Genomic DNA, 72,089 nt, shown 5'->3' on the forward strand with positions numbered 1-72,089 from the left:
ATGTAAGGAGGCCCTTTGCTCTCATTTCAGGTGATCTTTATGTTTTTTGACACGTGTCATTTTCCTATAGGGACACGTGTCGCCCTTTGATTAGGCCACGTGTCACTATGGGATTGGACTACGTGTTAGGGTTTTTTACCTTAAACATTTGCCTCTCAAAGGTGGTGACTCGTACCAGACATGCCGCTCCTCTGATCTTCTACATGTCCGGATACGTCCAAGTACTTAGGCTTTTTTAGCATTCATCATTTATAGAGGGCGGACGGTTACATCCGTCTATTAGAGTTATCTCTCCTTTGGGCTGGACGCCTTGTTTGGTCTGCCTGATTTCCTTGGAGGACTTTTAAGTCTTAAAATCGGGTGGACGGGTTGTTCCGAGTGGCTTGAGAGGGAACACCTGTCATTCGTATTTTTCGGAGTGCCGGTTTGAGTTCCGTTGATCTGGCCGTCTATTTTGAAGTGTCGTTAGAGTGTCCGTATCTCTTCCCGTCTTAGATGATGGAGCGGTTTTTTAACCGTTTAAACTTTTTCGAAAAGTTACCGTTCGAATTCTTGGGCGGGAAAGATGGTTTTACCATTTTGCCCTCATAAATTCGGCCTATAAATAGAAGGTGTTTGACTTCATTTTGGCACTTTGGAAATTTGAGAATTTTAGAGAGAAGTCAGAGCCTTTCAGAGAGAGAAAGTAGTTTTCCTTCAAATCTTTGAGAGCTCAGCCGTGCGTTTGAGGTTTCCGGTCAGATTTTTGAGTTTTACGGTCAACCTTCAAGACTTTCATAGACTTTCACGACATGTACGGAGGTAACCACCTGCTCTTCTTTACTTCTTCCCTTTTTCTTTTACTTGTTTTGTTCTTATAATACGAACTAGCTCAACACTCAGCTTCGTCCATTTCTCCTCATGAGGTCGGTCGTTCGCCTGGGACTGTGGAGTCTAGAGTGGACGGGGAAGAGTCCTCCACACTATGGAGTGGGTTCATTTCTAGTGCGTACCAACTCACCCCCACCTATTCTTCTCTGTCCCTGCAGTCGAACATGGCGCGTACGAGGCAAACGTACGAATGAGACATCCCCAGAAACCCTGATGGGAGTATGGTGGACCCCTTAGTCCCTTATAATCCGAGTAATACGGACGGGGAGACCACAAATACAACCGCTGTTAGGGACGGGGAAAATGGAATTTCTGCAATGACAGCAAACCCTTCTGTCAGGTAGTGAATGCTCTGCAGTCGAAGTGACCACGTCCCTTGAAGAGCGCCAACATCAGCCAGGCACTTCTTCTACCATGGATGCGTCCGGGCAAATTCCGGAACTACGCTTCCCTTAATTCGCCAGCTCGGTCATGATGCCGTCCGAGATGCCATCTTCTGGAAGGCATCTTCCTCTTTTCAGGCGGACGCTGGGGCGTCCGTCCAAAATCCTCAACGACCCCTAATCCAAACTACTAGGTCGGCCAGGCCTAGAATTTGCATCCGTATTGCTGAACCGCTCGACCTGCCCCCTTGTAGCGCTCCTCCTTCTGGAAACCAGGCGGACGCTGGGGGAAAGAAAGATAAGGGCAAGAAGCCCTTGGTGCCTGAAGGCATCGTTTTTTCTAGAGGCGGCTAGGGCTCCAGGGAAGGTAGCTCGGCCGAAGCTGTTGAGCTGGACACAATGTTGTCCTTTGAATTTGGGGATGCTCCTCAAGTTGCTGAAGAAGAGGCTGAGAACTTGGACGCCGATCAGGTGACCGAAGAACCAAATGCTGATAACTCAAGGACCCGTATGCCTTTACGATTGGCGACACTGCCTTGTCCTTCTTACACTTGAAGTTTAAGGAGTTCAAGAAGTTCCTCCACCTGGGAGAAGGCTACGAAATAGTAGCGCCCACTCGCTCTTACTCGGTGGCCGTCTGGGAGAGCAAGCAGCAGTGGAAGAATTCTTCAGCATCTACCGCGCTGCTTTGGAAGTGGGCCTTCGCTTCCCTTTTCATCCGTTCGTCCAGGAGCTCCTAGACGAATACAACATTGCAATCTTCCAGCTAATTAACTATTTTTGGCTATCTGGTGACGTGCCTTTGATAAGGCTTCAAGTCGGACGTCTTAGTTTTTTGTGAAATGCATTCCATGGTCCCCCTGGATGTTGGCACGGATGGGTGGTTTATTCTGAGCACCCAGAGAGATTATATGGTGGTGATGGATAGGCCGTCCAAGTGGCGAGACTGGAAGCGCAGATTCTACCACATTAAGACAAAGGATGAGCAGTTTAACTTGCGGATGAATCGGTTCAATGCCGATCCAATTCAGCTCGGTCGTGGGCAGCATAGACCTAGCAAGCCCGCCCGTCCACCTTGACTATATGCACCAACTGGACTACTTTGGAGTCAGAAAGGTAGTTAGGGATGGAAATACGGTAACCGTGCTGCGCAATTAGATTCCTCTGGCCGTGTGGCTTAGGAACCCAGTTTTCATGTCGGCCTGTGGCCTATACCAGAACTACTCTCAAGGTGGAACCTTGTCACTTAGCCGTTCGACTGCTATTTGGAATATAGAAATATTCTAACATTTTTTCCTCTTTTTTCTTCCTCATACGTAGCTCTCGGAATGCTGGATCTAGAGTAGAAGAGGGAGGTTAACATGTCCGACCTGGACTTAGCGCGGTACAAACTCCGCCAACAGCAACACGACCAGGCTAAGGAGGAACTGAGAATCCGTTCTCCTTTTTTTTTATTTTTTTATTTTTTTTTTTCGCCAAGTTGGTGTGTGGGAGGAAGAGTCCTTCCCCATTTTACTCGAACGCAATTCAACTTGTTTTTGCGCCGAGCTGGTATGTTAGGAAAGGTATCCTATCTGGTTTCACTGGGACGTTGTCTTTTGCCTATGTTTGTCGAGTTGATCAGGAAGTCGGGCAGGCCGAAACTCGAGGCCGGTGATAATAAAGAAGTCGAGAAGGGTGATGATAATCTTACCCCATGGAAAGTGAAAAGTGATCGTCGTGTCCCAGAAGAGCTCCAAAACACCTTAAACAATGCGACGACTCTCTCGCCAGGGATGTAGAGCCGTGGAAATACAAAGGAGGGGAGTCAATCCGCAGGACTCCCAAAGAGCTCTCATCGCCCCATTGCCTTTAATGTGGTGACGATAGATGGACAGAATCGTATCGTTTCCCGAGCCATGGCAATGAACGTGCTCCTTAGTGAATCCCAGCCGAACGCGCTGGGAAATGTGGTAGATTGGCTGAAAAGCTAGGATGTGCTCATCCCACTCAGGGAGTGACTACCCCCGGCTGATAGAAGCGCCCCCACCCTCGCCTACGAGCTCGTCTTCTCGGTGAGACAAGCTAGAACGTGAGCCCGAACCTCGGCGTCGAGTCATGCTATTCATTGTTGACATAAAAATGGTAAATTAAAGGTTTTATAGTGTCTAAGTTTGCCTAGCAGCATGATACTATGTTCGTAAAAAACAAAGTACAAAATACACAAACAGAGCATAATTTCGATTCGCACAGTAACAAAAATTTAAGCACCAAAACAATTTCTTGAAAATTTACAATAAGTATTGCAACAAATTAAGCACAAACAGCAAGCAAAATCATGAAGAACAAGCCACATTGTACTCACGAACCTAGAGTGCTCAACAATGGTAAAATGCTCGTTTCTTCACCAAATTAAGCAATTCTAGTCTCAAATTACTCAAAAAAAAATGTGCACATACAAGCAATTTCATGGCAAAAGAATGAATGAAAATTGAGTAAAAAGCATAAACTCGTTTTTGGGTTTCGTATAAAATGCCGCATACATGCACGAAATTCACCTGAGAAAATCTTACATAGATCGGCAAACTAGAGTAGAAATGCGTCGATTTGCAACAAGTTTGAGCGAATTTTGGTTAAGAAACGAGTAAGAATGAAAGCTTTGAAGTTTCGAGCAAAGACGAGTGAAAATGAACAGCCCTAGCGAAATGAGGAAGAAGAAGAGTTTAAATTCGCGAACTGACGAATTTATCGCGACGTGATGCTTCTATCGGGATCGCGATACGATAGAACTAATGCGGCGCGATATGAGCTGTCGTCACTCGATATTTCTGCTTCTGCCTGCGTCAGATTTTGTGGGTCCCATAAATTAATTTTGTGGACCATTTTTATCCATTTTAGCTTTTTGGTACGCCACTTAGCCTTTAAGTCTCATGATTAGAAATTGATTTGAATTCAACCGGCCAAAGCGAAAGCAAGCATTAATTAACAAGAGAGCTCTGTTTTCGCGGCCCCGCTTTCCCGGAAAAAGCCATGGCTAACCGGAAAAGGGGGAAGGCTAAGAAGACCTCCGGCTCGAAATCTTCGGCAAAAGCTCGGAAAAATCAAAGGGCAAAGCTCCGGTCATGCAAGAACCTCCCCTCGCCGGAAGAGTTCGGCTCCTCTGATAAAGGCTCTGAGATGAGCTGGTTAGACGGAGCTATGGAGAAGATTGCGGCTACCTCGCCGAGGCTGGTGATAGCGTCATCGCAACCCAGGGAAGAGCTCAACAGCTGGCTCCAGGTAATGAATTCTCCGGCATTTTCTAATTCTGTTCCCCCGGTTGAGTCAATTATTAAGGACCCTGGTCCTATATGCCCTTCCCCTTCGCTGAGATGCCCAGTACCCCCCGTTAGAATGGGGTCGGGGGAGAAAGTTTCTGCTGCTCCTCCTCCAAAAGGCCCCCATGGTGGAATGCCTAAATCCCCGGTGGAGGGATCCCCAATTTCCTCCCCTTCTCCCATTGTTGGCCGGAATTCCCAAAATTGGAAAGGCATGTTTAAGCATAACAGGGATGAGGGTCTTATCCTAATCCCAGATGAGGGGCCGGACCAGAACTTTTGCAGGGGGGAGGGGATTCTGCAACTAGCCGTTAGTGACGTCCAGGAGGAAGTTGAATTCTGGAATTCGGCGGTGGTTTGCCATATTCTTTGTGCTAAGCCCTCCCTTTACGTCATGAATGGTTTCATTCGTAGGATGTGGGGAAGGTTTGGAATTGACAAAGTCGTAGCTCGTGAAAATGGAATTTTCCTTGTTCGTTTCAAGTCCATAAACCTAAGGGAGAAAGCTTTAGGTGCTGGTCCGATATACTTTGACAGGAAACCTCTCATTGTTCATAGATGGAATATAGACCTTGACATATCAAAGATGGATGTTGATGAGGTGCCGGTTTGGGTTCGGCTCCCAAACCTTCCAGTCAAGTTTTAGGGAAGGACCGCCATTTTGAAGATTTGTAGCTTGATAGGGAAACCGATTAAAATTGACAAGGCAACTGATTCAAAGGAGCTAATGGCGTACACTCGTGTTATGGTGGAAGTCAAGGTCAATGGGGAGCTCCCAGATTCCTTGGAGTTCCTGGATGAAAATGGGAGGTCGATGAAACAGAAAGTTCTTTATGAATGGAAACCAGTAAAGTGTGGGAAGTGCGAAGGAATGGGCCATGGGGAAGATGAATGCCAGAATAAGAATGTCAGGAACAATCATCAATGGCAAGAATCTGCTCGTGTGCATGGTCAAGTAAAGCAAAGGGAGCGCCTAACCAGGAACAAGCCCCAGAAAATCTGGCGACCAGTGAAGAGGATTGAGGTCAGGGACCTCACTATTAGGGAAGATGTACTCATCGAAAACAGATTTGACATCCTGCTCAGCACTGACCAGGGTGAGTGGGTAAATGTTGAAGTAGAACAAACCACAGATGATCCTCAAGCTCAAATCAATGGAGATAATATAAGGCTGGAGGAAGGAAAGGTGGAGGGGAGGGCCAAAACAATGGGTTAATGGATAGATGGGGATTTTGGAATGTTAGGGGACTAAACGGACCCCAAAAAATATGTGATGTGTTATGGTTCTTAAAGCATAATAATATGGGCCTTTTTGGCCTTCTGGAAACTAAAGTGAAAGCTAGGAATTTTGGGAGGGTGTTTGAGAGTTTTAGGAGAGACTGGTCGGTGGCTACCAATTATGCTTAGACGGATGGTGGTAGAGTATGGATAATCTGGAAGCCGTCTATTTTCCACATTGAGGTGGTGTCCACTACGGACCAATCTGTTCATGCCAGGGTTACCAATAGAGCAACAAAGGGTGTTTTCTGGTGCACAATGGTCTATGGGAGGAACCTTGGGAAAGAGAGAGAGAGGCTTTGGCAGCACCTTCGCCTCATAGGAGCCGCTATGAAGGAGCCATGGGTAGTTTGCGGGGATTTCAACAACATCTTGAATCTTGAGGACAGGATTGGTTCAGTGTGCTCTCTTTCTGAAGTGGGAAAGTTCAGGGATTGTATCAGAGACGTTGGTCTCCAGGAACTACAAACATCGGGTGCTTTCTACACCTGGAATAACAAGCAGCTAGGTGATGACAGAGTTTGTACCAAAATTGATAGGCTTCTAGTAGATAGCACGTGGATGGATAAATTTCCAAGTGTAGTGGCTTCCTTTCTGCCAGAGGGACTGATGGACCACTGTCCGTGCAGTGTGAGTATGTATGGGGAGAATCCTAGCATCAAGAAGCCGTTCCGTTTTTTCAACATACGGACTGAAGCCCCGGGGTTCGAGGATGTGGTGAAGCACAACTGGAAGACTTCTGAAAAAGGAACGACAATGTTTTTAGTGGTTAAAAAATTGAAAAACGTGAAGAAGGAACTGAAAGTCTTGAATGTGAATTATTTCTCGGACATCATGAATGCTGACTGTTTGACTGCGGATAAACTGGCTAAAATTCAGAAGGAGTTGAGTGTGGACCCGATGAACTCAGATACTATAGACGCAGAGACGCAAGCCAGGAAAGAGTATAATGATGCCCATACAGCGAAGTTCCGGTTTCTTAGGCAAAAGGCAAAGCTCCACTGGTTAAAGGAGGGAGACACTAACTCGGCCTACTTCCATGCTTGCATAAAACAGCGAAGAACCCATAATAGAGTGTGCAGTATCCAAGGTAGAGATGGGGATATGATTGACGATCCTGAGAGCATTATCTCTGAATTCGGTGAATTCTATAAGAACCTCCTTGGGACCTCGAAGCCTGCTGACCAGACCTTGCATTCATCAGTCGTTCGAGAAGGCTAATCCCTGTCTCCAGAGCAACAACATAACATGTGTCGGCAGTTCACAGAGGAGGAGATAAGAGCTTCCCTTTGGAGTATTGATGATGACAAAGCCCCGGGGCTAGACGGTTTTTCAAGCAGATTCTTTAAAGCTTCATGGGAGATCGTCAAGGGTGACATATGTATGGTTGTTCTGGATTTCTTTGTAAGTGGTAAAATGCTTAAACAAATAAATGCCACCACCCTTACCCTTATCCCTAAAGTTAATAATCCAAGCCTAGTTTCTCAATTCCGTCCTATTGCATGCTGTAATGTGATTTATAAAATTATCTCCAAGCTCCTGTGTAGTAGGTTGAAGGAGGTCCTCCCAACCATTATCAATGAAGCTTAGGGAGCTTTTGTCTCTGGAAGGTCCATCATGGACAACATCCTCATTTGCCAAGACAGGCTCAGAGACTATGCAAACAAACGAAAGTCTCCTCGATGCACAATCAAAGTCAACTTGAGGAAGGCATATGACACCGTTCAGTGGTCTTTTATTAGGGACATGTTAATGGCCCTGGAGTTCCCAGAGAAATTCATCAAATGGACGATGGAGTGTGTTAGCACCCCCTCTTTCTCAATCATGCTAAATGGAGGCATTCATGGTTTCTTTAAAGGGAAAAGGGGAATCCGTCAAGGGGATCCATTATCCCCACTCCTCTTTGTGATTGTAATGGAATACCTTACGAGGCTGCTGAGGAAGGTTGGAAAGGAGACCAAGTTCAAATTTCACTACAGATGTAAACCTCTTAAACTGAACCATCTTATCTTTGCTGATGACCTCATGCTATTTTCATATGGTAACCTGAAGTCAGTGGGGTACCTCATTAGAGCGATAAGGATGTTTGGCCGAGTCTCAGGCCTTGAGGTAAATATTGAGAAAACAACCATTTATTTTGGGAATGTGGAAGATAGGGAAAAGCAGGAAATCCTAGATTGCTCGGGCTTCATGGAAGGGGCCACGCCTTTCAAATACTTGGGGATCCCTCTAAACTCTAGGCACCTCAGGCCAGTGGACTTTGACATTTTGATTGACAAGATGCTCATCAAGCTTTCCTGCTGGTCTTCCAGAAACCTCTCCTATGCAGCTAGGGTGACGTTGGTTAACTCAACTCTGATTCGTCTACACTCTTATTGGGCCCAATGCATTCTTCTTCCCAAAGCAGTCATTGAGAAAATCAATCAACTTTGTAGAGCATTCATCTGGGAAGGATCGGCCATCCTATCGAAAGCCCCGTCCATAGCCTGGAACTCGGTGTGTTCCCCCAAGAAGATGGGAGGTCTTGGAATTAGAGATTGTGAGAAATGGAACATAGCAGCTTTAGGGAAGTACACCTGGAAAATTGCAAAAAAGAAGACGCCCTCTGGGTAAAATGGGTCCACTCAGTTTACATCAAGGACTCAGACTGGTGGACCTACAGTCCAAAAAAAGGGGATGGGTGGGCATGGAAGAAAATGTTCAAAGTAAAGGACAACTTGAAATAGGGTTTTTTAGCAGGAAAGTGGATAGAGGAAAAATACAAGGTCTCTGAGGTGTATAACTGGCTCCAAGAGGAAAAGGAAAAGGTAGATTGGAGCAACTGGGTATGGAATAGATATAACGTGCCGAAACACTCTTTCATTGCTTGGATGGCAATATGGGGTAGACTGAAAATGAGAGATAAGTTGTACCAATATGGAGCTTCAGACACTAACCAGTGTCTCCTGTGTGGAGTGAGCATCGAGAACAAGAACCACTTATTCTTTCAGTGCAGCTATAGCAAGAAATGCCTAACCACTATCAGCTACTGGCTCCACACTGATGAAAAAGCTTTCAACATTGATATCTCGTGGAAGAACTGGAAGAAGAAGGTCAAGGACCCCATAAAGAGGAAAGTATGCTTTGCGGGACTAATTGATGTGGTGTACAACATCTGGTGGGCAAGAAATTACACGCTATGGAACAAAGTTGTGCCTAGTCCAAATCTTGTTTGCTGAAAAGTAGGAAAAGACATGATCGATAGATGCCACCAGTTACTGAGTGGGAAGTGGAACCGGAACCAATGCAAATGGTTGTACGATCTAAGGAAGAGGTGCCCCAACTGACCAAGGAAAGGAAGGAAGAGCTCATGAGGAACGCCACAAATGACTCTCATGCAACCTACGACTGGAGGGCTGCTGAAGTTTGCTGTGCTGAGGTTCTGCTGCGCTGCTGCTGTGAGCACCTGATGGTTGGGACTAGTGTTGTTCAGATACTACTAGGCTGTTGTTTCTGTGTCTGCTCAGAAGCTGCTGTCAATCTTACTGGGTCTCCCTCTGGCCTGCTGCTGCTGCTAGGATCAGCTCTTATGATGTGGCTGATGTGGCTGCTGCTTTGTGCTGCTGTCTTGTTGGGGCTCCTGAGCATGTTTTTGAAGGTGTTACTCTGGAAGATAGGTGCTGGCCTGTTCTGTTGCTCTGGTAGCAGTGCTGCCAGCTGCGGATGTAGCTGTTTTGCCTGCTCTGCCTGTTGTTCCTGCTGTTCTGCTGCTCTGTGCAGTGTTTGCTGTATTGCTTAGTTTGGAGGCTGTTGGGAGCTTCTGAACTGTGCAACTCAGATTGGCTACTGGGAGCTGCTGTTATTGTTTGCAGTGCAAAGTGGATGCTAAGGTGTTGCATGTTGTCTTGATGTGATGCTGAGGCCTTGCTACCACCTGTTGCAGTGTTGATGTGATTCTGCTGCCTGCTGTAGTGAGCTGGAACGATGGTTTACTGGGAAGCTGGGCTGCACTGCTGCTCTGGTGGTATTGGTGCCAGCTGCTGCTGGTGCTGGTTGCCTGTTGCTGGTGTTTGTTGGTTTTGGTGTGGCTGCTTTTGGTGCCTATTGTTTTTTGCTGCTGTTATTGCTACCTGCTGCAGTGTTGTTGTATCGCTGTGTTGCTGTGGAATGTACAGGCAGCTACTAGCATGCTTTTCTTGTTATCCTAGTTGTGTAATTTCGAGTTTGGTTGTTGTGGACTGTTGTCCTAGTCTGGGTAAAGAGTACTCTTAGCTTTTTGTAAGTTGTAAAGAGTAGTGTAGGGCTACAGCTTAGCTGTTTTTGTAAGTTGTAACTGTTATTCTTTGGTAATAAAATTACTTATCTACCAAAAAAAAAAAAGAAATTGATTTGATTAAAAATCGGCTCGATTACGATCTTGATTGATGATCGGCCTGATGACGATCCTCATTGATAAACGCCTAAGCATTAACTCAATACAAACCAAAAGCGCCTAAACATTGGCTCATTACACTTAAAAGCGCCTAAGCATTGGTTAAACGTGCACTGGTAGAGCATATTACACCTAAAACATCGGTAAGCATATCTGAAACAGCTAAGCATGGGTTAAGTCCACCTAAGCATCGGTTGGGCGTACTTCATCACACCTAAGCCTTGGTCAAGTCTACCTAAGCATTGGATGGGCGCATTTCGTTACACCTAAGCATTGGTTAATCACGCCTAAGCATTGGCGAGGTTTGGGGATCGCTAAGCATTGTGATCTTCGACGACTTTCCCTAGGGGGTGGAGGTTGTCAACATTAGTTGGTCCCGTTTAAGCATTGGAAAGATTTTGAGATGGCGACATACTGCGGTCTTTGACGGTTTCCCAAAGCATTATGGAGATTGTTAAATGGCGAAGCACTGCCACAATATCAACAACAGCAGCGAAGCACTGCCACAACATCAACAACAGCAGCGAAGCACTGCCACAATATTGAAGATGGCGAAGCAATGTCACCTTCGACGATATTCCCTAGGTTGTGGAAGATTGTCACTACAAATGAAGATGGCGAAGCACTGCTTCCTTCGATGGAGTTCACTAAGCATTATGGAGGTTGTCAAACAAATTTGTTTGACAAGCCCCAATGTCTTGCGTATCCTACAGTTTTTTTGGCGACTTCACTGGGGAGGATTTTCTAATTTTGATTCCTAAAATTTATTTAAGCAATCGATTTAGAATGAGTGGATGAGACTTGAAAGATTCTAGATATTCATTGTGCGTAATTTAATAAACATTGTGGCATAAGCATAAAAAGGTCCGCATTGGAAAGACCATCCGTAATGCGTCAAAAACATAGGATTTTTACACGTTGGAAAAGCTGGAAATATCTTTCACAACTAGAATAAAAAAGATACTACAAAAATTGGAAACAATGTAGAACATAGAAAACTTCCGCGACGCGTTGGAACTGTTGCGAGACGGCAGAGTTTTAACTTTATCGCGTCGCGATAGAGTTGTCGCTGCGCGACAACCCCTGTCTTCTCACGACATTGCGCTAGGAGTCTATCTTCTTGTTTTAACCGATTCTAGTGCTGTCTTGACCATTCTACTTCTTGATTGAGTTTTCTGACTTTTCTAAACCCATATGTGTTCTACATATGGTCTTAGCCCCTAGGAATTCACGATCCATCCACCCTAATGAACACTCCATGCAACAATGGGTGCATCCGAGTTTGTGAATTCACCAAACCATGGAAGCAAGTCTAACTTGCGGGGTCCCATCCATCGTGCTAACCCTTCCAAAGGTAAGGCTTCCGCACGATGTATCCAGACTCATAAACATGGTGAAAGGAATGGTGTCCTTCCAACAAGTGTATTATTCCGATAGAGGGTTCAGAATTATCAGAGAGCTAATTCTTCAGTAAGGTCAAGTGACCGGAATGCCTAGGTGGAGGCCGCTTCCAATCAGTGATATTTAATCACAGCTTAATCTTGACTGAACCCTTCGGGTCGAACCCAATCGAACAACCGATCCGACACGACGAATCAATCCGAAGGATTTTATGAGTCGTCAGAGTATTACGAACAAAGACGTCGGATATCGAGCCTAGGGCGTCGAGACCGAGCGTCACAAGTCGAGTCGAATTTAGAATTCGACGAAGACGAAAAATCAATCAATAGCAAGTTAGACCGTAGCCAAGAAATTGGCCTGGCCATTCGTGGGCTAAGCTAACTCTAGTAAGCCGTATCGCAAGCCTAACACGCATCGCAAGGTTGGCCCTTGCTGGCGTGCTAGGCGCTGGTGCCCATGACGCCCAGCAGCCATCGCAAGGCTAGGCCTTGCTGGGCTGCTAGGCGTTGGTGCACAGCCTGCCCAGCAGCCATCGCAAGGCTAGGCCTTGTTGGCTGGCTGGGCGCTGGCGCACAGCAAAGCCCAGCACCCCTCGCAAGCATCGCAGCCATGCGTGCTTGCTTGGCGTGCTGGCAGCCCATCGTCACAGCCTTCGCAGCACCATGTGCATGTGCGTATGCTAGGCATCGCACCACGCACCAAGCAGCGCCTAGCTGGCCTGCGTGTGTGTGCGTGCTGGGCATCATCGCACCACGCACCAAGCAGAGCCTAGCTGGCCTGCGTGTGCGTGCGTGCTGGGCATCATCGCACCACGCACCAAGCAGCGCCTAGCTGGCCTGCGTGTGCGTGAGTGCTGGGCGTCAAGGCACCACGCACCAAGCAGCGCCTGGGTGGGCTGCGTGCATGTGCGTGGGCAAGCGATGCACCAAGGCATGCGTGGCTCGCTAGTAGCACGCATACCTTGGGTGCGCTGTGTGTGCTAGGCCTCGCATAGCATAGGCAATGCTAGGCAGCGCCCAACACAAGCCATGCGGCAGCAGCAGCCCGCATTGCGTGCGTGGCTTGCTGGCTGCGCACTGGCACATGCTGGCTGGCTTGCTAGCACAACCATGGTGCTAGGGGCCAGCAAGGCTGCCTAGGCCACCATGGCTGGCAGGCTGCCAGCTGTCCCAGCCAGCTCACCATGGCCCCTAGTGGACCGGTCATGGTGGTTGGGACATGGGGGGACATTTGCAAATGGTCCCCCCCCCCTTTGGTTGGTTGGTTAGGAGGGAAAAGTGAGTTGGTCCCCCCCTTGGGGTGGTCCTCATTTTCCCCCTTTCACCTTATGCCAAGTGTTGCCTTGTGATTGATTTGCAAACATTGAAACTCTCCCACGTTGATCAAGAGTGGGAGTTCAAGGATGATTCCCTTATAAATACCTAAGTTTTGGTATTTAGGAATCACCTTGAGTTGAGCTAAAAAAGGCATCTCATAATTAGTGAGAAAACCTTAAGCTTGTAATACTCTATTTTATATTTGGTCGGGTCTCGACTAACCTTCGAGGTTTGGGTCGTTCGGGTCGGGTTCGTGGGTACGAGCCGTCGGAGACCTTCGCGTTTGCGGGGTTCAAGTAAGAGCTCGGGTTTACGAGCGAAGCACGCGTCAAGGGTAATTATCTTATTCTTATTCTTGTTAATTAATGTTTAATATGTTTAATTATGTGATTGCATGCTTAGTTGCTTTAATTAGTGGGCGGGTCTTGGTCGGGTTTTCTATTCCATGTAGAGTCGGTCTCTACGAAACCCAACAGCAGTATCGGAGCCGCGCTCACTTTAATTTTTGTAACTAATAATTATTTAAGGTGATTTAAAATGGATTTAAATTTCTGGTTGAGTTTTCTAATTAGATTAGAAGCTCGTAATTAATTAGTATTAATCTCGTATTTTTCTAATGTTGGCTAATGAACCCAGATTCTGACTCAAAAATAGTGTTTTTTGGGTGGAATCAACGTTCTAAATCGTTTCCGACCCTTATAGGGTTGTCCAGAAGCCAAAATCCACCCAGAAACTAGGTCTCGAAGGGTTTTTTCGTATTAAACGAAAATTTTTAAATCTTTAAGCCTTGATTAATTATTGCATGATGAAAGTAGATTAAATGTATGGTTTCATCCCTAATCTACTGCAATTATAAACCTCATTAAGCATGGTTATGAAGTCATAATTGGCGCTTAATATGGTATGTTCATATTTAACATAAACTTGTTATTTTCACCACTTTGCAAATTAATTGCTTTAAGTGTGAAAAAGATTATGTTGAACTTGCAATTTAATTTTGAAGCCCCTTAAAATTCAAAGATCCAATCTTTAAATTGTTTTAGTTGGTTGGAACTTTGATAGCTAAATTCCATGATAAACTAAAGTTGGATTTAATCATTTTTGTTGATTAAAGTCCGTAGTTAAAACTTGTGATTCAATTTTGTTTAATCTTCATATTGGAAGATGTAAACTTTGGATTTTTCACAAGTCATTGGAAATTATTTCATTGGATGATAATTTATTTTTTTTTCCAAACCCTTTAGTCTTTGTCAAAATCTCAACATTAATTTTACATATTGTTAAAATTAATTATGTGAATAGCTTTTATCCATGAAGCATCAAAATAAACCTAAGTTTTTTTTTTAAAGAATGGTTCTTGAAAAATTAGGTTTATGCACTACTTAAATTAATTAAGCTAGACTTATTTAATTTTTCAATTTTGCTCAAAGTTGATTCTAAAATAAATTTAGAATTAATTTTAAAGTCACACAAAATCGGAATTAAAATCCCGAAATAAAGGCACGCAAATCGAGGCAAAAACACCCCGACGCCACCAAGGCTAGCCGGGCTGCTGTTGCAGCCCACATGTGGCTGCCTTGATGCGCATGATGGTGCTGCCTCATTGCTGCGTGCTGCTGTGTGAGGAGCATCAAGGTGGGCGTGGGGCTGCAAGGGTGCAGGGTGCAGGGTGCTGGGCAGCTAGGAGCATCGCGTTGCTGCTGGGCAACAAGACAGCGAGCTCACTAGCTACCCCAGCCAGCCCAGCCAGCACGCACTGGCATGCGTAGCTTGCTGCGTGCTCATGCTGGCAGAGTGGCAGCACTGCCTGGCTAGGCGTACTGCCTGCGCCCATGGCAGCCCACGCATAGGCAAGGGCAGCACTGCCTGGCTAGGCGTGCTGCCTGCGCCCCTTGGCAGCCTTGTGCTAAGGCATGGTGCCTAGCACGCCTAGGCCCATGGCTAGGATGCTAGGCATCCGGTTTTGAGTGTGCTCGATTTTGATGCATGGGCTATCGTAATTTTGCAAATTTTGCCGTTTTAAAATTTTAATTATTTTAACGAGGCCAAGCCTCGGGTTTTTCCGGCTCTTGCAAAAATTTTTAATTTTTGACAAAACTTGGGTTAACCGGCTTAATTAATTATCAAGATTAATTAAGTTGGATGCGGAATTTAGTGGGAGCTTCGTTAATTGCATGAACAAATTGCGCTAAATCACATAAAATATTAAACAACTAGACTAGTTTTTATTAGGGTCGTTAATTGGATTAACCACCTAATTAGTTGTTAGTTCGCGCGCGTGATGCATTGTTACTTGTTTTATTGTAAAATGCATGGGCCATTCACAAATAGTGAATGGATGAATGAAGATTAATGTTTCACAGGTTTCGTGAAAATGGCAACTAGTAAGACCCGATTAGGATAGAAAATGCGGACTGCGATCCGTTAAGTATATTTGTAAAATCTAAATACGGTCTGCGTACCTTTGAGTATTTTTGTACCTTAATATTTAGATTGATCCTAATCGATGTAACTAGTTATTTAGTTTTAATTTTGGCGGAAATGTCTCAATTCGGGATTCCTTTTGAAGACGTGCCAAAATGAAGACTCTTGAAGATTTGAAGATTTCAAGGGGTCGTGCTAGTTGCCAAATGCATCTTATTCAGTTTTCTATTGCTTTATGTATATGCAAATGATAAGCACTAGATGCATATTTAGGATTTCGGAATGTTGAGATGATTAATTAAGTTCACTTAAATCAACCAACATAAAAACCCTAGGTCCCTAAAATATTGAGCTAAAATATGCCATTCCAAGTACAACACTTACCGAACTAATGCGCGTACGTGATGGGCTACGCCAAAGCGAGGCATCACTACCTCCCTAGGAACGTAAGATATACTAGGTATATAGTTGTCTTGGTTAAGCTCAACGATATCAGTAAGGAGTCCTTAGATGTCGTGGCAAAAGAGATAAAATGTCAAGTAAGCATTAGATGCGACGTTTTATCAAACCGAGAATAGCTTGGAGCTATTAGCAATTAGATTGCTTACCCTAAAATATTTAGTGTTAAGACAAGCCAAAGCATGCTTAATCACTTCTTGATTTTTGGGATCTCGGAATCATTTATTCTCGCCTAAAAGGGGACTAATTTTAAATGCATGAATAGAATGTTCAATAAGATTGAAAATAGCATGATCGCTTTAAAATTTCAAACTTATTTCATGAATGGTTTTTCATTTCAAAATTCTTTCAATTGTAGAAACAATGTCTGCAAGTAATTCAAACAACAACTCAATATGCCCGGAACTCCCCGACAAGTTGGCTTTCAACCTCGACCTTGTCAATTTCAAGGAATGGGAAGAGGAACTCAGGAAAACTCTCCGGAATTGTTCCTTGGAGTACACTCTAGATACTCCCATCCCAAGCCTCTTCTGTAAGGGAATCATGAGCGATGAAGCTCATGATAAATGGTCTTCCGACTGCAAGAAGGTCTCACTTCTCATGGCTAATTCCATCCCGGAAGATTGGAAGGAAAAGCTCTCCTTCTATTTTCCGGATTATTTCCTCAAAGCATTGGAGGATGTTGTCAAGCTAAGAGTCACCAAGAGTGAAAAGGGCAACTATGATGGAAACGTGTTTGACTTGACTAGGTCACTTACAAACATGAAGATTAAGCCGCCGAATGTGAGTTGTCTTGCTAGGGAAAGGCGGGGGCTTTGGTCGAAGCTCTATAATACAAAATTGAGATTCGGCATGCCCCTCCGACCCCATGTGCTTAGAATAACTAGGCTTTTCAAGCACATGAAACTTCTCGGAATCTCATTATCAGATGAGATGGCTAAGCACGTCTTGCTTGCTTTACTCCACTCGGGCTATGATGCATTAAGAGCACATGTAGTTGCCGAAAGGGAGACACGCTCTTTAGAAGAGGTGGTGCAACTAATTCTGCAAGCCACTGCTCTAAGAGCAACCGAGAGACCATTAAGACTGAAGAAGAGGGTGTTCAACAAGGCAAGAATGCGGTGCTTCTACTGTAGTGAGCAAGGCCACTACAAAATAGAATGCAAGCTGTTCCGAAAGGAAGAGGAAGAAAAGAATGTGGCATCTGCTTCAGGTATCTTCATTAACACTTGTGTTTAAAGTCAATCATAGGTATTGGATACCATATGTAACTCACTTCATATTTCCTTTTCAGGAACCGAGTGAGAAATCATCACAAGTGGAGGTATTGGATACCAAGTGCATGAACAAGTGGACGACGAAGATAGTCTTCAGTACGTGCTTGTAGGCACAGTTATTTGTCTTTGATATGTAATTAAAACAATGGTTGTTTTCTAATGTTTTGAACATATTTTGATCTATGGTGTTAGACACCGCCCTAATTGATCAAAAAGACATAATCAATAGTTGGTTTATTTTGTCTTGTTCATATGTTTCTATAAAATTACACATAGACAATATTATGATACCGCCAAAAGGGCTAAGACTAACAAGTCGAATTAAACATTGCGAAAAAATGTTAACTTGGCAAGAAAATAAAGGCACTTCGGTCGGACCGAGGTGGCGAATATTTGAGCCATGAATTCGACGATCACTTGAAAGAACATGGTATTCTTTCACAGTTGACTCCTCCCGGAACTCCTCAATGGAACGGAGTATCCGAACGGAGCAATCGAACCTTGTTAGACATGGTTCGATCAACGATGGGTCTTAGCGAACTTCCTATCTCATTCTGGGGACACGCAATTCTAACCGCGACACTAACTCTGAACCGTGCTCTGTCAAAAGCTATCGAAAAGACTCCATATGAATTATGGACGAAGAAACCTCCAAGGTTGTCTTTTCTTAAGATTTGGGGTTGCGAAGCATATGTCAAAAGATTAATATCTGACAAACTTCACCCAAAATCGGGCAAGGTTTTCTTTGTGGGCTACCCAAAAGAAACCAAAGGGTATTATTTCTACCACAAATCTGAGAAAAAAGTTTTTGTTGCTCGAGATGGTGTCTTTTTGGAGAAGGAACACCTTTCCAAACTGACAAGTGGGAGGAAAATCAAACTCGGCGAAGTTCGAGAGGAAGAGCAACAAAGTCAACATGACAAAACTGACAATCAAAGTGCTTTAGAAGCAGCTAATGGGATTGGTCAGAGTCAAACCGACAATGAAAATGCTCCACCTATTACCCTGCGTAGGTCGCAAAGGCAAATATCTCAACCAGACAGATACCTTGGTATTGTCTTAACCAAAGATCAAAACATCCTAGTGATGGATGGTGATGAGCCAGCGACATACAAACAAGCTATGACGAGCCCCGACTCTGCTAAATGGCAAGAAGCCATGAGATCCGAGATGGACTCCATGTCTGAAAATCAAGTATGGGACTTGGTTAATTTGCCCGAAGGTTATACACCTATCGGCTGCAAATGGATTTTCAAATTGAAAACAGACAAAGATGGAAATGTATCTATATACAAAGCTAGACTGGTAGCAAAAGGTTACAGGCAAATTCAAGGAATTGATTATGATGAAACCTTTTCACCAGTTGCAATGCTTAAGTCTGTCCGGATCATCCTAGCTATTGCTGCCTATTATAATTATGAAATATGGCAAATGGATGTCAAACCTGCCTTCCTCAATGGGATTTTGGAAGAAACTGTGTACATGACACAACCGGAAGGTTTTGTCGATCCCAGCAATAGTGGAAAGGTATGCAAGCTTAAGAAGTCCATTTACGGACTGAAGCAGGCAAGCAGAAGTTGGAATCTGCGATTCGATGAAGCCATCAGCGAATTTGGCTTTATCAAGAATCCAGATGAGTCTTGTGTATACAAGAAGGTCAGTGGGAGTGACATCGCCTTCCTAGTCTTATATGTCGATGACATACTTCTCATTGGAAACAGCACCAAACTATTGGAGTCCGTAAAGGACTGGTTGGGAAAATGTTTTTCAATGAAGGACTTGGGAGAGGCACAGTACATATTAGGGATCAAGATCTACAGGGATAGATCTAAGAGAATGATTGGATTGAGCCAAATTACTTATATAGATAAAGTACTGGCACGAGTCAACATGGAAGGGGCCAAAAGAGGGCACTTACCCATGTCCCATGGCATAACTCTCAGCAAGAAACAGTGTACGCAGACACCTGATGAGCGAGAGAGAATGAGTCAGATTCCATATGCTTCACTTATTGGATCGATCATGTATGCCATGATATGTACCAGGCCAGATGTGTCGTATGCCTTGAGTGCTACGATCCGATACCAATCAGACCCAGGAGAGGCGCATTGGACTGCGGCCAAGAATATCCTAAAGTACCTGAAAAGGAACAAGGATAAATTTCTGGTCTATGGTGGCTGTAAGGAATTGGTTGTTGAAGGTTACACTGACGCAAGCTTCCAGACCGACAGAGATGACTCCAAATCACAGTCGGGGTACATATTCTGCCTTAATGGAGGAGCGTTTAGTTGGAAGAGTGCTAAGTAAAGCACCATTGCAGATTCTACAACTGAAGCCGAATACCTAGCAGCTTCAGAAGCAGCTAAGGAGGCAGTTTGGATTCGCAAGTTCATTGGAGAACTTGGTGTTGTACCCTCAATCAAGGGTCCAATAGATCTCTATTGTGACAACAATGGAGCTATTGCTCAGGCCGGGAGCCAAGGGAACATCAAAAGGTCAAACATGTCAAGCGGCGATTTCACATGATAAGGGAATGGAAATCCGAGGGTGAAATCAGAATTTGTAAAATAGGAACGGACGACAATGTAGCCGATCCTTTGACTAAACCTTTGCCTCAAGAGAAGCACAACAAGCAAATTGAGGCAATGGAAATCAAGCTCATTGGAGATTGGTTTTGAATTCCCTGTATAGAAGTTTTAATTAATACCAATTGTCTTAATGTAAAACTCTATGTCGAAAACCATTCAAATCCGGAGAAATCAAATTTTATGCAAATTTATGATAACTCCATATCTATTTAATTGTGGTTTAGAATTAAATAATGAGTCCATTCGATTTATGAGAATATTCAAAACAGGGTATCAAGACCATGTCTTGGATAAAGGAACACCTGTTAAGTGAACGTTGAATATTTAATCGAAAAGAATCCCTAATCGAGGTCATTTAAAAGATGGACGACTAATGACCGCTTGAGATTAGTGTGTAGTATGATTTATAGCACCGTTTCTTGTGCTACTAGGACTTGACAGTCATAAATCATTTACACAGGTACTAGTTTAGAACTGTGTCGGATAGACCTATGAGAATACTTTAAGAGATATCGAATCGTCACAAGTATATTTCTCATTATAACTGTCGGAACCCATTTCCTCGACCATGAGTATTGCAAGTTCTCTTGTTTGAGTACTGGCCCTTTTGATGTTGTCAAACGTTTGCCGTAACTAGGGATTATAACGGCAACACTCAGGCGACTATGTCCTCTTAGTACGAGAAGGTTACAATACAAGACTGGGAATGCCCCCCTACTAACAATAGGGAACATGTCTTTGTTGTTAACAAGGCCTCTCGATGAGCGAGACTTTAAAAATGCATGGCCGTGCTCAGATGGATTTTAGAAATCATCTGCTTGTTGACAGTCAAACTCGGGAATCGAGAAACACTTCTGAACGTAGTAAGGATGACGAAGAATCTTACCTTATAGTTCATGAAGAGGCATTAAGCGACATAGGAAAAGGGCTATACACAAATTGCACACTTCTCCAGAAGGACAAGTGGGAGATTGAAAGGAATGGTGTCCTTCCAACAAGTGTATTATTCCGATAGAGGGTTCAGAATTATCAGAGAGCTAATTCTTCAGTAAGGTCAAGTGACCGGAATGCTTAGGTAGAGGCCGCTTCCGATCGGTGATATTTAATCACAACTTAATCTTGACTGAACCCTTCGGGTCGAACCCAATCGAACAACCGATCCGACACGACGAATCAATCCGAAGGATTTTATGAGTCGTCAGAGTATTACGAACAAAGACGTCGGATATCGAGCCTAGGGCGTTGAGACCGAGCGTCACAAGTCGAGTCGAATTTAGAATTCGACGAAGACGAAAAATCAATCAATAGCAAGTTAGACCGTAGCCACGAAATTGCCTGGCCATTCGTGGGCTAGGCTAACTCTAGTAAGCCGTATCGCAAGCCTAACACGCATCGCAAGGTTGGCCCTTGCTGGCGTGCTAGGCGCTTGCTTGGCGTGCTGGCAGCCATGCGTGCTTGCTTGGCGTGCTGGCAGCCCATCGTCGCAGCCTTCGCAGCACCATGTGCATGTGCGTGTGCTAGGCATCGCACCAAGCAGCGCCTAGCTGGCCTGCCTGTGCGTGTGTGCTGGGCATCATCGCACCACGCACCAAACAGCGCCTAGCTGGCCTGCGTGTGCGTGCGTGCTGGGCATCATCGCACCACGCACCAAGTAGCGCCTAGCTGGCCTGCGTGTGCGTGAGTGCTGGGTGTCAAGGCACCACGCACCAAGAAGCGCCTGGGTGGGCTGCGTGCATGTGCGTGGGCAAGCGATGCACCAAGGCATGCGTGGCTCGCTAGCAGCACGCATACCTTGGGTGCGCTGTGTGTGCTAGGCCTCGCATAGCATAGGCAATGCTAGGCAGCGCATACCATTGCCAACACAAGCCATGCGGCAGCAGCATCACGCATTGCGTGCGTGGCTTGCTGGCTGCGCACTGGCACATGCTGGCTGGCTTGCTACACAGCCATGGTGCTAGGGGCCAGCAAGGCTGCCTAGGCCACCATGGCTGGCAGGCTGCCAGCTGTCCCAGCCAGCTCACCATGGCCCCTAGTGGACCGGTCATGGTGGTTGGGACATGGGGGGACATTTGCAAATGGTCCTCCCCCCCCTTTGGTTGGTTGGTTAGGAGGGAAAAGTGAGTTGGTCCCCCCCTTGGGGTGGTCCTCATTTTCCCCCTTTCACCTGCCAAGTGTTGCCTTGTGTAATTATGTAATTTAAGTATATTTACAAACTATATTGTTGAATTAGGTACATTTAAGTATATACTACATTGTTGATTAATTAGGTAAATAAGTACATTGTTGAACACTACTTTGTGTATACACTTAGCTTGAGGGTTTAATGAAATTATTGTGGTTTTAGTTGTGTTGTGTATTTGTGTCATCAAGTATGCGTTCCGATTCTTATGTAGAACATGTCACAATTGATTGTTTTGTTATGCCGGTGGGGGGGGGGTGAAATTCTGTGTGTCGGATCGAACGTCGAGTATAGAGGAGGAAAAATGGAACCCTTGGCATTGAAACCTTGTATGACTTACAATGATTTGTTGAACAAGGTTTATACTATAACTAGTTCCAACCCAATGAATGTTGAACTGAACATTAAAATGAGGTTTGAGAGTGTTAGTGGGGTTCAAATCTTACCTGTTTTGAATGATGACCATTTGGAGGTTTTGAGGGGTGTCGTTGCAATGAGGTATCTTCCCACTGATTAATATGTGGAAATGGTGCCTATATGTACTCAACAGACTATTCGATTGACAGAACAACAACCTACATATCTTCCCTCATACCATACAAGCTTGTTACAAATTCCCTCATACAACATTCCGTCATCTTGGTATATACCAAGTAAAAACACACCGGGGAGAGAGGATAGGCAGAAAAGGAAACCATAAGCATCCCATCAATTTCAATTTGAGAACATGTACAAACAACAAACCTATGATATTTCACCTACCGTGCTCTCATGTTCTAGCCGTATGTCTTAAGTATTCAGTTTCTGAGGAACCATGGGTGGACAGTTTCCTACGATCGGAGGCGTATGCGAATACTTATGTCCCAAAGTTCAGGCCTATTCCTTGTGAAATGACGTGGAGGACATACAAAGGGCCTAAAATCATTCCTGATGAGAGCATGGTCCGAGGACTTGGTCAGCCAAAGTCACCGCAACGAAATGAAATGGATGAGACTAATCGTCCACCAATCAAATGCGGCCGTTGTCAGGACACAATAAGAGAACTTGTCGGTTACGAATGGGCGGTAACGGGTATATGTCTTAGTTTAATAACATGTTGTGTGTATGTTTTCACTTATGATGTTGTTGATTTCTTGTTTTACATTGCGCAATGAACAGAGATCATGGAGGGACACGATCAAGGACCGGGACCAGCTAACCCTTCTATCTTGACACTTCAGGATAGCCATCGAAGCCGTGGCATATGGGAGCAATCAATAAGTTTTCATCTACCAAATCTTTATGTTTTTGGCATCTTTTATGTTAATTTATCTAACTATATAATTTTTTTGTTCTACAGGTTGATCCAGCACGGTGCTTGCTTTGTAGGCACCATGTTGGGAGGGTGGTGGAAGACTGGGTTGTCGGCCCGCGTGTAATACGTTACATCGATATCGTGGGTTTTGGCGGATTTCATAGGATGACATTCACACCTATAGATCGAGCGCTAATTACTGCGCTCGTTGAGAAATGGAGACAGGAGACTCACTCTTTCCATCTACCAGTTGGGGAGGTCACCGTCACGCTCTCGGATGTGGCGATATCGACACGACTCCCAATATGTGGTAGGGTAGTGACAAGGCCCATTATAAAGGACCCTCGTGGCCTTGTTGAGAGGGTGTTAGGGGTGAGGCCTGAGGTCGCCGATATTAGAGGCACAGGGCTAAGACACATATGGTTACGAGAGACATTTGGGGTGTTGCCTCCTGATGCTGATGATGGAGTCGTTCAGAGATACGCTCGAGCGTACCTGTTCATGTTGATAGGATCGTTATTTAGTAACAAGAGTGGTAGTCACATACAGTTGATCTACCTACAGCTGTTAGAGAATAGCTGGGAGCGGATACGTGACTATAGCTGGGTTAGTGCGTGTCTGGCGACCTTGTATCGCCATCTAAGAAGAGCACCCCAGCAAGGTAGATGGGATATTGGTGGTCCCTTGATTATGCTTCAAGTAGTCCCTTTAATTTTGTACCTTTTTTTTTTAACTATTACGTACTTAACGGTGACTAAACTTAACTTGTGTTTTTTTATTACAATTATGGGCTTGGGAGCACATCCATGTTGGTAGGCCAGCTAGGGCTGCTAACTATCGACAACAGGGTGACCATGAGGAGGAAGACGATCGGGAGCATGCATATGAGGCTCCGCCACTCCCTTCACCAGACCAGGCATATGGTTGCAGGTATGTATGGCTTACTGTTAAGTTATCCACATAACTCTTTATTTTGCTAATAATTTTTCATGAACACTATTATTATTATATATAATTAGGTGGTTGGTGCGTAGACTTACTCGTGTGCATGCAGCGAGGAGTCTACCGTATTACAGAAACGCATTCGATAGACTGAGCGAGTCTCAAGTGATCAATTACACTATAAAAACTAATTTAACACCCCGTTCATTGTTTTGATAAGTTAATTATGATGTTACTGACGGCGTGTTAATGCAGATGACGTGGGATCTGTACGTCGCTGACTTAGTCGATGCCATGCCCCCATATCTTCGTGATCATCAGATGGAGTGGTGTGCCATGACAGTCCTTATCTGTTTTGAGGTAGTGGAGGTTTACCTCCTCGACAGATTCATGCGACAGTTTGGCCTTAGTCAGGCCGTCTCCGCCACGTCTAATACGGGTGTCCACTTGCACAGGACATACCGACGAGGAAAGGGCAAGGGGACGTGAGTTGGGAAGTTCAGTATGCCACCTTCATTGACATGTGGGATGAGTGATTGTAGCACGTCGTGGATGGTGCGCCTTTCCAAGGCCGGATGGAGTATCACGATCCATACATGGTATGGTACAGGAGCATTACCAGCTTTTGTAGACATCAGTGGATATGTGAGTTTTAGATGGATTTTTTTTTTATCAATTTATAATTTCTGATATTATTAAATTGACTGATTGTTGACTTATGCAGGTGTTTGATATGCTGGCTATACATGATGCACTGGGAGTCTTGAGCATATCATATCCCACCATACTGCAGATAGATAAAATACAAGCGATGACTGTGACTAGCTTATAAAGACATGGTCATGGTCATCTTATCTAGAGGCGGGACCCAATCACAACAACAGTACGGTGGAGGCTCCCAACAGCATTCACACCGTGAGGTAGGCCAGAGTAGTAGAGGACAGACTCACACGTCCCCTACAACGTCCTAGCAGTTTGGTGAAATCCAAGAGGATTTCACCGTACCCATGTCTGCGCCATTATCACAGGAGGGACCGTCATCCAGCCAACAGACTCCTCCCCCAGATTCTTTCAGAACTTCTCCCCCAGATCCTTTCAGAATTGTAACTCAGTACATTTGTCATCGGAGACCGCGAGTTGTTAGAGAGCAATTACGTCGAATAGATGAATCAGGATCTTAGAATTGCTTTTGTTAGTTTGTTGTAATCAGATTCTCTAGTACGTTGTATACAAACAAATATTATTAATACAATTGGCTTTTTTTAACTGATTTTTTTTCCATTTATCAACTTTACTGCACGCATTCATGCTTTTTATGGAACTGGTGGATGAAGGTTGTTAAATTGTTGGTTGTAGGTGAACAAAGTGGTGGTTTGTGGTGGTTGGTGTTAGTTGGGAGTGGTTGAAGTGGTGGTTGGTAGTGGTGGAAGTGGTGGTTAGCAGTAGTTGAACTGGTGGTAGGAGTGGCAGCAGGCTGGCAAGAAGCCTGCAGGTTTCAGGAGCAGGCTGTTGCCTGTAGTATCTTGCAGGTTTTATGTTGAAGGTAAAAACGCCAATCTGGTTGGCGTTTTATGTTAGAAAAAACACCACCCAACATTTCAGTTAGGGGGTAAAACGCTACCATGGATGGCGTTTAGGGTTAAAACGCCATCCAGGGTAGCGTTTTACCCCCTACCTGAAATGTTTGAAAAAAAAATCTGCCAAGGGTAAAACGCTACCCTGGGTGGCGTTTTTCCTTCAAGCTTAGTTTGGTAAATACTTTTGCCACGCATCTAAAATGGAGTATATTTTCTAAATGGAGTTTAGTTTGGAAAATTTTCCTTATAAAAGTCAACCAAATTAAAACCAATACAAAACGTAGCAATTTGTCATATTGTTATTTTAAATTTTACTTAATATCTATACATTTTTACATATTATCAAAACGACAAGATTCCAAACAAATACGAAGTATGATATAATTCTAAATATTACTTACATTGAGTGGGGGTAATTTTATCCGCTAATATTTTTATTTATTTGATCACGACCTCCTTCGATTTTTTGTTGATGATGGTTAGCAATGGTGCTGATAACGTTTTATGAAAATAAGGGGAAAGAGAGAATATTAGAGAGAGATGTAGATGATAAATCCTTGTTATACTCTCATTTTATAAAACCATGCCATATACATACATATGAGCATAATGTAACCTTCATGGACAATTAAAATTCCATTTAAATGGAGGTTACAATGGCATATGGGAGTTACAATTGATGACATAATATTAAGGTCTTAAGGGAATTACAAGTCATAATGAATGTCTACAATAAATATATTTTGTAACAGTATTCAAATTTTCTTTTATATTTAAAAAAAAAAAGTTGTCTACATTGTCAAACTATCCAAATACAAGACGTTGTCTATTTGCCTATTTGGATAATTGGTCTTTCATTTGTCTTTTAGATTAAAAAAAAAAAAAGACAATAGTAAAACTTGTGCATACCCAGTCGTAACACCGGCGGCCGGCAAGCTCCACCTTCATTCCTCCGCAAAAAATCATCGCCCATCTTCTTCATTTCACCCCCTTTTTTCTGGGTTGACCATCACTTTCTTCTTCCCCCTCAATTTCTGCTTCAATTTATCTACCTCATATTATCAAATCCTAAAACTTTATCCTGTCAATTTCTTGACCCACCAATATTTCTAGTCAACTTTGCTAAAACTCTTAATTGAACTCCTCTAAAGTCCCAAACTTCACGAGATTTCAACTACACACAAAAATTAATTAAAACCCCTTCACAAAAATTCATTCTTTTTTCTAACCCATGTATGTTTCTTCAACTCCCTTTTGTTTTTTTTTTTTTTCTTTTTTATTAATTTTCTGGGTAGTCCATTTTCTGATGTAGATCGGATAGTCATGAGTTTTCTTTTTATGGATCCTTGTAATTACAAGTTGTTTTAGCATGATTTAGCAAGTAATTTTTTTTTGTTTTTTTTATTCTTTATTTTTATTTTTTTTGGGTGTGGCGGTTGACAATGAAAAATAAGGTTTTATGATCATGATTATTGTTAGGGGGTTCATCATTTCACTAATTTTTTGCTGTTTTTTTGGTTGTAGGGTTGAAATACATGTATATGATTTCCAATGATTATTCATGTATATGACTGCCAATGATGTTCGATTGTGGTTATGGTCAGAAGGATAAGTTTGTCAGGTAGCAATCATCTGTTATTTTATCTTTTGCTATTTACTGTATTGTGATGAATTTGTGGCTATTTAATTTTCATATTGCTAGACCTTACCCTTCTAAAAATAAAAATCATTGTGACCCTTTTTCTGGTGGGTTGGGCAAATGAACGAACCCAATACTTTGGCTGTGATAATTTAAGTATTAAAGAAAAAGAAAAAAAAGAAAAACAGACATGATACGTATATTTCCTATTTTATGATTCTTCTCTTTGAAATGTCTTAATTTGGCAGCAATGGTTTTAAATCTTTGAATTTGCCTGTATTGCATCTTGGATGGTTTTGTGTTTGTATGTTTATTTGATATAGGAGATTTGTCCTGAATGTTCCGGTTACTCCACTCCACATAGTTTTGAAGTATATGCATAATTGGTAATTATGTGACCCGGAGGCTGGGGATACGCGTGATGCTGTCATAATGTGGTCATAAGAGGTTTAGTAGTCAACATGTTATTATACTCTTAACTCATCACTGTTTCACCTATGTGTATCTCAGATAGCAAATTTAAAATGTTGAGCATCATGGAATGATCTTGATCTATTTGATTGAGGAACATATTATGAGTAATTTATTATTAGTGCTTTGTTAAAAGTTTTTTGCTGGACTGGATAGCAATATGGCATTTTGGCTAATACTTGATCATGAATACTGATGTAAGCTGCTTGACTGCACATTGAAAGAGATTTGAAGTTTGGTGACTTATTTCAGATTCTTGTATATAATACTTGACGCCCTTTTTTGTTTTGTCAATTAGACAAATTAGTTTATCAGGCAAACTTAAAGATCATTAGCACACAAGTTGTTGAATGGCCTGGACAGATTGAGTGCGACTAATGTGGATACGAGTATGATGCTTTTGTCTGCTCTTATTTTCATTTGTTTATATTTTTCTGTTTCGTGTAGGTTGGATGATTTGGATTCAACAGCTTCACTGTCTCCTGCTGCCGCTGGAGTGAATAAATGCCGATTTGGTATTGAGGGGCTTAATTGTGCTAATAATAATAATAACAATTATGCAATCAACAGATCATCTAATTCTTTTAAGAAAGGTGTGATGAGAGGTTCTGAAGGACTCCGTTCTATTGGTAGATCTCTTAGATTTGGGGTTTCTCGAGCAGTGTTTCCTGAGGATTTAAAAGTCTCTGAGAAAAAGATTTTTGACCCACAAGATAAATTTCTACTACTTTGGAATAAACTATTTGTGGCATCATGTATTTTTTCGGTTTCTGTGGATCCCTTTTTCTTCTTTCTCCCAATTGTCAATCCGAAACTGAACTGTCTGGGCATAGACCGAAAGTTGGCTGTTGCAGCCACTACAGTGCGTACAGTAATAGATGTTTTTTACCTCATTCGTATGGCTCTTCAATTCCGAACTGCATATATTGCTCCGTCATCTAGAGTTTTTGGGCGGGGTGAACTTGTCATCAATCCTGCTCAGATTGCAAAGCGGTATCTGCTGGGCTATTTTATCATTGATTTCCTCTCCGTGCTGCCCTTACCACAGGTTTGGACTTCTTTCTATCACTTTTTCTTTTGTATTATCGGTACACTCTGCATTGATTTTTGCGTCATAATTATCATGCCTTAGTGTGTGCACAAAACTATAAATTAGCATTAAGGGGGCCAAAAATGTGATACTTTTTTTTTTCCTTTTCATTTTTGGGAGGGGGATTAAGATATAATAATAGAAAATCAAGAAAGTTTTACCTATAAAATGGTGTTGTCGATGAATAGCATTCCATATTTTGATTCCTCAACCACAAATTAAATCAAAACACATACTGGTTAACATTGCACAATACCTTAGAAGCCATAGCAGCCACGTTACACTTTTTTCCTTATCTGTCTAAATTATTCTTCTAAAAAGAATATTATGCTCCTGTACTGAAGTTGTCCGAGAGGGCAGCTACTGAAGTTGTCTGAGAGGGCAGCTACTGAAGTCCATGCATCCGTGCTTGATTTCAACTTGGACAGCATTGCTGGAGGTGGAGAGCAGTTGAATGCCTCTTTTTCGTCCATTACTGTTTTTGGTGATGGGTTTGCTATCTTTTTTGGTATCAAGTTATCTAGAATGGTTACAAGTGCATAGTCTTTCTTACTTTATTGCTTTAGGCTTTCAAATGAAAAGTGTGACTAGAAATAAATTAAGACAATACATCTTTTACAAGTATATACACTGAGAATGATCTGAGAGAGACCAGATTCTTCATATGGGTATACATCAGATTTCTTAAATGATATTGACCTGAGTCTTTCATACTTTTATGGGGTTGAATGCTGCTGGTGATTTTCTCTCTTTTTTATAAAATTTGATTAAGGATTTTGTCATTAGGATATTGTCTTTTATATTGTGCTACTCCCTCCATCCCCAAATATAGTTCCTCTTTGGCAAAAAACACGGGAATTAAGAAATGGGAGGAGATAGTTTATAAAGTACATAAAAAAGAGTAAAGTACGAAAAAAATGAGTGGATAACAAATGATAAGTACATGAAATAGAATAAAGTACATGCACATGGGGTGGGGTCACAAATATTTAGAGAAAATATGAGGGTATTGTAGGTAGTTTAGTGAATAAAAACAAAAAAAGTGAGAATAATTTGGTAATTTCATAGTGTAATAATAGAAAAATATGAAATGGGAACAACATTTTGGGGCACCTAAAAAGGAAAGTGGGAACTATATTTGGGGATGGAGGGAGTATTTTTTTCCTTTAAATTTTTTATTTGTATTTTATTGTGAATTGTAGCAAATAAGTTAATGGACAAACTGAAAGATAAATCTTTGAAAAGTATCTTTCATTGGTATTTTGGTACTTGTTCACTGTCTTACTGTGATGATGTGAAAATAAATATTTGTGAAGTGCATTGAATTTGGTTGATTTTCATCTGGGCCAGAAGTAAGCATGTTCTGACAAATTTTGTGTTGTTTCTTCCTTTTGATTTCCTTTTCTTTTGGGTTCCTTTGGCAGATTGTTATATGGAGGTATCTGCAGAGGCTGAAAGGTTCTGATGTATATGCTACCAAACAGGCGTTGCTTTTCATAGTCCTGATTCAATATATCCCTAGATTTGTCAGAATCATTCCCCTCTTCTCAGAATTGAAAAGGACATCAGGTGTTTTTGCTGAAACTGCATGGGCTGGTGCAGCATACTATCTGCTTCTCTACATGCTCTGTAGCCATGTAAGTAAATGCTTTACCCTAAGAGACTTTTGTTTTGGCTTTAGGTCTATGCTCTCTTATTGTTCTCGATTATTCTTTGTTGGTTAAGTAGATTGTCTGATGAGGAAAAAAGTAACTGGATTTTAACGCAAGATGATGTCCACCTTAGAGGCATGTGGCCTTTTATTGTTTTACCCTCATATGGGGCAAGGGAATTGGTTGTCATTGCAATGTTGATGTGTGACAATGGTTTTGTTTGGTTTTTTTTTTTTTTTTTTTTTTTTTTTTTTTTTTTTTTTTTTTTTTTTTAAATGCTGCCTGTAATAATATTTTTACTGGGTGTATTTTATGTGAGGCTAGTTGTTAGGGGAAGTTGGATATGCTGCAAGTTTTTCATTAATGATTCATCATTCATGGCTGAGTCTGGGAGATCTCTTATCTATTTTGGTGTCACTATAAAGAATAATGATCAACCCAAAGGTAGAAGCTAGGTAATTTGTCTGATTGGCACAGTCTTAGATAGAGAAGAGGTTATTTAGTCACTAGAGGACAAGGAATCCTCTTCTATGTAGAATTGAAGCAAAAGAAAGAATGCCAGTCTGTCATACCAGAAGCTCAGAAGTAAATCAGCGGGAGTAAGCACCTTACAACTTTTATCACTAATAAAGAGCTAGAATTACTAATACATTGTTTGGATACAAGGAAAGGGAGGGAAAATTAGAGAAGGGAAAAGGAGGGGGAAATGGAAGGAGAATTTTTCATTAATTGTTTAAGAATAAAATGTTTTCAAATTTGGAAAGATTTGGAAGGCAAATTAATTATACAATCTGATTATCACAAAAAGACAATTTTACCCTTTAATTTTCCTTCCAAAACCAAACAAATTACTCTCTCCTCTTTCTTTGTCCTCGTCCTCTGCTCACAGAAGCTAGTCAACAATGGAGGCCGAAATTATCGGACAACAATTGAAGTTCTTGAAGTCCAATCCAGATGAAGCTCCTCAAAATTTGAGTGAAAAGAATTCATGACTTTGATGATAGCTCTTAGGAAGAGACTAGATGAGTTTGTCTGAGTTGACCCCGTAGTTGAATTTCTTTTTCCCTTTCCTTCCTTTTCTCCTTTATCCCCACATAAGGGAGTTGAATTTCTTCCTCCCTCCCCTGCCCTTCTTTTCCCTCTCCGTCCTTCCTGTAATTGTATCCAAACAAGCTGTAAATGACCCAGAACATCCCATTATAGAAGATGGGTTGATGCCTTGATGGTTTCTTCTACTCTTTACTATAACATTCAGATCACTACCAGATATGCAGATGTCCAATTGTATCTTTGATTTTTAATCATCCCAAAACCAGTCTGTCACACTTGTGTTAGCCTCACTAAGAAGCATAGCACAATCAAGGCTTTACCCAAAAAGTTTACTCAAATAGTGCCTGTCACTCATAGTGAAGAAATAGATTAGGATTAAGTTTTGTACCTTTCTAGCAGATAATACAATAATCTAGAGATAAAGGCTCAAGTTGGCCACCAGTAGATAACTAAATGTGTTTAGTTCATACTGTTGCTACACAAAAGTTTTAAACTTCAAGAAAGTTGAAGAAGCATAGCACAATCTAGGCTCCATTATAAAATAAAAGTTTAAATTAGCACCAGCCACCTCACAGGAGGACTGAGTTCTGTACCCTTTTGGCAGATAATACAATAACCTAGAGGCAAAGACTCAAGTTAGCCCTTGGCCATTGCACTTGTAGGTTACTTTAAGTGTTTAGTTGTACAATTGCTACCTAAAAGTTTAAATAAGAAGAATGACTTGATGTTTATGAGATTATAACTTCTGGATGAGCTCCCCCACCCCTACTCTCTCTCTCTCTACTATGGAATTAAAATTCGGTCATTTCATTACAGAATGGTCACTCATTAATGGATTTTGGATTATCCTTTCCACAAAATCCCTTTACGTCCCCAACGAAAAAAGTTGCATTTTATTCCTCGTGTCGCCCATTATGTGACGGTGACTTGTCGTGTTATTATTTTTTTTTATCCCGTTAAATCCATTCTTTTGTCTAAATTGCCCAAAAGTGTTATAGTTAAAACATGATATTTCAAGAAATTATTTGTTAACAAAGTTTACTAATTCATATTATGATAGGTTTGATTATATTTTATTTACAATCCGTTTCTATGGCAATGCCACCAACATATTGTTTATGCCTCTTTACCATTCTTAGGCCTTGTTCGTTGCACTCAAATTATGGGGAAAAATACAAAGTCATGGGAAATTCATAAATGGGTAGTTGTTTGGTTAGCATGACAAAGTATAAATGTAGGAAGTTGAATTTCCTTGGGAAATTGGAATTCCTATAGAATATAGGAATTAAAATATCTACCTTTACCTTGGTTACTCAAGCTTCCCACATTTATTTTTTGGATGAAATTACATTCCCACAAAAATTCGAGAAAGTAGTTAAAGTTATAATACATGGAAATTTCGTAAATAACCAAACAAAACCTAGGAAGTTATTTCATGAGAAATACAATTTTTCTTATGTCAACCAAACATGATTATAAGTTTATAACTTCCCATGCATTGTAATTTCCTATGGGCATTTAAATTCCATATGCAACCAAACGAGGCCTTATTTATTACATTCGTTCCCCTTTTCTTACAAACTTTTGCCGCGTTACACAAACTAATCTAACATAATTATGGCAAGGACGGATTTAGGTTTCAAAATGAAACACCATAATCATCTACTTATGCCTATATTTCAGCAAGAACAGACAATCTCTGTCGCTCTTCAAGTCCTTAATTGATCAACCAAAAGGCTTGACCAAAACTATTCATCTTGTTTTTTTATGCATTTACGACATCTTTGTGGCAATTAACGTCATTTGATGGTTGTTTTCAATAAGTTAATAACATGTTATCATGGATGTGGACTACTTTGCTTTCACTTTGATATTTGGTGATTGTGCTATTGTTATCAATTTTATGCGTGTGTGATGGAATATACAATGACTGCAATGAATTGTTTTTTCATTTTTTTTATTTTATAATTTTGTAAATGCTCTATGAATAAACTGAAACATCTTGTACATAATGACAATAAACACATTAAATACTTTTCACCATAACTCTAAAGATTTATTATTAAACTCTGAGATTAACTGTGACATATATTGAATGGAATTATCACAGATAGTTGGGGCTTTATGGTATCTTCTAGGCATGGAGCGTAATGATTCTTGTTGGCAGAAAGTTTGTTATGATAATAAGGGAAACTGCAGCTATAATTTCCTGTATTGTGACGATCAGCAATCACAAGGCTATCAGACATGGAGCAATATAAGCGAAAAAGTTCTTTCTGCCACTTGCTCTGGGAAAGAAGATGATGACGGATTTGACTTTGGAATTTTTGGACAGGCTTTGACGTCTGGCATTTTCTCATCAAGTAGCTTTATATCTAAATACTGTTACTGCTTATGGTGGGGGCTACAAAATTTGAGGTAAATAGGGTGCAAGATGACCACAGTTTATATAGTGTTGCTACATATGTCTTTTCTTGAACTTTGTAACTGATTTCATGCTCAGATATTGTCATTACATCACCTCACACCATTCTCAAAGTATCATCCAACGCTTTTCCATCAAAATTTTCAATTAATATTCTTTAAATTCCTTCATCAACCTAATATTCTTCTGTTATTGGTTTAATTTTATTTTTTTGTCCAGATTTTACAGTATATTTTTAAGGAAAAATCTATCAATATGTCTTGTTTTCAAAATTATTTAACTTTTACCATCATCTTTCTTTGTTAAGATTCAAACTTAATTTATATTGAACCATCCAATGATCTCTATTATATTCTATTCTGTTCTGTTTATTTTTGTATTGAAATCTAATACAACCCAAGTCGTGAATTATTATACAGTTGGTGCTATAGCCACTTTTATGTCAGAAACTCCCATGCCAATAGGATTTCTGAAGGGTGGATTTCAATTTGCAGTACTTCAAATCAATTTATGTTAGCAATAAAATAATGGAGAGTATGTTCAGGTCACAGCGGCATGCTAACCTGCTATGTTGCACAACAATGAGAAACAGAAATTTTGAATTGTGGATTAGCAATATTCATGCAGTAGTAAATGTGGAAGTACAAAACCTAAATCAACATATGGATAATTTTGCTTATTAAGAGAGTATAAAAAATGGGTGTATTAAAGTTAGTTTGGTTTATTCATAGATATTTTTGAAAGGTGACCCTCTAGTGACTTGTCAAATATTGTTGAGGGGAAAAGCTTAATCACCATTCAGAGAAAATGTTGCCCCTTGATTGTTTTTTATGCTTCCAAGATTTTAAGTTACTGTGACCTCAGGAGAGTGTTTGTGCTTCACAGCTAGCCGGTGGCCAACTAAGGGTTCTGCTAGAGATATCACTGACATGTCCACAGGTGTGAGTCAAGATTTCAGGCTTGTTCATGAGCTTTTACGCGAGGCAGTTTGATATAATATTGATGGAGAGAGAATAGGTGGGTGGTGGTTGGTAATTATTTGTTGGTGATGATTGATGAGACATGGGAGTGAGAATGTCTTTCAATAATGGTTTCAGAATTGAACGGAAAAGAAGGTCTTTTAATAATGGTATCTTAAATCAACAAAGAAATAATTGGAGTTGTAAGGTGACTGCAGTAAGTAATATACTAGGACAGGTTATTGGCTAAATAATCAACTAGGCTTAATTAATGCTTTGTCAATCAATATACTAGGATAGGTTATTGGCTAAATTATCAACTAGGCTTAATTAATGCTTTGATCATTGCTTCACCTGCTTACTATGTGTGGTTACCACTATATTTATGTTTGTAAATTGTCAAGTTCTATGTACAGATCTCATAGTGTACTTAATGCTTATTGATGGACCTTTGAAGTTGGTACCAAAAATTGTTTTGCATTTTGTTCTTTGGCTTATGTGATTCAAGTTTCTTTTTCTTTTTTCCTACTTGTCATATACTTCCTCTGTTTTTTAATACTTGCAATACTTCCCTACAATGGAATTGTCACAATACTTGCAACACACTCTAATTGGAAAGTTTTTTGGTTGAAAGTTGTAATATTACCCTTTTTTAAAGCTCATGGCCCACTTAATTATACTCCTAACAATGTCTTAACCCCATTTTAAGTGTGTTAAGGAGGCCCACTTTTCTTAAATACGATGAAGAAGTGTGTACTTTTATGGCTTAACATGTCATGGTGATTTAATTTTATCTGTATATGTTTCAGTACACTAGGACAGGGACTTCAAACCAGCACCTATCCGGGAGAGGTCATATTTTCCATTGCACTGGCCATTTTTGGGCTTATCCTCTTTGCACTATTGATTGGTAATATGCAGGTAAATAACTAATATTAATAATATACAATTAAAGCTTGTTAGGAAGCTCTTGTTGCCTTGTCCCCCATGCTTATATTATCATTTAATGTTCCTCTTTCACTGTTGATTGGTAATATACAGGTAAATAACAATACTAAAAATATACAATTAAATCTTGCCAGGAAGCTCTTGTGGCCTTGTTCCTCATGCTTGTATTATTATGTAACAATGTTCTTCATTGAAAGATGATTGCCTTAGATTTTATAGCTTTATTAACTAGGATATTCATACAATTGATTACCAAATATGTCTAAGCTTGAATAAGCTGTCAAGCCTGACCCTAGTTAGAGTGGTGCCTAATTCAAAAAGTTGTTTGAGCTTTGGTTCATTCAACATCGCGTTTTTTCAACCCTTGTTTGTATAATGCTTCACTAGCTATCTTGCTTAATTATCAAGTTTATTACAGCAGAAGTTCTGTTGACTTCTTTAAAATTATCAGCTATCTATGGTAACAATAATCTGGAATTAAATGTTCTTTATAATTATAGGATCTTTATAAAAGAAAGGGAGTGTTTTTTGTCTCCAATATTTGTAGTGTTTTTCCAGATCTTAGTCTTCCTGAAAATTGTACACGTACTGATAACCCAATCTTGGAACAGGGGACACTGGATCAAATTGTAACGTGATCTGCAAATTTGTATTCTAATAATCCAGTTTGGATTTTTCTGAACTTTTAGACGAACTTTGAACTGGCCCTTTGCTGTATATAATCTATTTTAAGGCTTTCAGAGGACCTGATCCTAAGACAATTTTGAATTTGCACCAATATTTTTTGTGCAAAGAGAACGCAAAAATGTTAATAAATGGGCTTTAAACCAAAATTATCGAAACAATTTTCAATATTGACCTGAACTATACTGTGACTCGAGTGAGTACTCATATAATCTGATATTGACCTGAGATATAACAAATCACACTTGTATTATTGTTGATTTAAATGTTTTCTAGCCTAAAGTGACAACCTAAATTCAATAAACTGGTAGAAAATGGGGTTGATTAAAGACATTTGATTTTGTGCTCTTCTTGCAGACTTATCTTCAATCTCTTACCATTCGACTTGAAGAGATGAGGGTCAAAAGGCGTGATTCAGAGCAGTGGATGCATCATCGTTTGCTGCCTCAGGAACTCAGGGAACGTGTTAGACGATATGACCAATACAAATGGTTGGAAACACGTGGTGTTGATGAAGAGAGCTTGGTCACTAGTCTACCTAAGGATCTCAGGAGGGACATTAAGCGCCATTTGTGTCTTAAGCTAGTGAGAAGGGTAATTTCCTTGCCTTTTTTGGTTTTCATTCTTGCTTATTGATTTCTTACATTGTTACCTTGATACATGATTAAATTATTGGTATCTGTGATCTATGGGAACATCTGAATTGGTTGGGGTTCGAAACCTTTTGTAGACAACAATGGAGAAGGCATTTTTAATTCATCAGTTTAAACTATGAAGGATGTAATGTCCTTGGACATATAAAGTTCATAATAGCAAAATATTAAGTTTCTTAGTAGCTCATATCATTGGTGCTTCTTTCTCATGTGAATTTAATAAAATCTCTTGAAACATAGTATCACTTACTGGAGTTTCAACTAGTGCTGAAGTGACTTATTATTGCAATTTGTTTAATAGAACTCGTGCCACGCAAAATATTGTCTTATATGATGTTCTTTCTATTACCTCCGTTTCAAATTATTTGCAATGTTTAGACATTCTACTCACACTTTATATTAAATCGTTGCAATTAATTTGAAACGGAGGTAGTAGAAGAGTTTGGGTTTATGTATTTTCCTGTATTAGATTTCAGCAACTTTTAGTCTAGCTAAATGTTTCCAAGGCCCTTGAGTTTTTTGGATGCTTACAATTAGATGTATTAGAAAAAAAGGGTATGATTGAGGCCTGCCAGTTATAATGCTTGTTTAAAGTAGGAGAGTTTGAAGTACACATCTGGTATTAAATGATTTATGATCCAATTGTAAGCAAGCACAAATTAAGCACACAACTTTAATTAACTTTGACATGAACAAAAAATGATAGACCCATAATAATTATTTTTTTATTTTTTATTTTTTTAGTTTTAAAATTGTCGTTTTAGAAGAGAAAAAATATTTTGTAGAATATAATACACTTAATAATCAAAACTTTTTTTTTTCCAAGGGAAATCAAAACTTTTTTTTTTCCAAGGGAAATCAAAACTAACCTTATTTTATTTATCTATCAATTTAATTAACTAACTCATGTATTCACAATAATTTTTGAAGTTTATTTAGAGTATCATGAAAAAAATATCAACTTTACAACTTTTTTACAAATGAGTGTGAAACAGATGAGATAAATTTATTTTTTTTCAGATAAAGAAAAAAGTAGGAACTAAAAGAAATAATTACGGAGAACTAACTTAAAAGCTTCCTATGATTGAGGGAAATTGAAGGTATTAGGAGAGAAAAAAAAAATTAATAGTGGTTTTTGCTTTACTCGTAGTAATAGTTTTAGATTATATTCATGGTTCTACTGTCTTCTTTGGTGGTGAACTTCACAAATTTATTAGTTCTGTAGGTTATTTGTTGTTAAACTCGACAACTAATGCTTTTCTCATTATAAACACCAAAATGGTTTGTTGAAGGGGGTTTTTTTTTTTTTTCCCAATTGAATGACATCCATCCAATACTCTCTCATGGAATATACTTATAAAGCCTCCGACATTTCTATAGGTCCCTTTGTTTGAAAATATGGACGAGAGGTTGCTGGATGCAATCTGTGAACGTTTGAAGCCAAGTTTATACACGGAGAAAACATACATTCTTCGGGAAGGCGATCCAGTTGATGAAATGCTCTTCATTATTCGTGGTCGCCTTGAGAGTGAGACAACCGATGGTGGTCGAAGTGGATTTTTGAATCGCAGTTCATTAAAAGAGGGCGACTTTTGTGGAGATGAGCTTTTAACTTGGGCTTTGGATCCCAGATCTGGGTCTAACCTTCCATCATCTACTCGAACAGTGAGAGCCATCACAGAAGTTGAAGCCTTTGCTCTTGAAGCAGAGGAGCTCAAATTTGTAGCGAGTCAATTTAGGCGTCTTCATAGTAGACAAGTTCAACATACTTTCAGGTTCTACTCAGAGCAATGGAGAACATGGGCTGCTCGCTTTATTCAAGCTGCTTGGCGCCGATATTTGAAGAGAAAATTGATGGAGCAGCAGCGCCTCAAGGAAGAGGAAGATGCTGAAGCTTCAATGAAGAGTGGCAATGGTGGTGCCTCTTATAGCCTTGGAGCCACCTTTCTTGTATCAAGGTTTGCTGCAAATGCCCTTCGTGGGGTCCATCGTAATCGACTCTCCCGGGCTTCTAGTGTTCTGGTAAAACCACCTAAACCTCCAGAGCCTGACTTTTCTGCTGATGCAGACTAACTGCTTGTTTGTCTTGAAGGCGATTATTAAAGCAGTTACAGTAATTTTATCTATTTATATTTATTGGTGGTTCCTTGAAGGTGATTAGTTATGTATAATACACAGTACAAAATATGCATAATAACTTGTATCAGGGGGTTCAGATTTATTGTTGTACGAAGTGTTATTTATTGTTAAAAACTAAATATATTTGTATAGGTGTAGTCTATAACCATCCGAAGCTGGTTTATTTGTTCAGGTGTCGAACTTAGTTTATGTTTTGTCAAGAACAAAATCATAGTTTCTCTAATCTTATTCGGCAATGCTTCATTGAGTAGCCAAAACTTTACGACAGTTACTTCTCGGCTTATATATACGATTTTGTTACAAAAATCACGTTCATCTTCTAGTTTGTCTACAATCCTTCAAATATCTGTTTCCAGATCCTCTTTTCATATCCAGTAGACTACTCTTATAATTACAGCTTTTTGAACTTGTTGCATCGTTGCATATTAATCTCTTTCTAGATTGAATTAATGAACATATTGATCGGCAGTTGGACCTCCACAATCATCAATATATGATGCGTAAGCATTCAAGATTTCCTTTCTTGATTCGTTCTTGGAACTTTCTTGAATTTTCTTGATCATTCTTGAAGGTTCTTGGAAGTTTCTTTAATGTTTCTTTAATTAGATTTTGCTTACAAGTTTTTACCTTTCACTTGAAAGAGTTTTTCTTGGTTCAAGCATTAGGATCTTTAATCTTTTTATTAGTTTCTTTAAATTAGGAGTTAGTTAAATTCGATTCTTAATTAAGTTAGTTTAAACCGAGTGTTTCAGGCGTGGTGAGCAAGCTTGGTAAGGTTTGAAATCTTATCCAAGGGTTTGAATTCTTATCCAAGGGTTTGAAATCTTATCTAAAGGAAAATCGTGTTTTGCTAGCTTGCGGTTCAAGGCTTGCTTCCTTGTTCTCCAAGTTGGTTTAGAAGTCTAGTTTTCTTAGGATTGAATTAGGGATTTGTCCTAATCTTCCTAGGAGAGTCTAGCTTATAAATAGGCTTGTTATCACAAGAATTAAAAAGAGATTTTATTTTTGGAAAAACATAGCTTTATTGCTTGTTAATTTGGAACGTTCTTTTCCAGATTTTCTTTGTGTTTGACGAGTGAAGTTAAACATAAAAACCCTTAGATTAGGCGAGTGAAACCTGATTTAAGAGAGGTTAAATTAATTAGTGAGTGAAGCTAATTCAAACTATCCTCAAAAAACCCCTAAATCACGATATTAAGGTGAGTGAAGCCTTGAAATTAGATTTAGAACCCTTAGGCGAAAACAAACGAGTGAAGCTTGTTTAAACCTATGACTAAACGAACCAAGAAACACATCAATATACGTCACCATTAGTCCAACAAAAGCAGCATAATCATGCTCGACAACCACCAACGATGCCCTTGTTTGGTTTTTCCTATAAACGCGTCGTCTAGTCCTCGTCCACACCAACAGGCCAGTACAACTTTTGATACCTTATAAAAAGATTGCGTAGTTTCAGTCATTTAAATCATCATTATGGCATAATCTTTAGGGACGAAGAGAAAATATGTAGTACAACATGATAAATAAATCATCATTCATTGCATATAAAAACGTTTAGATGTGAATCGATAACTTCTTAATGCCATTTAAAAGTATTTTTCATATAAATTTTTGGCTAAGATAGTACGTATTATTAATTATTAATATCATAGATTCTTAGGAAAGTCAATATGACTATCAAACCGTCAATTAGTTATACAAAAAACAAGAAAAGTTATAAAATAAAATGAACCTCTTTACAAATAAAGTCAAATGAACTGACTGTCGGACTGTCAATTAGTTATATAAAAAAAAAGTAAAAATTATAAGCAAAAACATAATTATTTGCAATTCCGCAAATTTGTGTTTGCCGAGCATTACTTGAAAAGAGAAGACTTCTTAACCATTCAATCATTCATGATGATTCGTCAATACTCTACAAGAAAACCAATAAATTAGATTTCGTTAATTACATAACAATAATATTCATCAAAAGATGTGTTGCAAGAAACATAATTCTCCTAGTTTCATTGCTTGTGTTTTTTTGACTCGTAGCCAAAACCGTGTTGTGAATGCTTGGTTAATCATTTGGTCATTCCAAAAAGCTTACCATCTTCATCCCCTTTGCATAATTCAAGGAAATATACGGCCCTTTGAATCATTGAATAAAAGTTAACAATATTTTCACTTTAATCTTTTAAGTCAATGGAGCCACATACATTTTTGGCCCCTCATCAATTTAAAAGCCTTGAGATGGATGCTCATGTTCGAAGCTTGATTGCAATAGAATTCTATATGAACTCGTATTTGTGGGGTCGAGAAAATTCCTCATTTAAAACTCTAGAATAAGAAGATCTCATAAAAAGATATACAATTGTTTTATCGCAAGTGATATTTGGTGTTAGCTAACAAATAATCTCTTTAAGCAAAGACAAAGCTAACTATGTGAACTCTTTTTTTCTTATACTTTGCTAGTGATACTAACACGTCTTTTACATATAACGGAGTACATGCATTAATCTGATAGATCTTTCATGATTTTTACCAATACGTAATTTCATACTCCGTATATTAATGATCAAACTTAATATCGACATGCGTGCCAATCGTTATTTAATCCTCATCACAAGATAGTATCACTAGAGACGATTTACACGTCCATAGAAGCTAAGCTAAGTGTGAATTGAAAAAGAGTGTCGAGAATTGGATCCAATAAATTAGCTTTATTGAGAAAATAAAAATAAATACTCCCAATACAAGAACATTGAAAGAGATAGGAGGGGACAAAATAACACCAGTCGGTGACACTAAAGTTAGTCATATCTTTGGAAAAAGCTTCGGTATTTACCAATATTATACCAATCTCTACCTCTCTTTTCAATTATCATTATTCAATAGACACTTATTTTTGCATCTTAAAGCTGGCCAAGCCAACCATAAAGTTTTCAAAAGAGATTCTTAATTTCAATAAAGTTGCATTTTACTATTTCCTATTTTAAATATATATATATATATATATATACTTTTTTCATTACTTAATATTGATCTTCATTCGTTACATACAAGTACCTTTTTTTTGGGAGGTTTATCTATTTGATCAGAGGTTTATAATTTATAAGACGTTACTATATGTACCAATGTAAAAATAACTAAATAAGATAAACTCTCCTCATCTCTCAAAATAATAATCTAATTAATTTAATTTACTATCGTATAATTTTTAAACTAGTAATGAATTTTTATGATTGATCGTATCATTATACAACAATAATGTCGAAAAAAGGTGTGTATGCGGAAGAATTTTTAATTTACATACCATTTCAATCTTCAATACGAAAGTATATAATTTCTCATAAATAATAGATCTTTTTGTATTCAATTTAAGATATTTTACCCACTATTGAAGTACTTTTGTATCTATATTGATCAATGTACTACGTATATTTATTTATATTTCCCCACTATATACCAAAAAAATCTATTCATCCTACTAAGTTTCTTAATATACATATCCAACGCGAACAAAAAATTGATTTGAGGCAAATTGAGTATAGTTAGTCCTCATTAGCAATATAATTGATTAAACTGAAATAACACAAGCAACAAACAAAGTTATCATAATGCTACATACTCTGTATAAATTTAGGGAAAATTCAAGTTGATTTCTGAGATAAATCTGTAAATATATCTCCTTTCATAATATATTGTTTTCCTTTTATTTTTTAAATAGTAAAAATAAAATAATAAAGTGACACAAAAATTAATGCATAAAGTTATAAAAGGAGTTAAACTAAAACGTTAATATCAGAGATTAACCTGGGCTCCCTCATAAATTTATATAACGAAAGCAAAAGTTAAAAAGAAAAAAAATGGACTCTCTTTGATTCAGGTACTTGCACATGAAGTTAACTTAAATCTAATTATATTGTCATTTCTCTTAAAAATTGTCATTTTATTAAACCTTCTCTTCTAATTTTTTTTATTCGTTTCTTTTGCTTAGCTTTCATAATTATTTCTCCACTATAAAACTCGCTTCCTCACAATACCACCTTTCCTCTTTTTTTCTTCTTCTTCTTCTTCTTCTTCTTCTTCTTCTTCTTCTTCTTCAATTCCACCTTAATTATCTTGCTAATTAACCACATTTTTTCCTCTTAATATTCACAATTTCAACCTAAAATTATCAAAAATTACTTGCTTCATTTTCATACATCCCTTTCTTTTATTTTCTCCTTTTTATTACTTTGTTCTCCCGTTTCTCTAAGATTCATATTACTTGCTTTTGTTCCCCTCCATTATTACTTTCCCAAATATTATAAATTTTTGTTCAGTTTCCAATCTATTACATCAATGCATTAGTCCAAATTACATAATATTTTCTTCCTTGCCATGCAATAAAATTACACCCTACCAAAAAAAGTTATGGCAACAGTGAGAAAACTAATAGTAGAAATAGTAGACGCAAGAAACCTTCTACCAAAAGACGGTCATGGAACGTCTAGTCCCTACGTCGTCGTCGACTTCTACGGCCAACGAAAGCGTACGAAAACAGTCGTCAAGGACCTCAACCCGAGTTGGAATGAGGCCCTTGAGTTCAACATGGGTGGACCTTCCACCGTGTTTGGAGACACCCTTGAGATCGACGTCTACCACGACAAGAATCATGGCCCTACTCGTAGGCATAACCATTTGGGTCGGGTTAGATTCAGCTCAAGCTCGACTCAGTTCGTTAGGAAAGGTGAGGAGGCATTGATGTATTTTCCTCTAGAGAAGAAGTATCTTTTTAGTTGGATACAAGGTGAGATTGGTTTAAAGATTTATTACTCGGACGAAGCGTCATCACCTCCACCACCATCACCAACACCAACTCCTCCTCCGGTGTCGGAGAGTCCCGCACCGGTGGAAGCTTCTCCTGTAGAGGAGAAGAAAGAAGAGGAGCCACCTGCTGACACGTCAGCAGCTCCGGAATTGGGTGGTGACGTGTCAGCTAAGCAACCTGATGAGGGACCACCATTACCTCCTGCAGAGGAGAAAAAAGCTGAGGATAAAAAAGAGGAGGATGAATTACCACCATTACCTCCGGTAGAACCATTGTCATCGCCAACGAGGGACCCACCACCAGAGATTGAAGTAATGGCGTCGACGGTTTCCAATATGATACCAGAAGTTAAAGTTGCCGAAGACACCGGGATGAAACCGCCGCCATCAATGCCACCGACGCCGGCAATCTCGAGAACGGTGTCGACGGCTTCGTTCGAGAGTATTCCGATCGAACGGTCGACATTTGATCTAGTGGAGAAGATGCATTATCTTTTTGTACGTGTTGTTAAGGCAAGATCACTTCCTACTAATGGCTGTCCAGTAGTGAAGATTGTGGTTTCAAGCAACCGTGTAGTTTCCAAGCCAGCTAGGAAAACTAACTTCTTCGAGTGGGACCAGACGTTCGCTTTTGGGCGCGACTCGCCGGAGTCTTCTGCCATTTTAGAGGTCTCGGTGTGGGACCCACCGAATCCAGGTACGGCGGATCCTACCGAGGGGTTGTCAATGAGGGTGTTCTTAGGAGGGATATGTTTTGATACGACGGAGATTCCGCTGCGGGACCCACCGGATAGTCCGTTGGCCCCGCAGTGGTACCGTCTCGAGGGAGGTGGGGCCAACATGGGTGACTTAATGCTCGCGACGTGGGTAGGTACTCAGGCGGATGAGTCGTTTCCTGAGGCTTGGAAGACTGATACTGCTGGGAATGTGAATTCAAGGGCTAAAGTATACTTGTCTCCAAAGTTGTGGTACTTAAGAGCAACTATTTTGGATGCTCAAGATATCTTGTTTGCACCTAAAGAGTCCATGTTTCAAGTTAAGGCTCAACTTGGGATCCAAATTTTGAAAACGAAGCCGGCGGTTAGCCGTAATGGCTCGCCAGCTTGGAATGAGGACTTGATGTTTGTCGCGGCCGAGCCGTTTGGGGATCAATTGGTCTTAACATTGGAATATCGTGCACCAAAGGGGTCGATTGTTGTTGGGGTTGTTCGAGTGGCTTTGACTACGATTGAGAGGCGGGTGGATGATCGAAATGTGGTGGGTAAGTGGTTCACATTTGATGATCCTAGCGGCGATGAGAAAAAAGCGTATAAAGCAAGAGTTCAATTGAGGTTGTGTTTTGATGGTGGGTATCATGTGATGGAGGAGGCTGCTCATATGTCTAGCGATTACCGCCCTACGGCGAGGCAATTGTGGAAGCCTGCCGTAGGGATGGTAGAGCTTGGGATCATTGGGTGTACGAATCTTCTCCCGGCGAAGGCAGTGAATGGTAAAGGGTCTATTGATGCTTATGCTATAGCTAAGTACGGTCCTAAGTGGGTTCGTACTCGTACCGTGTCTGATTGTTTGGATCCAAAGTGGAATGAGCAGTACACATGGAAAGTCTATGACCCTTGTACGGTACTAACCATCGGAGTGTTTGATAGTTCAGGTGGTTTCGAAAGTGATGAACATTTAGATGTTACACTTCCGGACTCACGAGTTGGGAAGGTTCGTATACGTATCTCCACCCTACATACCGGAAAAGTGTACCGAAATTCATACCCCTTACTTACATTAACACCAATGGGGTTAAAGAAAATGGGTGACATAGAGTTGGCTGTAAGATTTGTAAGAAGCACGCCTAATCTAGATGTGTTACAAGTCTACTCTCAACCATTATTACCTCTAATGCACCACATCAAGCCTCTTGCCCCAGGGCAACAAGAGATGTTAAGAATCGCGGCTGTTAAGATCTTAGCCGTGCATCTATCACGATCTGAGCCACCCCTTCGACAAGAAGTGGTTCGGTATATGCTAGATGCAGACTCCCACACTTTTAGTATGAGAAAAGTTCGAGCCAATTGGTTTAGAATTATTAACTTGGTTGCTGGAGTAATTGATGTTGTCAAATGGATTGAAGATACAAGAACATGGAAAAACCCAACATCTACTGTACTTGTGCACGCGTTACTAGTAATGCTAGTTTGGTTCCCTGACCTCATTATTCCTACATTGGCATTCTATGTCTTTGTAATTGGTGCATGGAACTATAGGTTCCGGTCCCGTGACCCTCTCCCCCATTTCGATCCTAAGATCTCATTGGCCGAAAACATTGATCGTGATGAGCTCGATGAGGAATTCGACATAATGCCAAGCAATAGACCATCGGAGGTTGTTCGTGCACGATACGATAAGCTCCGTACACTAGGTGCACGAGTCCAAACCGTATTGGGTGATTTAGCCACACAAGGGGAACGTATACAAGCACTTGTGACATGGCGCGACCCTCGGGCCACGGGTATATTTGTTGGGTTGTGCTTTGTGGTGGCAATTATATTGTACTTGGTTCCATCAAAGATGGTAGCAATGGCTTCAGGATTCTACTACCTACGCCATCCAATGTTTAGAGATCGCGCTCCTTCGCCGGCCATCAATTTCATTAGGAGGTTGCCCTCAAAAACTGATCGATTATTGTAGTTTACTAGTGAATACATAAACTAAAATTTGTAATCTATGTTGTATAAGTGTAATTTACTTCCTATGTGCATGTTTTAACTTATTGACCTTGTGATTTCAGTTTTTTGATAATTAATTGCAACTACAAATAATTAAATTCCTCTTAATAGACTCCATATTTGTTTCTTTCAACAAAATAAGGCATATAGTCATAAAATTAGTGCTTTAAATTCATACGATTTAATTTGTTTTTGTCTTTCAAATCATTCAATTGCTTGTGTTCAATGAACTGTATTTCTCTATGCTACATTTTTTACTTAAAAAAAAATGCGAATTGCTTAATAAGGAGTAAAATGAAATGGTTAAATTATCATCGACTTTTATTTTAATACTAGGTTAGTTCCCGTGCCACGTACGATAATTTTCAAATTTTTATTTGTGTTTAACAATAATTTGTATCTATCTTTAGTATGACACTGCACAATAATTTGTATTTAATTATAAAATTAAATATTGCCAAAAATAAGAAAAACATTGGACAAAATTTGACTGAAATATATATATTTTTTTGAAGGATCGACTGAAATATATTTATTTTCTTATTATTTCTAATACTTATTAAAATGAAACATGAAATATCATACGAAGTACGGTTAAATGTTGTATTAGAGTAAAAATAAAATGAAAACAATTGTGGCTAACAAAGTTGTATATTGTGATTTTTTTTGTAGCCTAAATTATCTATATCAAATTTGGCAAATGAATATGTCATATTGTCATATAAGTCAATTATTAGAATAATATTTGAAATTTTGATAGTGCAAAAAATATAGAATATTTTTGTGATATTTATTATTAGATATCTTATAGTATAAAATGATATATAAAGATACTTAAAATATTAAGTAATATACGCATTTTCCATAAAAAAAAAATGAATATTGTTTTCGTTTATGGAACTTAAAATCAAGCTACAACATTCCTTTTGGATTTGATACTAATTAAATGTAATCTTTTTATTGGAGATTTTGGAGATGTTATATACAAGGATATAGATAAATAAATAAGATTTAATTTGGTAATAAAAGGAGAAAAAAAAAAATTGAAGGGAAAAGTTTTCACCAGAGTATGACAAGTGTTAAATGTCAATATTCGCTTTTAGTATATGTATATTGATCCTACATTAAGTTTCATGAATCATTTAGTGATATGAATTAACTTTTATTTTAATATCCTATGTTAAGCCTGCGTCGCACCGTTAGCGAGATGGAAGGTTAGACCACATTTTACAAGTCCACAAGATGCTACATCCATGAATCATTTAGTGATATGAGTGACTCCTAAGATTAGGACGATAACGTGCGATTTACCTTAAAAAAATATAGTGTAGGTCCTGTTAATCAATTTATAATACAAATTAAACTAAATACAAAGAAAAATTAGAAATTAAAATATGACGAGATTAAACTCTGTTCTTTGTATAATAGTAGCCCCATATGCATTATGTTGGAAAATGATCTATTCTCTATGGACATATTTTTGTGTGAAACATTGAGTGCGAAAATGGAAAAACTAATAAAGTGAAGGATTAATACCGTTTTTTAATCCCAACTTTCACCAATTTATTTTTATTAATCCCAACTTTGGATTATTCCTCAATAATCTCAACTTCGAGGTGGGTTATCATTCTTCATACCCAAACCGGTAAACAAAAGTCAACAACCTTCTATTGTAGGTTGCTGGACACGTGTCGCCACGTGAGTGGTCCTTAACAGCCCCTCCATTAATGGCAGCCAGCCAGCCACCATCCCCTCCATTTCAGGCGTGTTTGTGGGGTTTTTTCGCCATGGTTACCATCCCAGTCCCTGCGCACCATGGCCACCATCCAAGTCCCCTGCTCCCAGCATCAAATTGCAGCGGCAAGCGCAGCCACATCAACCCCTCACATTGCAGCAACCTTCACCACCATCGCCACCAATTCGCATATCACAGCCACCCTCACTGCTGCAACAACCACGCCACCATAGCCCAGCTCTGCTTCTCACTGCAACAACAACAACCACAACCACGCCACCGTAACCAGGATTGCGTCGTGGTGTTCGCTAGTGGGGGATTGAGCGTGTAGTGTCGGCGAGGAGGGGTTGTTCACCGGAGAGGTTGCGTGTGGTGGTTAAGGGGAAGGGGAGGGGTGCTGCGGTGGGGTGATGGTGAGGGGAGGTAGGTTGATTGGTGGTGGTTGCCATGGCAGCTAATAGCCATGGATGAACAACAAAGGGGAGGAGAGAGAAAATGGGTCTTTTTTTTTAATTTTATCTTAATTAATTTATTTTTATTTTGATAAACCAATTAGCATGCAACACGTGTTAAATAAATGGTTTTAAATTTTTTTTAACCCTTTCTTCAAGTAACCGGTAATCCGGACCAAAGAATGAAAACACACCCTAAAATTGGGATTATTGCAGAATAATTGAAAGTTGAGATTATTTAAAATAAATTGGACAAAGTTGGAATTAAAAAATGGTATTAATCCTAAAATAAACTCTTGCCAATTAAACGTACATATATAGATTGACATGGTAGTTATTAATTTGAAAATAACATATGTGTGTGCCACGTGACTAAGTGCTAAGTCTAACTAAAACACTAGCATAGCCATGACCAAGCCCATATATTATAGGCCCAAAACATTTTAATTGCACATAGCACATACAAGTTAATAAACACATCAAAAGTCATCATTTTCTTTTCATGTGAGAGAATTTTCCTTCTTTTTTTTTTTTTTTTTTTTTTTTTTTTTTTTTCTTTTTCAGAACAGAATTTTCCGACTCTTAAATCCACACCATTGAAGACTACTCATAACAAGTCCAATAAGTTCAAATAATTTCTAATAAAGTTTGATATGTATTTTAATAAGATTCAATATATTTTGTATTATTTTATTTATAGATGTGTTGCGCACCTAATAAAAATATTACTCTCTCCGTTTTTAAATATTTGCTTCATTTCTCTATGCGCGGAGTTTTAGGAGAAATTAGATAAAGTAATAAAATATGGAGGTAATGGGGTTGGTGGAAGAATAAAATTTTGTAAAAAACAAAAGTAGGTGAGAGAATTGGAGGTGAGAGAATGTGAAAGTAATAAAATATGATTTATGTTGGGTGGTACTAGTTGAGAGAAATGAATTAAATATTGTAAAAGCTTTCCAAATAAGGAAATGGAGCAAGTATTTAAAAACGGCCGGAAATGAAAGCGGAGCAAGTATTTAATAATGGAGGGAGTACTTAATAAGACCAACTACTATGTAGTCAGGCAAATAAGGGTCGGGGTCGAAGCCCAAGACATTAACTGATTCAAAGTAATTAAATTGACTTGAATTTAAGCTAAGAAAATAATCAAACAAATATATGAAATTATACAAATCGAAATTCTGGCAACGAATTAATTAGGAATAAATCAATAACTAAAGACATCTAGGAATAAGTATCCCCACTAATACGACTCAACACACTAAAACAATCCCTTTCTCATAATTAAATCAATAAATACTGATGCTCCTTATATAATATTACCAAGAGTTTCTTTCGATCAGCAAGTGACTTCCCTATGCAATCATACCTATTTTCAGGAATCATACTATTAAAGACATTGATAACAACAATACAACGTCATATAAGTCATAGCAAGAACAATTAGCTATTTTCATGCGTAAAAACTCTTAATTTTAATTAGGGCTCTAAAATTAATTAAAAATCAACTTTCGTTACAAACCTAATCACACTCAATAACACTATTTCTAGTTGTTTATTGATAATAAAACCAACTCTAACAAATTAAGAAGAATTATGAATTAATAAAAATGGGAATTAGGAATCAAAATAGCACATCAAAAAGCTAAAGATGGCCACAAGTGGGTTGGCGGGGAGTACGTAATCTGCCACAGGCAAATTGTACCATGCCTTTTCTTGCATGCGAAACATCTCCGTTAGCTAGAAGAATTAACCCGCAATCAAACCGATAATCGAGCAAATCAAGCCCTATTCATATAAAAATAAAAACAAACATACTAAGGAGAGTAATATCGAAATATGAAAAATAATAGCTATAATATAGTAAGAGAATGAAAAAAAAACACTATCAAATATGATCACATATAACATACGTGTATAATATCATGTTATCATCTATAGTGGTCATTTACTCTTTTGCATAATATCGTGTTATTGTCTTTGACATGTATGAATATTTGGGAGAATATTATTTTGGAAAAATTAGAAATAATAATCCCAATTTTCATGAATTTTGCTAGAATAATCCCAATTTTGGATTATTCTAGAATAATCCGAACTTTGGGGGTTCTTCTTTTTCTTTAATCCCAATTACCGGTTACCTGTTGAAAAGGTTAATTTCTTCTTCTTCTTTTTTTTAATAAATGCCACGTGTCAACAGCTAATTAGCCAAAAAAAATTAAAAAAAAATCAAAAATACAGCCCCATTGCCCACCGAAACCCCAACCACCACAATCCCCTCCTGCATCGGAAAACCCACAACCCTCCTCCTGCCGTCCAGTCGCCCCTACTCCTGAAAAACCCCAGCCGTCCTTTGTAATACCCTAGAAATTTCCTTCTTTTAAAATACTCTTTTTACTCTAAATAAAACCCTTTTTAGAAAATAACCAAAATATTAACCCCACCGTGATAACGGCTAAGGCTATTTTTCAAAGTCACACGGCGAAAGTCTAAAATATAAATCGACTTTTCAAAATAAGACTTGAGTTCACAACCTCAAAACAAAAGTAAAACTAAATCGTTCACAAGTTGGAACCAATTCAAACATGCCCCTTTTTAAAACCAACTTAAAAATAAACATAGCAATGTTAGTCCATAATCAATAAATCAATAATCCAAAATATGTAACTAAGAAAGCATAACAAGTAACTCTCTGCACTCATTCCCTTCATATTTTTCATGCTCAAGTACTTGTCACTTTCTCTTTATTTTAACTCTCTACTCACCATATAAATGGGTCATTCTAGGGCCAATCCAAAGGAAAGCCAAACACAACACAAAAGTACGAATCAGCAAAAGCTGAGTACATATGCACCACACTAACATGAATATCTTAGCATCGATAAAAAAAAATAAAACATGCTCGCTATACAATTCACAAGTCAACTTACCTTTAACTCATAACTAACAAAATTAATTATAAAATAATAGCTTTGGATTACACATCGAACGGATTTCCTTCCTTTAAAAATAGCCCATTAAATATGGAGCTTCCAATCAGGGAGCTACCCCAATTGGCACCTACTATGTCACACTTGTGACTAGAGGTGTCCACCGTGCGAGTCGTGCGAGCTGGGTTAGGGTTAGGTGGGTCGCGGGTTGGGATTTCATGACACACGGCACGACACACGTAGGGTAGGGTGGGCCGGGTCGTGGGTTGGGTCGGAGAAGTTGGACACACCAGGGTTAGGTTCGTGGGTTAGACGAGTCGTGGGTGGGTCAAGCTGGGTTTGTGGGTTAGACGGATCGTGGGTGGGTCGAGCTGGGTTTGTGGGTTAGACGGGTCATGGGTGGGTCGAGCTAGGTTCGTGGGTTAGACGGGTCAAGGTGGGTTAGTGAGTTAGGGTGGGTCGAAGGGTGGGTTAGTGGGTTAGGGTCGGGTGGGTTTGTGGGTTAGGTGGGTTAGGGTCGGGTGGGTAAGTGGGTTAGGGTCGGGTGGGTTTGTGGGTTAGGTGGGTTAGGGTCGGGTGGGTTTGTGGGTTAGGGTCGGGTGGGTTCGTGGGTTAGGGTCGGGTGGGTTGTGTGGTGTTTTAATTTTTACAAAATTAACAATTTGATGGCTTGCTCTTAATTAAGATGCCTACGTATCCTTATATTATAAAATAAGGAATCAAAGCCAGCGTAGTTCTTATATTGTACTTCTTTTGAAATTTGGGGGGGGGGGGCTTGGACCTATCTTTAGAAAACTAAAATTTAATTTTGCAATTAAATTGTAATTTTCGAAAAATAAGTTGCCTACGTATCCCGAAAGAATCAAAGCCCACGTAGTTCTTAGCGTACCTGATTTAGACTTTTCTAGCCACCCATGTTTGTTGCATCATCATCCCCGGAAGCTGCATCATCCGTTGACGACTCCAATATCATCACAGGATCATCTTCATCGTCTTCGTCTTCCTTTAAACCTTGAGTTCTTCTTTCAGCTTGATCCCAATCTTTCTTACAAACACAAATTTGAATGCTTTCCGGAGTTAAGCGAGATCTTTTTTCATCTAACACTCTTCTACCTGCACTAAAAGCAGACTCGGAAGCAACAGATGAAGCGGGAACTGCAAGTATATCTTTTGCAATTCTCGCCAATATAGGAAAACTTTTTTTATGTTCTTGCCACCATTTCATAATTTGAAAGTTGTTGTTGGTCTCATGTTGATATGACAAATAATCATTAATAGCAAGTGTTGAAGAAGATGATGATGAGAATGATGTAGATGCTTTGTGTTTTTTTTTTCATAACTTTATCAAGAAAACCAAATCTAGAATCGGAAGTGCTAGTAGTAGTTGGTGTTGCCAAATCAAAACCATAAATAGATGCATAATGATCATAAAGGTCTCCCAAAACAGATTTGCATTTGTTAATATATTCACTAACATCATAATCGATACTTAAACTTGTATAATAAAATTCTAAAAGATTTTCCAAACCTTCAGCTTTGACACCGGGGTCAAGAATAGCAGCAATTCCATAAATGATTGGAAATTCACTAAAATAAGTATGCCACTTACGTTTCATGCTATCAAGAACGGGACGAAGTCCATCAATCTTCATATGCTCTTCGATGGTGTGAACAACTTTAACACACTCAATTATGACTAAATGAACGTTAGGCTCATAAATATAAGAGAAAATATGAGTTGCACTATCAAAAGCATTTAAAACATCACGAACAAAAGAAGCATTAGTCCAATGACTTTCGGTTATTAACTCAGTAGGATCAACACGAGTCTCATTGTAAAGTTGGGTCAAAATATCACGATACTTTATAGCATCACTCAACAACTTGAAAGTAGAATTCCAACGGGTAGGGGTATCAATAGACCATTGTCTTTTCTTAAGACCTCTCTCTTTACACATAGCTATGTACTTTCTTCTAACTGACTGAGTAATCCTAATCCATTTTATAACTGTTCTAATTGGGTTTAGCAATGGTTGCAACTCAGCGAGACCCTCTTGAACAGACAAATTCAAAATATGAGCACAACATCTAACATGCAAGAGACTACCACCCAACAACAAATTCAACTCGGAGTCATTTTTCAAATAGTCAATACACTTTGTGTTTGCAGTTGCATTATCAAGAGACAAAGAAAAAACTTTATTATTCAAGTGAAATTCTTTTAAACAATCCAAAATACGAACTTTGATGTTAAAACCGGTATGCCTTTCTTCCATAGCTTGAAAACATAGTATACGTTTTTGAATAAACCAATCATCATCCACCCAATGAGCAGTAATGCAAAGAAAAGGTTCGCCAAAACTAGAAGTCCATGTATCACTTGTAAAACTAACACGACCATCAAAAGTACGAAATAATTCAATCAAACCACTCCTATACTTATAATAAGAAGTTTGTGTATAACGTCTTAGGGTATTTCGGGGGACACGAGTAAATGCAGGTTGTAATGCAACTTTATTAAAATGCTCAACGTTTGCATTTTCACCGTAACTAAAAGGGTATTCATTAGCAATAACTAAAGTACTCATTTCATCAATCATTCTATCTTTATTATAAATGAAAGGTGTACCTCCGCCGGGTTGGTTCATGTATCCACCCAATTGTGTTTGGACGCCACCCCCCGAAGGACGGGGGCCATTTTCGAACAAGTCGTGTTTATTTTGCAAATGCCGACTCAAGGTTCCGGTTCCATCTCCCGTTTTCCAATTATATGACTTGACATTTGCACCTAGCGCCTTGCAAACTAGGCATGTACACGTGAACCTCTTTGGTTGACCAGGTTGCCATCCCGGGGGTGTGACCTCAACTCGTTCAAAATGTTTCCACACCCAAGAAAAATGTGCTCGACCTCTACTTTCACCGCCACCACCTTTCATAAATCAAATTATTAAAATTAATTTTTAAATGCTATTCATGAAAATAAGCTTTTAAATTTTAAATATTTTAATTATACTTATTTAAACGCATTTTTCATGGTAATTAACTAATTGTAAATCATAGAAAATTGGAAACTAAACTAACTTTATAATCATTAATAATAGTTTTTTTAAATATTCATAACAATAAAAATTTAATTAGAAATTACCTTGAGATGAAGGTTGAGATGTTGGTTGCGATGGAGGTGGCATAGTTGAACTTGATGATTGGTGGGACTCGTGGGAGAAATGTTGTGGTGGAGACGTTTGAATATTTTGCCTATCTCCTAAACCATAATCTCCATATTCATTGACAAATTGGTTTAAATTTTCCGTATTAATTTCATACGAAAAATTTGCACCACCACTCCTTTGGCTACCACTTCGACCACCACTTTGACTCCTTCCCATTCCTCCTCTTGAGCTCATTTTTTTTTTGTATGATTACTAATTATAATATGGAGAAGAACTTTTTTTTTTTAGAATCTTAAGAATACTAATAATAATATTAAGGAGATTTTTTTTAACAAAAATATAACTCTATATAACACTTGAGAATTTGAGAACAATAAGAATTTTTAAGTAAGAGAGAAAGAAAGCTTGAATTTGTGTGGAAATTTGAGTGAAATGGAATTGGTATTTATAGGAAAAATAGAATGGATGATCATACACTTAAAAAACTAGCCGTTAGATACAAAAAACTAGCCGTTTTTTTTTTTAAAATGGATGTTAGGCCGTGCGGGCCGTGCGGGTCGTGCGAATTGTGCGGGCTGTGCGGGCCGTGCGGGTTGTGCGGGCCGTGCGGGTTGTGCCGGCCGTGCGGGTTGGGTGGGTCATGCGTGCGGGTTGGGTGGGTCATGCGTGCGGGTTAGGTGGGTTGGCTCGTGCGGGTTGGGTGGGTCATTCGTGCGGGTGGGCTGTGCGGGCTGGGTTGTGCCAGGTGGGTCGGGTTAGGTGGGTTCACGGGCTAGGTGTGTCGAATTAAATGAGTCAAAACGGGTTGTGCGATTTGGGTCGAATCAAACGGGTTAAACTGAGCTGGGTTGAAATGGGTTGTGTCGAAAATTTTGGACCCACGACACAACCCGGATTAAATCCGAGCTGTGCCGGGCTGTGCCGGATTGAAACCGGGTCGGACCCACGTGACCCACCAGCCGTGCGAGTTAGGGTGGGCTGGGTCCAACCCGGCCCACTGGCCACCTCTACTTGTGACGGAATTTCAGTGCATTAATAATAAAAGAAAGTACAACGTCATGTACCCCTGTAGAAGCTATGGTTAAATATAAAACCCCATAACTCCCCCCATAGGTTCATACTCAAGGTATATACGGTCTAAGAGTTTTGGTGCGTATCCTCTTACACTTTACGTGGTTTACCAATTTAATTTGTGATGACTCCAACCAATCAATCAAGAATAAACATAACCACATTCAATACATACTTCCAATTCATTCTTGAATTAATTAGTGAGCACATACTATTTATTTTAATTAAGGTTCATTGCCTAAATTTGTGCACAAAATTGCACGATTACTACTTTGGTGCATAATATGCACTAATAAACTTCCTTGACTCAAACTCAATTTACATGAGCGAGTAAATAAATAAACTAACTTCTTGACTCAACACAAATAATAAATGGGTGAGAAATAAATTCATAAATCATGCTCAATAATTCTAATTATATCTCTTTTAAACATACATAAGCCTTGCTTATTGAATTCATGCCTCCTTGATACACTACTACAAATCCCTTACTTTTGAGACGCTTTTTTCCATTATTTAAGACACCAAAAAGCGTCGCTATTTTTTTTCTCGACGCTTTATAAAAGCGTCGAGAAAAAGTGAGTCGAGAAATTTGCGACGCTTTTTCTTGTCACCAATCTCGACACTCTTTTATGTCCCAATATTTTGTGACGCTTTTTAATGTCTCATAAAATATACTAACCGTGGAGAATATCGGTATTCAAACCCACCACCAAATTTCTAGACGCTTTTTCCCGTCTATATTGTCGACGTTGTTTTCAGTCGCAAAATAAATTGAGACGCTTTTTAATGTCCAGACAAAAATAGTGGCGGGAAATTTTAAAACTAATTAAAGCAAAATATTTTGACAACAAAAGGCGTCTAGATTTTCTTTTCTTTTATATATATATATACATATATGGTAAGTAATATTGTATTACCAAGAGGGATGCAAAGCAGCCAAAAATCACAAACACCAATGAGCCAAATGAGTTAACACTCAAGACACCAAACCAAAATAAAACTAACCAGCGAAATAAGACAACAAACCAAAATAAAAAGCCAGATAAAAAAAAATAAGCTTAAAAACAGTCGCATACACAACAAAATAACAAAACACCAAAACCAAAATCAGATAAAAAAAAAAGTGGAAAGTTTCCTACAAAACAGCCATATAAGCTACATTAACAAGGTATGTAGCAAATGCAGGGAGGAGTACCCCCAGAATAGACCAAAACCAGCAGCCTAGTAACACAAAGCAACTGAGCACAGGCAACATCAACCAAAAAAAAAAAAAAAAACCGCAGCCCCAAAGCAACTGAGCAGGCAGCATCAACAAAACCAACATCCAGCTAACACAAAACAACTGAGCACAACCAACCTCAACAAAACCAGCATGAAGGCAACATCAACAAAACCAAAAAAAAAAAACAGCAGCCCCAAAGCAACTGAACAGGCAGCATCAACAAAACCAGCATAGCATCCTGCTAACACAAAACAACTGAGCACATGCAACCTCAACAAAACCAACAGCCTGCTAAAACAAAGCAACCGAGCACATGCAGGCAGCATCAACAAAACCAAAAAAAAAAACAGTAGCCCCAAAGTAACTGAGCAGGCAGCATCAACAAAACCATCATCCTGCTAACACAAAGCAAGTGAGCACAGCCAACCTCAACAAAACTAGCAGCCTGCTAACACAAATCAACTGAGCACATGCAAGCAACATCAAAACCAGCAGCCTGCTAACAAAACCATTAGCCCCGGACAGCCAGCACCTAAAGCAGTCACCAAAAGCAAACCAAGCAACCAGAAGTTCAGAGCATAAAAAGCAAGCAAGCATAACAAGTTCAGCAGCATCATCCCTAAGAAGTAGCAATCATAAAACAAAAAATAAAAATTTTCAAATATATATATATATATATATATATATATATATATATATATATATATATATATATCATGTCCAAAATATCATCATTATTATTACATATATCTACTGCTAACTAAATTAAAAAGTTAGATTGAAGCCTACATAAGTTAACTACTAACTAACTATAAACAAATGAAGGTGCATAGTAGGCTAATTTCCATCTTTAGTAGATTTCCCTTGTTCTCCTGTTGCATTCATAACCTTGAAAAAAAAAAAGTATAATATAATATTTAATTGTTAGAAGAAATACAGGGGTAAAAAAAAATTATATGAAGGAATGCAATGACAAGCATATGAAAGGCATCAACGCCTCATAAATCACAAAATATAATATCCGCGGGTTCCATAGGGAACAGGCTCATAAAATCAAACTTATAGGCTATAGCAAGTTAGCAACATATTATTTCACATATGCTTTGTAACAATTCTAGCTCATAATAAGAACCGATAAAATACACCACCAAAAGAAAGAGGGCAAAAAAACGCACCCTCACCACCAAACTACAAAGCCAGCCAACAACATCTAATAGACCAGCAGAAATACACAGATCTGCACCACAACACCAGCAACTGACAGCAATGGACAACAACAAACAACAATGGACAGCAACAGAAACAAGGCAGACAACACAAGAACATATTGACATCTTTAATATATGAAAATGATTGTTGTTCTTAAATTTTATAAGAATAGATAGAAAACTTACCTGTTGGTTGTCACTCCCAAGACTGATTTGGCACAGTTAAGAAGTTCTGTTGAACCCTTTCCATCATTAACTCCACCAACAATTTGAGAAAATTGTCCGATAAGGGTTTTAAGAAGAATATTATTCTCTTGTACTTGGTCTTTTAGCTTTTCATTTTCCTTCTCAAGTACTTCATTTTTTTTGTACAAAGCGGACATTTCTTCTTTCACATTACTATCCATTACCACAGTCCTTTGTTTAATTCTTCTAGACCCATCCTTCCTTAGCAAAGCATGCACCCCGTAAATGTCGCTCTTTCGAACCCCAAGTCCGTAACCTGTAGGACGATCAGGGATCTCTCCACCATGTATGGTCAGCTCAAAGGCTTCATCTTCAAGTTCTTGTTGGGACTTAGAAGGGTTTATCAACCTCAACTGTTCAACTTTAGCTTTCGCATCATCCTATAAAAAACGTTAAATAATAATATAGTAAAAGAACATCATTTCCACATAAAATGACAAGCTATAAAACAAATTTATATCTTTTACCACAAAATCTTCGGTCACTGTGCCTGGAAGAAAATTTCCATCCTTTCCTGTATGAGATTTTATCCAGAGAGCTAATAAGCTCATCTTTTCTCCATGCTCATCTTCCTATATATTATTAATGTAAGAAGCATAAATGAAATTATGAACAAAATAAGTTTCATAATAAATTAGTTAAAAATATATGTTTGTAACGTATGATGGTCATTTATAAGAATGGTTCATACATGGTCAGCTTGTTTGTTCGCAAAACTGTTAGAACCGTATCTATGTAATTGATTTAGGGAGGCCCGTGCTACTTTACCACATGCTGATAATGACTGCACTCATATTCAAAGTCATAATAAAATTATGTAATTTAACTCGAATTAGAAAGCAAGATGTCTGATATCTCAATAGGAAGAAATATACTTACTTTTCCCTTCTCTGAATCCCAATACTTAAGTAGCTTTATCCAATTTTGACTACAGTGCTACACATCTCTTCTAAAGTTTTCTCTTTTGGTTTGTAATAATCCTTCTTAAGATTAAACTTATATTGCCTTCAACTTTTATTAACACGCTTGAGGGCTGCTTTGTTATATAGTTCACCTATGGGAATCACAAAGCGGTCCTTATACATGAAAAACAAGTAACTTCAGTAAGAGTATTTATAGGTTAGTAAAAATAAATAAATTCATGAATGAAAAAGTAGTTTCTTACGAGAAGTAATAAAAAAAAGGTGATACATACTCTCATCTCATTAATTATCTTCTTTTTAAAATGCTCATCAATAGCATGCCAATCCTCTTCTCCAAGTGGACAATACGTCTCTATCTTCGCAATGTTACCAAGGAATCGGATTAAAATATGCCCACCTTTTCGAATGGGTTGGTACAACTCATTAAATTCAACATAGAATCTGACACCGTTATTACTCCAAACATCAATAGGCTGAATAGAACCACTCAAGTATACAACGTTACCATTAGCATCTGCACAAAAGCAAGGGACTTAAAAATTGAATACAGCTGCAAATTGAGGTAAAACTATCAACCAAAAAAAAAAGAATTGAGAATATGTAAAAAAAAATATTCAAAAAGTAAACATACCCACTGTCAAAACCTCTTCTTTGTCATTAAAATCATCTACAGTCATAGGCCAATCAGGATGTGACTTTGATCGTAGAGACTTTACTGGTTTTGAGCTTTTTTTTGTTTCCTCACAATTCTTTTCCTCTGTTTCAATATTAACATCTTCTTTTCTGATTTTCTCATTTGAATTGAGTAACTTTAAGGAGGAGGGCTGATTAGAATTGAAAGAAGATGTAGAAGGATATTTTAGTGACTTTGATGTAATAGAAGGTGGGATGTTAGGTAAGCTCATGGATGAAAGTGTGGGTGGGTTTTCTTTACCAAAACCTGATGGTTCTTCAGCCACCTTCTGAGAACTTAAAGTTGGATCCTTAAGATTGCCAGGTGCGTTTGATGTTGTTGGTACCTTAGGTGAAGGTGCCTTATGTGAGTTGTAAGTTGATGTTGGTGCTTTTTGTGAGCTTGATGTTCCAGTTGGTGGGTTTTTCCATATAGCTCCAACTTTGTTATCTTTCATAGGAATTTGTGCACTTGTTGATGTATTCAAAGATGGAGATACAACCTTTACTTTAGTGGCAGCTGGTGGAGAAAACGGTCCCCATTTAACAGTTGTCGTTGGGACTTGGGACGTTCGCTCATTAGCTTGTTTTTTGGTTGGTTGTGAATCATGTGATGCATCTCCACTCATATATGCACAAGGGGCAGTAGATGCAGCCCTTACTCTTTTTACTCGATAAGTCATACCTACATGACCACATTATAATAGTTAGTAAATGAAGATTGTCAGTAATATATAAAAGAAAGGACTTAACAATTATTCTTTTAAAATTAAGCCATATCACACCAAATCAGGTTTTATATCTGTTAGCTTATTGCCATATATCTTCAAATCCTTATTATAAAATATATACAGAGAATAGATAATTAGAAACCCTCCACCCCCACAACAAACCAAAAAACAAAATAAAAATACATTAAAGAATGTAAGACAGGGGGCAATAATCCTTAAAGCCACAGCTAGGGAAAACACAACCGAGGCTCCATACTGGAACTGGCTGCAGCAACACAACAAACTTAAACATAAAGGTAATAATTGTTAAGTCCCTATTAAGATCTAGGGCACATCAAGCGAGTATGGCTAGAACATAAATCCAAAAGCAAATATCATACTCATATGATCAAATGTATCATGTAAACTAAAGAATCAAATAATACAATGTTATTCTAAAAGCTCTTCATCATCTGGTATATCAAACAAGTCCCTAGGCTTAGTCTTAATAACATGAAGCCATCCATTTTTAATCTCATCTTCAATGTAAAAAACTTGCTTGGCTTGTGATGAGAAAATAAATGGATCGTCATGTAAATTTCGACCAGTGTGCATCAACTTTGAAAAATTGACACAAACACCACCATTTGGGTATGTTTTGACACCTCTATGTACATCAACCCATTCACAACAAAACATTATAGCCCTAAAAGAACCATAATAGTCAAATTCCAATATTTCCTTGAGCTTTCCATAATACTCTTGGCCTTCGGCTTCTACCATGATTCCAGAATTTTGTGTCTTTCGGAATCTCTCACGATCCATAGTATCAAATTTGTAACCATTGATCACCACACTTTTCATCCTTTTTGATTAGGGGATTTTGCTCCTACCAATCGGAATGCGCCACATGGGCCAATCAGGTCATGCCAAGTGTCCCCCAGTTGGAACTGTCAGGGCTTGCCACGTGGCACACACTTATTTGTCCACCTTGGACCTGTTATGTCATGACACGTGGCATACTCCATGCCTAATGGAGAAACCGACCACCCAGGCCCAACTTCCGAGGGAAGCCCAATCGGCCCTAGGTTAACCTAAACCTAGGATTGGCACGTTTCCCAAGGTTATAAATACCTTCCTTAATCCTCATTAAGGGAGAGTACAGAAAAAACACATTAATTTCACACAGAAATAACAGGCTGATCTCGCTAACAAAGCAGATTACCTACATTAAACACTCTCACCTAGAGAGACCCAATCACTTTAATTTCTGCATTAATTACTTCTTAATCAAGTATTAACTTGACCGTTGGAGGCGGAGCTCCCACCACCAGGAGTCTCCGTTGTTTTGCAGGTACAGGCGTCCGGTTCCAGTCTCGGAATTGTAACTCTCCCGCAGGACATCAGAAAACCCCGAAAAATTTGGCGCCGTCTGTGGGGAGAGTACTTCTGAGATGGCATCCAAGTCTGTACCGACTCCTGAAGAGAGGCGTCCCCTAGACGACCCTCAAGTTCAGTCGGACCACGATACTGAGAGTGAATTTGAGGTTGAAGCTCACACAGCTTCAGACGGGACCCTAAGGGCCCGACGTACCCGTCATACCGAAAGGAGGGAACGAGAACATCTTCATACAGGGAGCGAGCCAGCAGGCGCACCGCCTGTTCGGCAACAGCCGACTGATGGGTCTGCTCCCATCACAAGGAACGAACTCATGACCTTCATGAGGGACTTCAAGGGAGAGATTCAAGAGTTGATCAACAAGAAGCCGCCTGCTCTGGTCAAGGAGCAGTCGGCTTAAGAAACCCTCCACTTCACCGAAGAGGAAGCCAGTTCAAGGGCGAGAGGCGACTCCTCATCCTAAATCTAGGAAGCGGGAGCCACCTGCCCTTGATTTCACAAAATTCCATTTTCCTACAGGAAATAGGAAACTTGTTCGTCATATTCAGGCGGACGGGTCGAAGCAAACATTCACAGACGCTCGGTTACTGCTAGAGCAGAAGAAGAGTGACCGATTGTCAGAGTCGGCCTCTACTTCAAACTTTCAAGACAGTCTGCGAAATGCCTCGATGAGGCGTACTCAGTCGTATCATGAGAGTCAGTCAGGCGGCACCTCCCGTCAGTCCGGCTTTCATAGTGACCAAGCGGTACCAAACTTACCATTTGTACCGCAACAACAGTATTTTTTGCAGCCATCTCCGTTTGGTGGACCTGCAGCAAAAAACGTCCAACCTATGGACTGGCAGCTACGGTTGCTTAGACTTGGTGAACAGATGTCGGCCTTCTCCAAGGAAATTACTGAAGCCGCTCAGCCGGCCAAAGTGAAAAATGTATTAGTAGGCGCCTATGACGGCACTACTAACCCAGAAGACCATCTTATGGCCTTCACCAACCTGATGTACCTTCAAGGGTTGGATGATCCCACCTGGTGCAAGTGTTTCCCAGCGACTCTCAAAGGAATCGCACAACAATGGTTCGGCAACCTGCCGACTGGTTGTGTAAATAGCTTCAGGACGCTTGCTTACTTATTCACCTCCAACTTCGCCATGAACATCCCTGCGAAGAAAATGACCCTTGATTTAGGAACAATTCAGCAGGGCGAGAAGGAGGGCCTTCGTTCTTACATCAGGCGGTTTAACCTGATGAGAATATAGATTCAAGGGTTACCGGATGAGGTAGCCTATACTGACTTTTTCAGAGGTCTCAAGGACGGGTCGACCTTCAAATTTGACTTGGTCCGAAAGAGGGTGGCGACTCTTCAAGAGGCCTTGATTGAAGCGGAAGCCTATATACAGGCGACTTATCTTTGTACGGTAAAACATTCGGACGGGAAAAGGTTCGACAAAAGAGAAGGACGACAGAAACAGTCGTCAAACAAAGATGAGAAGAGAAAAGAGGTCTGGGCGGCTGATTCCTCCAAACAGCCGGCCCAGAAAAAGAAAAAAGAATTCAAACCATACTCCCCAAAGTATGCGTTTAACAAGGATAACCAGTTTATCCTAAAAGAAATCAAGGGACGGATCTCAATTGAGAAGCCGGTCCCCATGAAGGGTTCTGCAAACAACCGGAACCAAGATAAATTCTGTGCTTATCATGAAGATGTTGGTCATCACACCAATGATTGCATCAGTCTCATGCGGTATCTGGACCGTCTGGCTGAACAAGGTGATCTTGACACTTATGTCAAGAAATCTACGGGGAACACGTCCTCAAAAAAGCAGTCGGCCAAAAAGAATCAACAGGCCGACAGCTCCGATACTGATGATGCAGTCGTCTACACCATTGCAGGCGGCTTCTTAGGAGGCGGCCCCACTAATAGGGGCAACAAAGACAATATCAGGCGGTTAGATGTAAATTCCGTTCACCAAGAACGGCCGTCCAAATATTCATTTCCTGAGATTGTCATCACTGAAGAAGATCTAGGAGGGGTAAAGGGGCCGCATGACGACCCTATCGTTATTGAATGTAAAGTGGCCAACCAGAGAGTTGGCCGAATCCTCATAGATACCGGAAGCTCCTCAGATCTCATCAGTAGCAAATGTCTGTCGAAACTAAAATATCAGACTGATTGCATACATCCGGCCTCCCACCCTTTAGTAGGGTTTGGAGGAGGAGTCGTCCACCCAGTGGGACGAGTGGATTTACCCATCCGTCTGGGCGAAAAAGGGGAAGGACGACATATGGTAGTCCGTTTCCTAGTAGTAGAAGAACTCTCGGCCTACAACATGATTCTGGGACGACCAACCCTGAATAATTCCAAGGCTGTTATAATCCCATCTCTTATGTTGCTCAAGTTTGAGAAGGATAATGGAACAGTCAGCTCCCTAAGGGGAGATCAGAGGATGGCCCGAGAGTGCTATCTCTCGGATGTCAAGCCCACTGTTACGGCCACTGGGTCAAGTGGTGAAAAAACAGACCTTGACAATGTCAAGAAGAGTGCGCCTGTTCAAGAAGCAGGCGGCAAGAAGCGAAAGGCATCCCAGACAGGGGCCGCAAGAAAAGAAAGAAAATAGCAATCATTGGCAGAGGAGCGGTCGGATGAGTTCCGCCCTCAGCCGGCTGGTGAGCATACGGACCTGATCTTAGACGACTCACGTCCTGATCGAACAGTCAAAGTTGGGACGACTGCTCTGAGAGACCTTGGTGACGACTTTCACAAATTATTGAAAGAATACAAGGACATCTTTGCATTCGAAGTCCATGAAATTCCAGGCATTAGTCCTGATCTGGCGGTACATAAACTGGCCGTGGATCCAAAAAAGAAGCCGGTACGGCAGAAGAAGCGGAACCATGGCGAAGAAAGAAGTCAGGCGGCAGCCGCCGAAGTTACAAAATTACTTGATGCAGGGTTCATTCGGCAATGTTACTTCCCAGATTGGATTGCAAATGTGGTGCTTGTTAAAAAGCCGAATGGCACCTGGCGAATGTGTGTAGATTACACAGACTTAAACAAGGCGTGCCCCAAAGACAGTTACCCTCTGCCTAAAATTGATAATCTGGTCGACTCAACAGCCGGCCATGCTTTGATGAGCTTTATGGACGCCTACTCTGGTTTCCATCAAATTCCTTTGTGGAAGAAAGATCAGGAGAAGACGGCTTTCGTCACTGATCAGGGGTTATACTGTTACACGGTCATGCCGTTTGGTCTTAAGAATGCTCCGGCTACCTTCCAGCGAATGATAAACACTGTGTTCTTTGATCAGATTGGGAGAAACGTCAAGGCATACATTGATGATATGATTGTCAAGACTAAACTTCAGAAAGATCATCTGTCGGACCTCCGAGAAACTTTCGCCACACTCAGGCGGCACCATGTCATGCTCAATCCCAAGAAATGTGTCTTTGGAGTTGAGTCTGGGAAATTTCTCGAATTCCTTATCAATCAGAGAGGAATAGAGGCGAACCCTGAGAAGGTGCAGGCGGTCATTGACATGCAGTCGCCTCGCACCGTCCGAGAGGTTCAGAAGTTAACAGGTTGTCTGGCGGCCTTGGGAAGATTTCTAAGCCGATCAGGCGACAAATGCCTATACTTTTTCCAGGCAATTAAGAAGAAGGCAAGGTTTGAAAGGGGGTCGAATGCTGAGGCCGCCTTCCAGAAATTGAAAGTTCACTTGCATTCCTTGCCGAGGCTGGTCAGCCCTTTGCCCAAAGAAGTACTCTACATGTACCTGGCCGTCTCTGATCATGCGTTAAGCGTTGTTCTCCTTGCTGAAAGAGACGGCTGTCAGCTCCCGGTCTACTTTGTCAGTCATGTACTGAAAAATGCTGAGTTGAGGTATCCCCTAGTGGAGAAATTTGGTCTTGCACTCTTCATGGCTGTTAAAAAATTGAAGCCCTACTTTTTGGCACATGCAGTCGTCGTGTATACAGACCAACCTATCAAGCGGCCACTGACCATCATGGAGTCGTCAGGCCGAATGATCAAATGGGCCATAGAAATACAGAGCCTCGAAGTTACTTTCGAGCCTAGAAAAGCAGTGAAGGGGCAAGCCTTTGCTGACTTTATTGTTGAGATGACTCGTCCTCTTGACTCTCAAGTTCCAGACCAAGTCTGGAAGGTATATGTGGACGGAAGCTCTACTTCAAATGGTTGTGGAGCAGGCGTCATATGTCAGTCGCCGGAGGGCGACAGGTACGAGTATGCTCTACGCTTCAGTTTTCAGGCCTCAAACAATGAGGCAGAATATGAAGCTTTACTAGCCGGAATCCGCATGTGCAAGGCGGCAGGGGCAAGAAAAATAGACGCCTGTTCCGATTCACAATTGATAGTGAGTCAGTACAATGGCGAATACGAAGCAACCCATCCGGCCATGATCAAGTATTTACAAGCGGTCCGACAAGCAGTCGGCTCCCTTGAGGATTTCCATCTGATCCAAGTGCCGAGATCAGAAAACAACCAGGCGGATGCACTGTCAAAATTAGCATCATCCGCCTCCTCTGATACTCCTCGAACTGTTTTTTGGGAAGTAATGGAGAAGAGAAGCATCGAGGAAGACCCTATTGGAATCCTAGACAGAAGCTCAACCTGGATGGATTCAATCAGGGCATATCTGACAAACGGTACACTGCCGTATGATCATCAACAGGCGGCAGCACTGAAAAAACGAGCCACCTGTTTTGAAATAATAAAGGGAGAACTTCACAAAAAGGGGTACCTTCAACCCTTCTTAAAGTGTGTTACTCCAGAAAAGGGGCGAGAGATACTAGACGATCTTCACTCTGGTTACTGTGCTTCTCATATAGGCGGTAGGACGCTTGCTCAACGAGCAAGGCGGCAGGGCTACTTTTGGCCTACTTTAGAAGCAGATGCAATGGAGATGGTGAAAAAATGTGACAAGTGCCAAAGGTTTGGCAAGCTAATTCACCGTCCGGCTACTGACCTCACTACCATTCATAGCCCACTACCGTTTGCTAAGTGGGGCATGGATATTCTGGGTCCATATACGCCTGCTACAGGCGGAAGGAGGTACATACTTGTTGCCGTCGACTACTTCACTAAATGGGTAGAGGCGGAGGCTGTCAAGGGAATCAAGACGAAGGATGTAATTTCATTCATTTGGAAAAATGTCATCACTCGGTTCGGGGTTCCCATGTCTATGGTTTTTGATAATGGTCCCCAGTTTGAGACGCCTGTTCTCAAAAGCTGGTTGGGTGACCAAGGAATTGCACACTACTTTGCATCTGTCGGCCGTCCACAAGCAAACGGCCAGGTAGAAGCCTTTAATAAAATAATCTCAGACGGTCTCAAGAAAAAGATTGAACGAGCAGGCGGCCTATGGGCGGATGAATTACCACATGTTCTCTGGGCCATTAGGACGACTGAAAAAGGGGCGACTGGAGAAACTCCATTCCTCCTAACTTATGGTGCGGAAGCTGTTCTTCCAATAGAACACTACGAGCCGACTCTTCGAGTAATGCTATATGACGAAGAGGCAAACTGGGAAGCCATGCGCCTGGCATTAGACTCACTTCCTGAAAGGAGGGGCAATACTGTCTTGCGCCATGAAATTTACCGCCTGAGAATGACTAGATCATACAACAAAAAAGTACACAGGCGTCCACTCAAAGTGGGGGACTTTGTACTTAGAAAAATGGAAGCAGTTGGTAGGGCTAATGAGTCTGGCAAACTAACTCCCAACTGGGAAGGACCCTACCGAATCTGTGAAGAAGTCAGGGATGGTACCTACCGTCTGGAAACACCAGACGGACAACCGTTGCCTCGAACTTGGAATGTAGATAATCTTAAGAAATATTTCTTTTGAATGATGTAAATAGTCAAGAGCTACTTAATAAAAGTTTGCATACTTACTATTCAATTTTGTACTAAGAGGGGCACGCCTACTAACAAATAGTCGGCTACTCTCCATGTTTAAATTTTTCCTTTAGAGGGGCATGTCGTCTGTACCTTTACAGTCGGCTAATCTCCATTGAGTATTTCACTCTATCTTCAGAGGGGCATGCCGTCTGCACCTTTACAGTCGGCTACTCTCCATTTAGTATTTCACTCTATCTTAAGAGGGGCATGCCGTCTGTACCTTTACAGTCGGCTACTCTCCATTGAGTATTTTACTCACAATATGGGCATGTCGTCTGGACATATAGTCGGCTACTCTCCATAAGAAGATGGCCGACTGGTTCCAAACACATAGCCACCCCCCTAATACTTAGCTAAAAAGATTAGGGCCTGGCCGACCCGACCCTGTGCCTAACAGGCGGCTACCCTCCTTTTACTTAGCACCTACGTTCACCAAGAACTTACCAAGGCCACAGGCCGAATGATAAGACCAGGCGCCAAGCCAACTGATCAAATCTTCAAAACTAATACGACCTGTCCCAACATCATAGCAGGCGTCCGGCGGCATCCCTCCGGATGAAATTCGTCGCAGAGAGCAGCTCCCTTTTGGGTGGAACATTGTTCTATAAACTAATTACACGGCACCTATACGACTGTCCCCAAGGGCAATCACGTAGCCATTTTTGAGACAAGGATAACTCTATCACTAACCAAACCAGTGGTAGCAGTTGACATCTGAGTCAGATGACCGCCTGTATTACTTGGGATAAATGCAGGGGGTACCTCTTGAGTTAATAGCCAACAAACTTTGGCGAATCAAGGGGTCTAGCCGGCCTCCGCCGCCTGGTACCTCTACTACTCAAGCAAGAGTGACGGCGACTGAGTAACACCAACGTTTACTCATAGTCACTCCCTCAAACTTGGTATGGAACTTAAAAGGTTTGAGTAGACCGCCTGTTTTTTTGGCAAACAGTGGCACTCAACCACTACTCCTGCTAGGTTAACAACTTATGAGTTAAAAGCCAACAAACATTGGCGAATAAAGGGGAACAACCGGTACCCACCGCTTGATACCTCTACTAAGTTCCTTGGCAACTAAGTAACAATCATGTTCACTTGGTCAGACCACTTCCCTACTTGGTTAAATTTACAAATGACAGGACCGCCTGCCTAAAAAGGATCCAGTCTTTAAATGGCCGACTGATCGTCTATCCTGGAAACAGACAACCAGTCGTCCAGGGGCATAGGCGGCGTGACTAATTATCCGTACCTGTCTGCAACTATCGGCCATGTAAAACAGTCGGTCTAGTGAACAATTGGATATTAGAATATTCAATACTTAGACAAATTTGAAGCAAAACAAAAATTCATTAAAAAGAAGCCGGTCATTAAAGACCGGCAAAATATTCAAAGCCCCGGCCCCCTGGTCGGGTAAATACAAAACAAACGGCACGCAGGCCGTGGAAAGAATACATAAAGCTTAAGAAGGGGGCAGATCTTCAATATTAGCAGCTGCCGCCTGGTCAGCACTCTTCTTGCTGGACTCGGCTTCAGCTGCATCCTTTTTTGATGCATTACCCCCAAGCGGCACAAGCGCCACTACCGGCTCATCCTCCTCCAATGCTTCCTCCAACGCCTCTTCCTCAGCAGCCGCCAGGATCTCTTGATTATATGTATCAGAACACTGGCGGTACGTTTTTTCCCATGAGGCAAAGTCGGCATTGGGGAAGAGGCGGCCCCAAGTCATGCGCTGGATTTGAGCGGAGTCTTCCATCATCTCCCGGACCAGCTTTTTCTTCTCTTGCTCGGCCTTTTCCGAGAGCTCCTGAGTAAGACTCCTCTCCTGGGTCACCAGGCGTTCCTTTACGGTCGCCAAGGATTTCTCCAAGGCTTCGTATGAGTACATCTTTAGGCGAAGAGGTTTCAGCTCGGCCTTGAGATTGGTGATGGTCGCCTCCAGCTCGCCATTCCTCTTCTGGGCCGCCTCTAACTGAGCCCTAACAGCGGCGGTAGCCTGCGCCTGATAATAAAGAATATCAATGGTCAGAACTTCATTTTGGGCAATTTGAAACATTGCCTTATCACAGTCAGAGGCGGCCATAGCTTTTGCAGCCTTTACCTCTTTGTTCTTCCGGTCAAGCGGCTTGCGAAGGCCGTTCACTCGGAGCAGGGCCTAAGTACAAAGGAACAGGCGTCAGTTTCCAAACAAAAAGAAAACAGGCGTCCTGGAATTCAAATACTCAAAAATATGCTAAGTATACCTCAGCAAGGACCCCTGCAATCCCGTCTAGGTCAAGGGTGCCGACACCCCTGACCGCCTCCCTTTCAGCTGGAGGAACGGCCCTGATCATAGACTTGGCCACCTCTACCAAGTCAGGCTCCTGAGGGCCGGCTGCATCAAGCATAAACAAACGGATTAGACCTAGTAAAAAAGGGAGCAAGTCTAAAATTTACAAGGACAACTTCATACCTCTAGGCGGCCCAGTTGGAGTTTTAGAAGAAGTGGCCGGCTGTTTCTCAGCCGCCACATGTTTCCTGGCAGATCCAGGAGAGCTCGCAACAGCCGTCCTCCGGGCCTTGGGGTCCGGCTGTTGGGAAGAAGAAGCCCTTGGAGCACCCGTCTAAAAAAGAAGAAAAAAGTCAGTATATGCATAAACACAACTCCAAAAAGAGGGTGAAAGGTTCGGAGCTCACCAAGGGTGCCCCCTTCTTGGGGGAGTCGGTTGAAGCTTGTTGCATGATGGAGGCCCGCAACATGGTCGCCGCAGTCTTGGAGGCGGTAATTTTTCTCATGGCGTCAGCTGCAAAAACAAACAGCAAAGTTAATAAAAGTTATAACAAGAAATGTATGGAACAACAGAGTATTCGACAGGCCGACTACCTCTTGAGCACCGACTGCTGAGGCCACAAGCGGCCAAAAAGTACTCGTCGTAGAGCCATTTGAAGCTCGGGACGCAGTGCAGGGGTACTTGCTCTCGTACCCCTGAAGTAGAGTCGACCCTCGACTCTACTTTAAAGAGTCCTTTATCAAGGATCTCTTTCTTAGGCTTGGGGGGAACAGGCGGCATGCTACGGCCGCCTGCAAGAAGGGGCGGATTCCTGTTCCACCTATTGAAGCGCTTGTTCAGCTTAGTGTCTGAACTCTCAATGATGAGGAAGGTGCTCCGCCAGTCCTTCCACTTGTTTGCTTTACCTCTCGTCATGAGGTAGCCCCTGTGGCTTGTCAATTGATACCAGCCGGTACCGCCTTCCTTAGGGGTCCGGCTGAGATAGTTCATATGGGCGAAAGCCTCGAAGCTCGGCTCCACCCCGTGCAGTTCGCAGCCAGCCACATAGCCGAGTACGTTGACCCAGGAGTTTGGGGCTAACTGCCATAACCCCAACTCATACCCATCCAAGATCCGCTGAACAGCCGGATGTAATGGGAAGCGCAGCCCTGCCTTGATGGCCGCCTCGTAGCAGCCAAAGCAGGCGCTATCATAACTGGTACCAGCCGGCCAGACGACTGTGTCTTCTGGATCCGGCACAAACACTAA

General features: G+C 40.4%; 2 protein-coding genes across 2 annotated transcripts; both read left to right on the forward strand.

Moving 5' to 3' along the window:
* Positions 1-26,501: 26,501 nt before the first annotated feature.
* On the forward strand, positions 26,502-39,672 carry LOC110683187 (probable cyclic nucleotide-gated ion channel 5). Its single transcript, XM_021859535.1, has 8 exons — positions 26,502-26,928; positions 27,220-27,316; positions 28,253-28,853; positions 30,320-30,532; positions 33,708-34,015; positions 35,791-35,902; positions 36,971-37,207; positions 38,647-39,672. Exons 2-8 carry the CDS (start codon positions 27,273-27,275, stop codon positions 39,337-39,339), a joined length of 2,208 nt encoding a protein of 735 aa, XP_021715227.1. The 5' UTR covers positions 26,502-26,928; positions 27,220-27,272; the 3' UTR covers positions 39,340-39,672.
* Positions 39,673-43,270: 3,598 nt separating this feature from the next.
* On the forward strand, positions 43,271-47,022 carry LOC110683188 (protein QUIRKY-like). The gene has a single exon (XM_021859536.1). The coding sequence runs from the start codon at positions 43,807-43,809 to the stop codon at positions 46,879-46,881; it is 3,075 nt and encodes a 1,024-aa protein (XP_021715228.1). The 5' UTR covers positions 43,271-43,806; the 3' UTR covers positions 46,882-47,022.
* Positions 47,023-72,089: the final 25,067 nt, after the last annotated feature.

Source organism: Chenopodium quinoa, unplaced genomic scaffold, assembly GCF_001683475.1.
Source record: "Chenopodium quinoa cultivar QQ74 unplaced genomic scaffold, ASM168347v1, whole genome shotgun sequence".
NCBI lineage: Eukaryota > Viridiplantae > Streptophyta > Magnoliopsida > Caryophyllales > Amaranthaceae > Chenopodium > Chenopodium quinoa.

Bases quoted from the DNA above. Each gene is read 5' to 3' on its own strand.
- LOC110683187 (XM_021859535.1), top strand. From the start codon at position 27,273: ATGATGTTCGATTGTGGTTATGGTCAGAAGGATAAGTTTGTCAG. The intron at 34,016-35,790 runs GTAAATAGGGTG...TATATGTTTCAG, and splicing joins TGGGGGCTACAAAATTTGAG to TACACTAGGACAGGGACTTC. The intron at 35,903-36,970 runs GTAAATAACTAA...CTCTTCTTGCAG, and splicing joins TATTGATTGGTAATATGCAG to ACTTATCTTCAATCTCTTAC.
- LOC110683188 (XM_021859536.1), top strand. From the start codon at position 43,807: ATGGCAACAGTGAGAAAACTAATAGTAGAAATAGTAGACGCAAGAAAC.